We start from the raw sequence: 70,587 nt of genomic DNA, 5'->3' as shown, positions 1-70,587 counted from the left end.
TTTATAAAAGTAATAATTGGAAAGTGCTAATTTACAAGAATTTGTAATAGTTAAAAAATATATAATTAATGTATTTTTATTAATAGGTGCAAAAGGAGCATGAGTATCAAGAGTTTATGAAACAGAAGGAGGACGACTATCCCCAAGTATATTTAGTAGGCAGTCGAGAAGATCTACATTTTACTGATTTCTTAGTTATTTTTAATGACAGAATTGTCAAATGCTCAAGTTTATTAGAAGCAGTTGATATTGCATTCAAATCGTTTTACATTTTTAACATTGAATTCCCAAAATCTTGTTTCGGAGCATGGCAGTTTTTGGATTTTTTTATCTATAAGATGAAACCGACGTGTCCAGTCATGTCCACAGTCAAAGAGTTAGCAGCATTTATGTAGATCATTAGCTTAGCTTGAATGAAATATTGTAACTACTCCAATTAAGAGTTCAAAATATGTTATCCATAAGGGTTTTCATATGAATTAATTAATATATTTGATTTACCTGGATTTAATTGTAGTACAATCAATACCACCAATTAAATATATATGCATACTAAAATTCAGTACGCATGACAATTAAGCTTACTACGTAGTGTGCCCAGAATTAGTGAGCACCCAGGCAATGAGCATCAGTATGTGATGAACCTTTATTTATGACGCATACGTACCGCTTCCTAGTGGGAATTTCATTATTCCGTTTTAGTACGCATTATGTACTTTAATTAAATGGGGACCGCTCGCAATGTTAAATTTGATACGTATGTACTGAAATTTGAGTACGTCCGCACTGGTTTACCGACGGGAGTTTTTGCCGTGTAGAGGCGAGGGTTTCTTACTTACTTATCCGCACGCTACATAATTTTCTCAATCCAACTTATGGGGAAGCTCAACCACTAATTTTAAAAATTTTTGTCAAAATTTTGATTTTCACGTCAAAAATTTCAATAATTATGGCGAATACGGTCCAATCTGTTTCGCTACGCGAGGTTATGTTTTTACCCGAAAAGAACACATTTTTCGCAGTTTTTGTAATTTAGTGGTGAAAAATAAATTTTTCTGCTTGGAAAATATTGGAATAATGGATTTCTGGGACGATGTGGTAAAAATATATATAACTACATAAATATTTAGCATTTATTTTTATTTATATATGTTTAACCCAAAATCTCGCCAACTCATCAGACACATTTCCAGTCAGAGTTAACAACACTACTGGTCGGATTAATAAATTGAAAAATGAAGGAATGGGTGGAAAAGGATTTCTTGGAAAGTCGACCTAAATGAATATCCATATCTAAAATTCTCAACGTTGAGCGTAAAAATATACAATTTACAGTGCATGTATTCATACATAAATTCGTGTACGAAATGAGTCCAAGAATATTTCTCTTACATTTGTAGAGTGGATTTATATATCTATTTAAACAGTCGGTACCATTTCAGGCACATGCAGTATACATATTTTTAGAGCTTTGGGTACATAAGCACACTTCTCAATGGACACAAAAGAAGGCTTTCACATCTTACACTCAGAGCAAAAAGTAAGCAAATTTGCTACCGGGCGGTGTCTATATATGACCTCACCGGTTTGGTAGCGATTTGCTACGAAATTGTAGTAAATTTGCTCCCACATTTTGTCTCACCGTAACAGCGCGGTAGGGAAATACTAGAACATAGTAACATATTTACTACAACTCTGTAGCAAATCGCTACCAAACCGGTGAGGTCATATATAGACACCGCGTTTAGCGATTTTGCTCTGAGTGTAACAATGGATTCATTTATTATTTTAAATTTTGTTGGACAGTCTCAAATATAGACCTTCCACTCCAGTCAATGCACAATAATGGGAAAGGGTTGAACCCTTAAATTTCGTAGTTGCCATGTGTACAGGTCAAAAGAGTTTAGTCCTCATTGTGTATCCAACCTGTCATATATTCTGTTCTTCATTTCCCATCTCAAAACTCTACCGGGTACATTTCTGTATTTTCCTGATGCGTTAATAATAATCTCTTAAAATTTACAAATTGCAAATGGCACCAAGAAAAAATATTCCGCAGGAATGTCCCCATTGCTCGAAAACTTTCAACTCGATATATACCTTAACCATGCATCTGGCCAGTCATGATGAGCCGGGTGCCCAAATTAAGTGTCAAGTAAGTCACAAACATTGTAAAATTTCATAATTAATCTCAAAGTTACACTTCAAAATCAAAATCATAATCAAATTATAATCACACTGTAAAAAAAGTTGAGTACAATTGCCACCAAAACAACTGTTGGATAAAATTCTCCCGGGATTGCACGACTAATAAACAAAATTTGACAAATTTTACTCAATTTTGAGTAACTTTTATCCAAATTGTTGCTCTGCTGGCAATTTTGCTCAACTTTGAGTAAATTTTTTTTAGTGTGCAAAATAAAAATCATATCCTCTTTACAGATTTGTGGCAAACGCGTAAAAAATCGGGGCGGTCTGTACACGCACTTGTACCGGATTCACAACAATCGTAAAACATATCGATGTAAAATCTGCTATCGAGACTTCGCCTCGCCTTCGAGTCTTCAAAATCACGTCGGAGCCGTGCACACCCCTGGACCACGAGCTCGTTTCCCATGCACGTTTGTACCCTGTGAGAAAACCTTTGCGAGCAAGGGAGGCCTCACAATTCACGTTAAAGCCGCCCACGACCAGCACCCGGTCCAATTTCGGTGCACCCTTTGTCAGAAAGAATATAAATCGCAACTCGGGTTAACGAAACACATTTCCGTCCACACGACGGAAAAACCCTTCAAGTGCACCCAGTGTGGAACTAGTTTCGTGGAAATGTGTGACTTGACAAATCATGAGGTGAGTTTTGTGTATATTTAGGATAGATGTACAGGGTGGTTTAAATGTCAGGGTACAATGGAAAATTTGTCAATGGAAAAAATTCGCAAATCTCCATTCGTTATCGAAATTTTGCCTATGAAATTAAATATTTTAAGAATTTCGTCGTAAGTGTTCCATAAGTTTTGATAAAAGTTAATAAAAACCTCAATCCCAAATCCGTAACTAATGGAAATTTACGAATTTTTCCAATTGAAAAATTGTTCATTTAACGTGAGATTTAAACCACCCTGTATTTGCTCAAAATTTGCGTAATTTTATGTACATGGCGAATCCATAATGATATTGGGGAGGTATATAAGCCGTTTTCGAGATCTGAGCCAGAATGTGCGAATTTTATGCAAATCTTGAGTTTTGTCTCATTGGTATTCAAATGTGGTTAAATACCACTTGAAATAATTTTAAAAATTATATTATGCTAGACTTTGGCAACTGCCTCGATTTCTGACCCCAGTTTCCCAATTTGTAGAATATTGCGAAATAATTTCAATTTCGCTATTAGTTTTTCCACGATCAAATTATATATGAAATTTTGATATGCGTTTATTTTAGCCAATGGATTCATTAGGAAAAATTACTTTTTGAAATTTTGATTAATTACACGTCGCCATGTTTAAAAACCAATCAAAAAATATTAATAATTTTCCCCAAATTTTAGGAAACGCATCGAGAAAGATCTGCCCGAAAAACGATCAAATGCTCATTGTGCCCACTAACATTCTTCACCAGGACCGGGAAACGGCTTCATATTCAAAATTATCACGAGAATCAGAGCAAGTATGCCTGCCCCATTTGTGACAAGAGGCTAAAAACTGCGAGCAACTTGAAAAACCACGTGGAAGCAAAGCACCCCGGGGACAAGGAGCAAAAAAGTCATGCGTGCGGCCAGTGTGAGTATAAAAGTTGGCATAAGTTCCAACTCAAGAAGCACGTGCAACGGATACACGAAAAGGTGAGGGACAAGGTGTGCTACTTCTGTGGCGAGAAATTCTACGCTTTTATTCAACTCGTGCTGCATTGTGGTAAAAGACACACGATGGAAACATTTTGAAAATTGTGGAAATATTCATGTCGAATTTTTTAATTATTTGGTCGAGGAGGAATATTTCATAAATCAATATCTGTGCAAAAATGAGATCTATTTGTTAGTGTTAAATATAAAATATTGTATGTACTATCCTCGTATTTGTGTAGGTCAGCTCATTCATTTCCATAAATCTCACCATGTAAACTTTCGGCGATACGAGCTTTGTATTATGTTTAATAGTCTCTGGCTCTAGCGAATGCGGCAGAATTTGCAAATTAGATGACCACTGTGACTGGCACAAACAATTCCATCATAATTCCATCATATGCAGGCCCTAAACTCGGTATTATCACAGGTTCGATAAAATTGCTATAAGACTACTGCGACAATAAAAAGTTTTCAATCACTGCAACTTCACTGCCTTTCAAACTTAAGTACGTATGATCGCAAAAGGGATTGCGACATTGTCAGGATTGGAAACATTGATTACTATTTTTTTTTATTTTAGATTTTGCATTAAAGTTGAAGTTTTTATCGTAAAAAACTCGGAAATTGGGTAAAAAGTCGAAATTTATTGGCATATTGACAATGTGACTCAATAAATTAAAAATATGGTATTAAAGTTTGATACCATGTAGTACAAATAATAACGGCTTGGTTTAGATTTTATGTAACGTTATTTGACACGATTTCAACTAACAGAATAAAAGATGACAAATATTTTTTTTTAAAGTATGAATCTATGTACATATCGGATGCAATATAATGAACATAACCAAATTTTATTAAATTCCCTTACACAAGAATATCGGTAGAAGGGTTGAGCTGACCTGGTCTAAAGTCTAAACGTATGTGAGATTTCGCAAATAAATTTGATCACCACCGTCACCACGGTGGTGATGAAAACTTACCTACCAGAATCAAACTATTGCCAACACAGAAGAGAAGTTATGTATCACCAACTCTACACCATCCCGGAGTGTATATACATATGTATGTATTGAATTTTTAAGAGTGTAGGAGGTAAACCTTACCATACAATCACGCCACCGACTGTTGTTATCTGTGTGTAATTAGGAAGCAGTAAGCGTATATAAATGCATAGACACGCAGATGGTATGCGAACCACCAGGATTTTTACTACTGTAAATTCTCCCGTATCGCGAGTGAGATTCATGAACATACATACAAGGAAAAAAGTGAGTCGATTGCAACAATGATACCTCCTACGTGTTCAACTTTATTTATTAAATCTGGATCCATAGTAATGAATGTAATGATACATACATACCTATCAATAAATAATAAGTCTATAAAAAATCCTTACACACAGAGGAGAAAAAGTTGCTTCCACATATGTACCTACCAATTTGCTTACACATACACGCAATTAAATAATTATTTCACATTACAACAAGCAATTTGTAATATTTTCGATCTGTGACATGATTACATATTTCCTCCAGTAATTTCTTGCCCAGGAGCACGGCAAATGCGCAGAAATGCTGTTATCTGATTGTCTGAGAATTTACATACACGTGTACTTTGGCAATTTCTTGTATTCATTGTTTTTGCAAATATTAATTGGCAGAGATTCTGGAATTTCTGGGTTTTTTTGCCCGTGGGATCTGAAATATCCTCGTATCCAATTAGAAGATAGGCTTAACGTGGAATTCTTCGCTTAAATACTTAACCTCTTTCGGACTACTAATTTTTAAATAAAATTTCCGTTCGGTACGATGTTGATTTCATAATTATACCAGATAGCAACCAATTAAAGTTTCCACCAGTCTGCAATAAATATTCGAGTTTTTGACGAAAAACACGAAAAATCCACTTTTTAACATTGGTCGGTATAGGGAAAATTCCAAAATTTTAGAAGAAAAATATTGAAAAAGTCCACTTTTCACCATCCAGTTTTCCACAAAACACCGAAGAAATATTCTTTTTTAAAAGAAACTTGCGTGTCAAGGAAATTTGTGTATTCCGTCGTGAAAGACGCTTTTAGCAACGATTTTAGAATTTCCACATTTTGCAAAGAGAAAAGTGAATGAAAAAGGGTTTACAGACTGGTGGAATTATTACTCAAAGTATGTAAATGACCTGAATGATACTCCCATTTGAGGGGATAGGAAAATATAAAATTTCTTGAAAATATGTAATAAACTGCATTCCATTAATTTTTTATGAATTTTCGTGCATTTTTTAGCATTTTTACGTACCACACATGCATAAAAATAATTTTGTGCGAACAAGAAGAAACATTGCAATGGAAACCTGCTACTAACAGTTAATTCCACGTGTGACTTGGTATACAATGGTTTTTTCAGAATACACTGACTGCTCTACTATGTATGTAGATAGGATTCAGCATGATCGCACCAAGTTACCATGCGAATATTGTTCTGCTGCTGCAGTGCTCATGCTAAGAAACCCAACCAATGCATGTACATATGTAATTTTCTGCAAATCACCGCAAAAAAAAACAACACATGGCTTCACACGCGTTTAAGTGACTGCTGCTTCACGGTAAAATACACGCTACAATAACCACCTGTTTCTCCATTATTTTACCAAAATAATATTCATTTTGTGAATTAAATTTCGGAAACTTATTGGAAAATTGGTGAATTTGGAAAAGATAAAATTGGACCATGCCAAACTCCAATATTTGTCCAGAAATAGTGCAAATAAGCCTAGGAATCCTGCTTTGGATGCTCGTTTCTCCCGTGGGGTTGCCAGTTCTGGGGTTTTTATTAGTTTGGAAGTGTGCCTCGTTGTTGTGGGTGTGGCTCAAGTATTCGGACGCATTTCTTCAAGCAAACAACGTGATGGACTCAATGATGTGTCTGACCGAGGTTGGGAGCATGCTGTCAATCTGTTTAGTGGGGGAGGGCATCATAGATCTGGACAAATTGAGGGGACATTTCCACACAACTTTTCTCGCGAACGGGAAAGATGCAGAGGTGAGGTTGTAAATAAATATGAGAATACACGTGGTAATACACGTGGAAAATGGGCCAATTGTGGCTGGAATATACAGGGTGAGTTAAATGTCAGGTTACGATGGAAAATTTTTTATTGGGAAACATTCGCAAATCTCCATAAATTACTCAAATTTTGCCTTTGAAATTCAATACTTTAAGAATTTTGTCATCAGTGTTCCATAAAGTATAAAAACGCAAAATTTTTCGATTTGACAAAACTAGTGAATTAGCGAACTAGTTACCGAATAGCGTTAGCTGTAGGGTGAAAAAAATTGAAAGATCAATAACAATTTTACCGAACTCTTTACCATATTCCTGTCCTGGCATATTGCACATTGTATGTAATTTCAACAAATTTTCCTTCCTCTGCATATTTCAGTACCCCGTGTTTCACCAGACATTCACCCGAATTCTGGGCTACTCCTACAAAACCCGGGCACCCCTGGACCTCACCCGCCACATACGCGAGGAGGATCACGCCCCCACTGTGGAAACAGAAAAGCAAGCATGCCTCCGGATTTCGAGGGATCATTCCAAAATCCGGAGAAACTACCCGAAGTGGGAGATTGTCCTGCTCCACTTCCGAGCGGAGGGGAGGAGCAGTCTCATCTTCAAGGCGAGCCACGCCCTGGGAGATGGGTACTGTTCGAGAATCCTGATAGATAAACTAACAAATAACCAACCTCCCATCGTCAAGGGCCCCGTGACAATGAAATCAAGTCGGAGTTGGTGGCACATGGTATGTTAAAAATATGGAATGTAGCGTTGTGATTTTGGATAGTCCGAGTAGTAATTTTCTCATATATGCGTCGCATATTATGCGATACTAAATACGGCGATGATTAGAAAAACTTTAAGTAATTCAAAGAGCTTAGTTTCCATTTAATCCATTGCAAAATTTTCGAAAATGGGTCCAGAAATTGACCATATTTGGTGCCATCATAGATGTTCAAAAATTATTTACTCCTTCAAAGTTCATTCATTCAATGCCTAGAAAAAAAATATTCATTTCTTATTCACACAATCATAATTTGAAAAAAAGTATTCATTATTATTCAACATTTATTAATTATTCACCATTTCCTCATTATTTATTTTATTCGAAATTCACAGTATTAGAAGAATTTCTCAATTTTCCCCGTTTTAAGCATTGAGTAAAAAATGAATGATGAAAAAAAATATTCATTCATTATTCAGTCACACGAATTGAATAGATATTCACTCAATATTCACGCAATCAAAAATTAGAATAAAATATTCGTTCAAATTTTGAATATTGAATGAATAATTTATTAAATGAATGAATGTGAACATATATGTGCACAACTAGAATTTTGTGAAGGCCTGCTCATACCAATTTCACAGCCATTTCATGCAATCGGTTTACTCCTTTCCAGGTAAAATTATTAGCAAAAGCCCCCTTCCTCATGGTGCACACGGTGGTGTCCAGTTTAACCTTAGATTTAACGAGACACCCATTCCGCGAAGGGAAACAGGCCGCCCCCACAACGACCCCCTCGGAGGTCATGCACTACGCAAAAGAGTCCATGGATTTGGCACGATTTAAACAAATATCGAAATCCAGTGGGTGTAAACTCTCCGCCATTTTCATGTCCGTGTTCCTCACCACGTTTCGACGATGGGTCGCAGAGACGCCAAGATTTCGGGGGAAGTCATCGACCTCTGACCAAGTGTTTCTCTGCGAGGAAGCCCCACTCATGTTTATCCTTCCCGCTCCAAATCATCCCGCGGATAAGGGTGTCTTCTGCAATCATGCGTAAGTTTTTGGGAAATAATGAAATTTAGTTGGGTCAATATTTTAACTTTATTAGCTGCACCATCAATGCGTTAGATACAGGTTGGTTTAAATGTCAGGTTAGAATGGAAAATTTGTCAATAGGAAAAATTGTCCGTGTACTTTGCGCTGCCCCATTTTTACAGTATTTCGCAAACATTTTGAAAATAATTGTGGTTTAAAGTGAGCAAAATCCATTTTTCAAATCCGTCCTCAAACATTTGCCCCAAAACCATGTTTTGTTGTGGACGGCGAAATTTGTAGTTTTCAAGAACATTATTCCGCTCGGGAAATTTTGAATTATGATTTATGCATCATGTGCACATTTGGAATATCAGCCAATTACTCAGCAGGATAAAAGTTGAAACTGGGTTTCATGCAAAAGAGTTCATAAATTTTGATAGATTTTTCCAAAATTGCAGCTTACTTTGCTTCATCCCTGTCCCCTTGAGAGAAAACGATAAGCTCAAACAGCTCCAAACTATTCACCAGCGATACCAGATGGAGCAAGGGTCCCCCCATGGAACGGCAAGTTTACTCTTGAAATCCGTCTTTGGGCCTTTAATCCCCATCACCCTTTTGGACTTTGGTGCTCGGATGGGGTCACACGAGGGCTTCGAACTTGCCGTGAATCCATTCATGATGTCCCACGAAAAGTATGAAGTGGTTGGCGTTGGGGTTAAGGAACTCTTCGTTATGCAACATTCGGAATTCCCAATCGTCCCGATAGGTTGGTAAAATTTCGAAATTTTATCATTTTTCACGTTCCTCTCATAAATTGATGTTGCAAAAAATTAGCTTGCAATCCTTCCCGCAAATATCTGTAAATTGAAGATTGTTTGAAAAAATTGGTAAGAATAAGTAGACCGAAACGTTAGGTGAGGCCGGCAATGAAAAGATTGAAATATCTACCCGGGTGAAAAATTTAAGGGATTTTATGCGTAAATTTGGGTAGGTTTTATGTATGTAGTGAATTGGTTGGATTTTATGCAGAAATAATTTATGCCCAAAATATGCCGAATTATGCATAATTGTGCTAAACTATTCTGCAGAATATACCTGTCAGAAGTTTTATGCAGAATTGTTCATACTTTTTCTGCACAAAGAATTATTCCGGCCACTTGTGCAGAATTATGGCAAATTCGATATACGATTTTCACCCGGGTAACAAGAGGTAACAAAACCACTTTTCGATGCAGTGAAGTTACCTTGGATTCCCATGTTTTTCGGGTTGTTTATTATATTTCCGCATTTTAAAATACTATTCATAGATAATTTGGGCGAAATCTGATATTTTTTTTGCTTTGGTCCCTTCCAGGAGTGGGAATTACCCCCTTAACGGCTGGAGGTCAAGTCACCATCTGTCTGCAGGGGGATGACGAAATCTTCCAGGACTCTGCGGAGGCAGAATTGTTCCTCAAAAACTTTGTCGAGGAGGCCCACTCTTTGGGGGAGGAGGTGGAAAAGTGTGCCTATAATATAAACCTTGTGTGCGTATAACGAACGGGGAGAGGGGGCGGGGGGTTGAGACGAGAAGTACATTGGGTGGGGAAGAAGGGCAAGAATTTGTACCTACAAAGCACTTAAATTTATATTTATGTAGATTCAGTCAAGCTTACCCTCAACATGTTATACAGATCTGTATACCTAGTAGTCGCTAAAGTTCTGTTATAAGAACAACTCGCTGTAGCGAACCCAGTTTATCGAATTTCGAAAAACTAATTAAATCACTGAAAAGCCCATGAAATTCTGTATAAGAAACATGATTCACTTTTTAAAGTGTCACTCTTATAAGGCTAGACGAGCCCGCAGTCTTGGTATCCACCACTCCATCGAAGTACGCACGCGTTCCCGGGAAGATTGACCCCATATCCTGACGACAGAATTTTTTATGGATTCCACACTTGTGTGAAGTTTAGCACATACATCCAGCTAAAGTTTGAAAAATGTATCATAGTCCAGCAGGTTTAGGTTCGACAACAGTGAATTTTTTTCTTGGTCCGAAATGGAGTCAGGAACTGAGGATTTTAACCACCGAATTGCTATCTCTGCCATATGAACGGGACCTGAGCCCTTGTTGAACGTTACGTCGCTATTTTCGAAAAGCTAATAGTTCAGTGGTTCCACAATTCGCTGGAGAACTTGAAAAAATAATTTTTGACACAAATTTTCACCCCCTTGCTAAGAAAAATCACTTTTTCGACCCAATCCGAGTTAAGTCCAATAAAAAATCATAAAAACAGGATGGTGGGTCCCATCAAAATTTTTATGAATAGCCTAGACCGGTGGGGTGGAAATATGTTTTTTTGGCTATTTTATTTAGCCTCACCCATAAAGGTGGGCTAATTATTTTTTAATATCGGTTTCCATTTTTCAAGCGCGTACCGTGTGATCAGCACCCGGGTTCTGATGGGTCTGTTTTCACTTGGCGTGTAGCTAACGAGTAGTTCTCCTCAAATCTTGAAGACATAAGTCTAAGGTTTACATTAAGGGCGCGGGACTTACTTTTACTTGATCGTTCATTTGTGAGGGAAATTTTCTTAGGGCTCGGCATGGATTCGGGCGAATCCAGCTTTTTCGCGCCTTCGTCAATTTTGGTGACCTTTCTAGCCGTTCACTTCCACTTTTTTTTCCGTCGTCGACACTGCTAGTGTCACTGCACCATTTTATGGTACGGTCGACCATCTTGCAATCAATTCCGATTTTTATTGAACAATTTAAAAATGTCAATTTTCGACGTTCGCTAAAATGTTCCTGAAAAATTTAAACACGCCATGTTTGCCTATCTGTCATTTCGGCACCTTGGGTCACAAAGTTTTCAAAACATGGTTTCTGACAGACAATTGCATGGAGATTTCAATAAAAAATAGTAGAACTTTCTAAAAAATTGCTTTGCCTGCTTAATTTACCCGGGAAATCTTATAACAGAACTTTTGCGAGTACTAGGTACATACGTCTAGTCACATTTATGAGTATTGTTTTAATTCTATCAGGCATGAAGGATGTAAGGTTTATTCAATTCACTGCAGTGAAAATTGTTTTCGCAGAGTATGTTTTTGTATGTAGGCATAATTACATTTTATATCATTAAACAAAGCTAAAGGACCAGCCCCTAACAAAATGGTCCCTGTCTGAAATTAAAAATTTAAAAAACCTAACTCTTTTTACCGAAACTCAACCATTAATGGAATCTATATTATAAGAGGGAATGTCTGTTGGCAACGGAAGTGAAAGTAAAATTTTCCGTCCCAAAATTCTGTTCGTTAAGGAAGTGAAAGTGAGGAAAGTAAAGTTTCGAATGGCGCAAAAATTCAAAATGAATCAAATTCAAAACATGTTTCAAAAGTTGGAGGAGGGGTGTCATATGTTTTAAAAGGGTGATTATCTAATGGTGGTTATCTGACGGTAATCGTCTTTGTGTGATTAGCTAAGGGTGGGGGTACGTGAGCGGTTATCTTTGCGGGGTTGTTTATGCGCGATTATCTTTGGGGGAAGTTATCTGTGGTTGGAGTTATCAGAAGGTGGTTATCTTGATGGATGATTATCTTAGTGGGTGGTTACCTTGATGGATGATTATCTTGGTGGGTGGTTACCCTGATGGATGATTATCTTGGTGGGTGGTTATCTTGATGGAAGGTTATCTTGGTGGGTGGTTATCTTGATGAATGATTATCTTGGTGGGTGGTTATCTTGATGGACGGTTATCTTGATGGACGGTTATCTTGATGGAAGGTTATCTTGGTGGGTGGTTATCTTGATCGATGGTTATCTTGGTAGGTAGATATCTATGGGTGGTTATTCTGGTTATCTTGGTTGGTTAAAGGTGTTATCCGAAAATTGGTTATCAAGCTCTTGCATATGCTCTTGCACTTCGTAGTTTCAAGTTGAAGTGCAAGATGAAGTGCAATTGCATTTCACCTCATCTTGCACTTCGACTCTTGCACTTCGTAGTTTCAAGTCGAAGTGCAAGATGAAGTGCAAGATGAAGTGCAAAATGAGGTGGAATTGCATTTCAAGTCATCTAGCATATGCTCTTACAATTCAAGTTAAGCAGGGGAAGATAAGATGTATTGCAAGAATCGACTTCAATGCAATAGCAATTGGGCTTGCCAGTCGTCTTGCATTTCAAGTTAAAGATTCCACGACAAGACGTATTGCAAAAAACGACTTGAAATGCAGTAATAAGTCGTCTAGGTATACGACCGGCATTTCAACATGACGACAGGTTGGTGGCGTATGTACTGAGTTGCTGCAATTATTGGGCTGCTCCGCTTACTGGACTGTAGCGTTTTATGGGCTAATGGGTTTACTGGTGCGTTGACTGGGCTGACTGGTTTACTTGGCTGATGGGTTGGCTGGTGCGTTTACTGGGCTGATGGGTTGGCTGGTGCGTTTACTGGGCTGATGGGTTGGCTGGTGCGTTTACTAGGCTGAGGGTTTACTGGACTGGTGCGTTTACTGGGCTGATGGGTTGGCTGGTGCGTTTACTAGGCTGAGGGTTTACTGGACTGGTGCGTTTACTGGGCTGATGGGTTGGCTAGTGCGTTTACTGGGCTGATGGGTTGGCTGGTGCGTTTACTGGGCTGATGGGTTGGCTGGTGCGTTTACTGGGCTGATGGGTTGGCTGGTGCGTTTACTGGGCTGATGGGTTGGCTGGTGCGTTTACTGGGCTGATGGGTTGGCTGGTGCGTTTACTGGGCTGATGGGTTGGCTGGTGCGTTTACTAGGCTGAGGGTTTACTGGACTGGTGCGTTTCCTGGGGTGATGGGTTTACTTGGCTGAAGGGTTTGCTGGGCTGGTGGGTTTACTAGGATGGTACAGTTATGTAATGGGAGAGTATAAAAGTTCCTTTGGACATGCGCCAATTTTAGCACTTCCCGATTACCACCACCAATCACTATCATGATTCTTTCTAGCTAATTACGCAATTTATCTTAATTTAATTTACTCCCGTTGCGGACAGGCATTCAAAGTGTGAAATTTATCGCCCGGCGAAGACGGGCTTATTAGCTAGTTATTAATAAAATGAATGAAGAGTACAAAAAATCTCAAACAATCTATGACAATAAATTAGAAGCAATTGTAAACCTTAGAAATCCTAAACTTGTCGAGTAATTAAATAGACTGTGGATAAGATTAATTATTTAATTTTGATACTTTAAGCGCATGAAAATAGTTCTAGTTTGTTTTGCAAAAATTAATTGGATAATATGTTATTTTTACTCGTATTAACCCCGAATTTTGTAATCACTAAATAATATTAATAAATGAGGATAATAACTGCTTATTATTATTATTATTAATCCAAATTTTCCTCTGTTGCATAAGGTGTACATATATACACTCAAAATAAGGTACATAGTAATGAATCATTACCATGCGGAATGACTATGTGGCTCTACCACGTCGGTTACGATTTGTCGTAGAAATGGTAATTATAATTTCAGAGAAATTCAAATTCATTACCAAATATTAAGGAAGTGAATACCATTATGTATTAAATTTGAATTTCCCTGAACTTACATATTATTACCATTTCTACGACAAATCGTAATCGACGTGGTAGAGCCACATAGTCATTCCGCATGGTAATGATTCATTACTGCCTTATTTTGAGTGTATGTACACATGTAAATACGTACGTACGTCTGTATGAAGTCGGCAAGGAAAAGTGGAAATAAAGTCATCTCTATGTTATAAATAGATACATATAAAGCGTGGGATATTTTTATTATAAGATGATTTATCTTTTTAACAGAAACTATCTAAATGGTTCCCACGAGCAAGAGAACTTTAGCGTTTTGTTTATTACGTCTGAAATAAATACATAGTTTGCCCTCACACGCAATGAAAAGATGATTCTATCCGCGACTATGCTCCGATTTTCATGCCTACATATTCATTTTCTTCAGCATGACCAATTATGCATGATTGTGAATCATTCTGATTGAGTGATATCCTTTCATGTTAACCTCTTGGCTACCAATTAGACACGTTTGTGTAACGATTTTTTATCACTTACATACTATTTTTCGAAATATTACTTTGCCTACCAATTACACACATTTGTGTACTAAAATAATTTTTGGAAATTTTATGTTATCCGGAATTTTATAAGTTGATAGATTTCAGTGGACTACCAGAATTTTCAAAATCTCGATATAATTACACACATTTGTGTAATGGAAAACGATCTCGTGTGTAATTGGTAGCTAATGGAAATAATTTTGCTATACAAATAAATAAATATATTTAATTGGTACGCAACGGAATTTTCTCGAGAAATAACTGGTATCAAGGAGGTTAATGAAAGTGAATGAAAGATTCACTTTTTGCAAGAAAATTGGAATTCAAAAATCTGAATGACCAAGGTTTGAAGGCAAAAAATATTTTTTAACAGGTCTGATGGCACCGATATCATGCACAACTTCCAGACTCCATCCATCCACTCAATGCGGATGCATGAATAAATTGTTTTTGTTTTCGTACCGCATTCATGTTATTTTTTGTATGTATTTATTTAAATCAGAAAGATTCATTTAAGGAGTATTTAAAATTGAGTACAGGACCAAAACCAACATTTACAGTTCAATTAATGGATTAATGACTAATTAATTTTCTGGTGTGAGAATTTTATCTACTAAAGCAAATTCAAACTTCAAAGTAAACAAGTTAAAAGTTAACAAAGTAATTTCGCAATAGTAGTGAAAAGAGTCTACCTGAACGATTTACTCGCAATCAATTCATGAAAAGGAAAGTTTATTTAATTAGCCATGACGGGCCTGTGAAGAAAGCTCCACCTTCCCTCCGAGGGGTCCTTCTTGTCCTGTTTAATTCCTCCTCCCCCACGGCGCTTGAGTCGATACCAGGCCCGGAGTGGGGCGGCGGAGAGATGTGCTTCCTTATGGGCGCCTCCTAAATAGCACCCCACCAAGATTCCGTTCGCTAGAAACGTGCCACTCATCGTGAGGGGGGCGTACACCCCGCGCAACTCGGTCACAGAGATTTCCACCACTTCCATCCTCTTCACATGGCCGGAGTCGGGGTCGGCCAGGAGCAACTCCTCGCCTGGAAATGTTGGAATAGCACAATTTATTTAACGACCCTCTAAAACGATGGATTCTGTCTCCTAAATTATTGAAATGAGCCCCCATTTATGTTTGCCTCCACGTAACAATAAACAAATCTCCTTAATAAAATCCCCTTAAGGCCAGTCAAATACATAATTAATTTGACAATTAAATTTTTTTTATTATCCTTCAGATTTAAATGTATTTAATTATATTTACTTGATTTTTAAGTGTGTATACCCAACTTTAGGATTAATTTTGAAGAAACAATGGTAATTGGGAAAAAATGGGGATAAGAATTGGACCATTCTCCCCCAGAGAAATTTTTGTCCGGGGCTCCCCCAAATATTAATCACCCCCTAAAAGTGTGGTTTTAGCCTCATAAAATAAAATAAAACTCACCAATCTTCACATCCCCAGCTTTTTTCGCGATTGGCAATTTTCCCTGCTCACCAGCAACGAACAGCTGATGGTCGTTGGAAATAAGGAGCTCCTTTCCATCCGAGACAATCAAGACGACAAAGTCCGCCATGATGTTGGCATCTTTGTGGGTCCAGGTGTAGAATTCGGTCCATTTAGGGGCCCCATTTTTGGCGTCCAGGGTCAAAATTTCTTCCCCCCGGGTCAACTCTTGAATCTCAATTTCCCCCCGGGTCCTGCTAGTCACGAGGGTCCCGGGTGGAAAACAGATCGCGATGGCGGGAGATGAGCAACAAAATGGGGGCATTTTGAGGCTGGTAAGTTTCTTTTTCGGGGTGGATGATTCAAGTTTCGTGCAAAGTTCTGAAATAATTGTGATACCTCGGGAAGAAGGTGGGATGCCTTTTTATATCTTTTCCAGTTTATTCATTTAATTGGACTCGTTGAGGGAAATCATATCAAGATTATTGAGGGGTGAAGAGAAGCGAAATCTCTTTATGGAAATGTCCTGTCCGTCCGTCTGTCCGTCTGTCTGTCTATATGTCTGTCTGTTTGTCAGGATCCACGATAACTTTTGAACGGTTTCGAATTTCGACATGCGGTTGTCGCTAACGTGTTACTGATTTTTGAAGAACGGATGAGTTCAAAGATGGGCGTTATACATATGTCATAAGGTCACGGGGATGAGAGCAACGGTCAATCGTGTCGACTTTTTTGTTTCGACCTTTTAAACGTAGTTTTGGACAGGATTTCAAAAATCAACATAGTTCTGACGTATCATGACCGTGCTGCTTCACCCCCACTAGCGGAACTATAAATTTGGGGCCGGTAGGTACGAGGTTGTGGGGGCCCCTGTCCCTGACAGATTTGACATGACTTACAAAAACACGGAAAATTTTGTGGTTTTTAGCAAAACATAAACTTGATTCAGTGCAAGGTAATTTTGTGCTGTATTATTAAACAAACAAGGGTTTAACCACTTTACGACAAAGTAAACGCATTTGTGCAGTATTTGATTTACCTTTCACGGAATTTGTTTATTTTTCTACATTTATTTATACATTTATTATATTTTCCGTTGACGGAGAAAGTAACAATGTTTGTCTGTACTGCATTAACCTCTTGACTACCAATTACACACATTTGTGTAACGATTTTTTATCACTTGACTACCATAAACTATTTTTCGAAATGTTACTTTGCCTAACAATTACACACATTTGTGTAGCAAAATTTGTTTTCTTAGCTACCAAAATATTTTTTGGGACTTTTATGTTGTCCGGCATTTTACAACTTGATAGATTTCCGTTGACTGCTAGAATTTTTAAAATCCCCCAGATAATTACACACATTTGTGTAACTGGTACGCGATGGAAAACGATCTGGTGTGTAATTGGTAGCTAATGGAAATAATGTTGCAACACAAATATGTGTAATTCGTAGGCAAAGTAATATTGCGAAAAATTGATTGGTAGTCAAGTGATAAAAAATCGTTACACAAATGTGTGTAATTGGTACGCAACGGAATATTCCCGAGAAATAACTTGTAGCAAGGAGGTCTTGACATCAAAATTTCTTAGAAAGAATAATAAGAAAGAAGAAAAGAATCTTTCTTCATCATTTTGTGGAAAGCTCGATCGTGAAAAGTGGATATTTTTCGTTGTTTTTCTACCCAAATTTTGACATTTTCCCTGTTCTGTTTTAACAAATGTTAAAAAGTAGATTTTTGGTTATTTTTGTCAAAAGTCAAGAATTCTAAACTGGTTGACAATTCCATTTGGTCGCTATCAGGTATAATTATGAAATCAATGTTTTATCGAAGGGAAATTTTATTTTAAAATCAGTTGTACGAAGGAGGTTAAAATATGGTTTAAATGAAATCACTTCAGAAACTTTGTGCGGAACTGGCAGATTATACTGAGTTTCGGTTTTTTAATTCAGACTAATTTAGTTAAACAGCTGAAGAAAATTTATCATTTGTAAATCAACTACAATCAACGCTAGGATCCTGACAAAATACATATGTGTCGTTTTCCTCGTACTATCGGTTTTCAATCAATTTGCCCAACTTAAAATGTGTTAAATTTTTAAACTATTACGGAGATACGCACAAAACCTGTAGAAAAATAACTAAAAAATGTTTTAGTGGTGACCCTCATCTCAGCATTTTTACAAAATAAAATTTGGCAGAATTTCTTAACATAATTTTAAGTAGCTTTGAATTCTGAAGTCCCCACTGCGACGCTTACGCGCAGTTTCGCCATTGTTCGATGTGCAACAAATTTTAAAAAATTCCGAATAGCTACAGGCCCCCACTCCGTGGGGCCCCTAGGCGGTGCCTACCCTGCCTACCCCTAGTTTCGCTAGTGTTCACCCCTTTGCTACATTTCGTTCGCAACGGTTTACATATTTTGCATGGTTTGCAAAAAAACACGTAATAAATAATAACCTTCCCCGTTTCTGCGATTGCTTCTCAGTGCGTGCAAAAAATTTAGCCCAGTACTGTTTGCAATGATGGAGTAATTAGGCTGCGAATGTATGTAAAGCAAGTTTTCCTGCCACGTGGGGTGGGTGGATCTGGAAAATCCCGTGGATTGTGTGTGTGTACATGTACCGACCAGATTTACCAAGCAACCGACATACGCGATCCGACAGGTTTTTTCTTTGATAATAATTGCCAATTATGTATTTGCATGTGTGTGTGTGGAAGCCGTCAAGTTGTAATAGTTTACCCAAGAAATGGCATGGATACACACGCCACGCGTCTCTATAAAATTATTGAGTCTACTTATTTACATACTTATTTACGAATGGAATGTATGTCATGGAAAATGATGCACTGAATTCGGTTGAATCTGTGATGTACACTCTGGTAATAACATTATCGAAGCGCACACGTATATACCAAAGTGGTAATGATAAGTTGTACCGTGTGGTAGACAATAGCTTGGTAATAAAGTTTTACCCTCATGGTAACGAATTTTTACTACCGGATAAAATATTATTACCAAATTTATTACTGAGAACTCATTACTTGCGTGACTTTACCGGATTATTAAGAGTTATTTAAGGGTGTATAAATCTTGTACATATGTTCAGATTTCTCTGTGTTATAGGGTCCAGAATTTTATAGTAAATAAAAATTTGCCAATAATGATATGATAAAATTTTAATACGAAGCTATTCATTTATTACTTCACGTTATTGTATTAAATATTTACTACCATTGATCAGCTTAGTATTGATTAATATGTACCGGAAAAGTGCACGAAAATGCAGGAAAATGATTTTAGTACTAATCATATTGTAATATTCCAATTTTTATAAATATCTGATCAATTTACACACCGTTGTGCTGCTTGATGGCTATTTTCTGATAATTTTATCATTTTCGTGACGTACCATTTTCATTTTTTATATGAAAAATTAATGAAAATGTTATTTTAAAGAGTGATAATTCAACAATTTTACGGTGTTTAACTGAATCTTGCCCCCAATTTGAGGGGTTAGAAAAGTATAGGATTCCTTGAAAATATGAAATTCCTAGAATACTCATTTTTATGCATTTTCGTGCATTTTTTAATAATTTTTATTTTATTATTGATGCAGAAGGTTTACTACGAAACCGGTCCCGTCAATTAAATAAACCGATTTAACTACACACCAGTTGGATATATGATCACTTATTTATGAAAACTTTATGCCAGCCCAGCTTTATGAATTAAATTGGATTGAATGGAATTTTTATGCGTTCTAACCATCTCACATGGCGTCACTTTATTATTTAATCGTAATCAGGAAATATAAGTCATTCATTTCAATTGAGATTAACGGACGCAGATGTATACATCGTTGCAGTGATTTCCTTGATTGATACAGTGGCAGCAAGATAACCTTACCCCGCCGAATTACAAGGCCATGCGCGCACAACGACAGGCTCGATCCCGCATTAATCGCCTAAAAATGAGGCTCTAGTTTTTAGAGCTCTGGTCACTCTGGTGACCGTAATATTTGACCGTTTGAGGTCATTTTTGGCGCACACATTTCCAATCACATTCCCCAGGGTGGTTTTCAAGGGTTTTGACCTAGGTCACTTCAGTGACCCCACAGAGGTCATTCGAGTTTTATGACCTCTGTGGGGTCACTGAAGTGACCTAGCTCAAAATCTTTGAAAACCACCCTGGGGAATATGGTTGCGACTCCGTGTGCCACGTTTGACCTCAAAAGGTCAAAAAGTACGGTTACTAGAGTGTAAAAACCGAATATTATGCAAAACGTTTGGTGAATTGTGGAAGGTCACGTAGGTGACCTAGGTCAAAACCCTTGAAAACCACCCTTGGGAATGTGATTAGAAATGTGTGCGCCAAAAATGACCTCAAACGGTCAAATATTACGGTCACCAGAGTAAAAACTAGACCCTCATTTTTAGGCGATTAATGCGGGATCGAGCCTGTCGTTGTGCGCGCATGGCCTTGAGATTCGGCAGGGTAAGGTTATCTTGCTGCCACTGTTCCAATTTATTTTAGTGTTTCGCTAAAATTAATAATGTAAATCCATTTCTGCGAAACTGGGTGAATAATTAACACTACGGGGAACGTTATATTTTGTAATTCGGGTTAGGTTTTTCCACGACAAAACATGAATACCCAGGAGTATCTTGAATATAAAATGCGGATAAGTCCATTGTCCATACTTTGTTCAGTCATATTCACGTATGCGAAATGTGGTCGTATCTAGCAAATTTTCTTTTTGTCTGCGCCATAACAACTTGTTTAGACGGGGGTACGTACGTAAATACATTTAAACTCTTGACATTCTGCATGTAAAATTGAAGGAAATTAGTTCTTTTTCTAAATTTTAGTGCCCATCCCTCGCATCGAGAGAGAATTTAATCCCTATGCTGAAACTGGAAAACATGATCAAGGATTTTGGGGATCGGACCATCGCGCTAGAGCAGGTTAATTAAATATTGCTGTCTTTAAAAAATCCGAGGATAAAGTATTACCAGTCGGTTAGTATTACATATACTCCTGTCTGGTTTTTTGAGTTTTCTTGATAGGTAATAAATTTGTTACCACGCCAGTAGTAAGTATTTTTCACTCACGGCTCCAGTTGATAATAAATATCCTAGCACTCACGATGCGATGACGCCAGCGGTCTGGTTCCGATTTTAATGAAGCCACAATAATTATGTAGCCTTACATAAATAATTGAACACATGTTTCAGGATTTTTCATAATTCTCACTTTAAACAAAGTTATGATGATTTACGTGGCCAAAAATTCGCATTTTTCTCCTGGAGTTTTTCTTTTTTTATTTTTGAGGGAGAAAAATGCGAATTTTTGGCCACGTAAATCATCATAACTTTGTTTAAAGTGAGAATTATGAAAAATCCTGAAACATGTTCAATTATTTATGTAAGGCTACATAATTATTGTGGCTTCATTAAAATCGGAGCCAGACCGCTGGCATCATCGCATTGTCAATAACAAATTTATTAACGTAACGATAGTGACAAGTATGTATAAATATGTCGACGGATAATACTTTATTATTTACCAGTCGCATTGTTTAGAGTGTTATGTCATTTGTAAAAAAAACAATCTTCTCGAACTACCCGACATATGTTTTTTTTATTTTAGGAGCTTACGGCGTCAAACAAAAGAAAATGGAAGTAAATCTTTTAGAAGTGTCGGCTGACTCTAGTTTATCATCTAACGGTGTTCTCCGGCCTTTCGTCGCTGGAAAAGTAGGCGCCACAGTAGCGCGGACAAACTTTAATATCGGCATGGACGGCGACAACGTGACATTGGAAAGTACGTTTCTTTCGGCCAGTGGCCAAGTGGGGGCTGGCTACTCGGGGGGTGGATTCATGGGGCGAGCCAGCTTAATGGACCACACCCTTCATGCAGGTCCGGTCGATGTGAACTTTGGCATTGTGGCGGACACTGGTATTTACGTTGATAAAGGGATAGAAGCAAAATTTTTGGGGATTGGAGGGTCCATTAAATCCGATGGAATCCAGGCATGTTTCATTTTCTGTGTTGGAATTAACTGGTGAAGTTAATAATCTATATTATAAGGTGGAAATGTTTGTCTGCAACGGAAGTGAAAGGAATTTTCCGTGACGGAAGTTAAAGTAAAGAAAGACAAGTTCCGGATGGATTCAGAATAAATTAAATTCAAAACTTTAAATGCCTTATGATAGTTATCTTGTGAGTGGTTTTATGATGGTATGGTAGGTATCTAGGAGTGGTTGTCTCTCCTAGATTGATTATTTTTACTTTCCCTTCCATTTCCGACAGATATTTCCAGTTTATAGTTTTCGCTCGCCTGGCGGGGACGGGCTTATACGCTAGTATTTAATAGTTGTAATATTAAATAGATAGGTAATATTAGAAATTTGAATTTCGAATCCAGCTTTTTTAAACTTTTGGCAAAATTTTTTTTGCAACTGGCGAAATATATTTATGTATAGGTATATAACTATGTATGACGCATAATTAAACAATACGCTAACAATCTTTAATAAAATCTGCAATTCCATCGTGATAAAATCATATTTAAATTGCAATTAGTTTGCAAAACCCAATAAATTTCTGTGTACCCCGTAAGTATTTATTTAAGTATTGGTTTTGAACATATGTAATTTTTTGGCATTTACGAAATAAAATGAGTGTTTTAGAAGTTGTTGGCTTTTTGTTAAACAATATATAAAATCGTAGTTGAATTTATGCATTTTGTCACGTCAAATTTTATTACTTCTGTATGTGTTGCAAGTGTTATTGCTGATATTATGTAAATTACATATTAAATTTCACATTTCAGATTTATACGAGACACTAACTTATCCGTGGAGCCCAGTACTTTCATACCTTTTAGAAATGTATGCTCCCCCGACGGCGGTAAACATGAGGAGAAACATGGCCACAAAGCCGGTCAAAATTAAGGCCCAAATCGGTAGCGTGTTGGTTATCGGATTAAGTCCACCTTTTTCTTCTTCCTGGGGCGGAACAGGCTCAAACTTTTTACCACTGTTTACCAGTGTGAGCGTAAAATACAACAAAAGGGGTAAAAATTAAACCAATCTCATGCTTCTGAAGAGTATGTGTATACTAATTCAATTCAACATACATAATTGTTCTCTCAACCGGAAATTAGTTTTGCCCCTGCATGGAGCATAATATTTAGAGCGAAAAATTAATGATAATAAATGTAACCGAGCTTGTAACCAATACCGTAACATGATATGTAAGTTATATTGTTAAGTCATGAAGATTATTTACATTTCTGTTGTGCCTAGTGGGCTTTTGTCAGAAAATTCGGGAGTAAATAAATCAAAATCACAACATGATATGTTAATAACTTCATCAATACCTTTTCAAATAATATTCATTTATTACTTAATAAAAAATTAATAAAAAAAAGGCATTCAATCATTCATTCACTAAAAATTTGGAAAAAATGCATCCACCGATTCATTAATTCATTCAAATTAAAAAAAATGTATTTATTCAATATATTGAACAGTGAATTATACACATTCATATTACTTATTCGTATTAATAAACTCGTCCTGTTTGGATATGGTAAGCTAATTAAATAATTTTGAATGAGCCACAATGCCAAATACAAATCCAAATTTTTATTAACATACATATAAATAATGCTATTTATTTGGACAAAATTTTACAAATAATTTTAAATTTCCCCACTTCACAAACATATCAACCTGATTATTTAATTCAAAGTTTGTAACATTATTTGTCCTCACAATAACAAGAAAGCTGACACAAAGCCAAGGAATACAAATGATGACCAAGTATCTGCAAGGGATAAAATCAACAAGTTTGCTACACTATAAGAATTTCATAAACAAGTTATCAGAGCAGAAATATTGGTATGTAGCTTACAAAGTCGACTCGCATATGAAGCTTGTTCCTCAAGATCGCCGTTATTTTTCATGGAAATTTTGTAGTTTATATCGAGCCCCTAAACAATAAATATTAGCAAATTGATTACGAATATCAATGTGGGACCCGTCCATATATTACGGCATCATTTTATTTAGTGGGCGGTTGTGGTATTCCTATCTTTCCCATGTTAAAATTCCTTATTCCTTAATGTTGACGTTGGGTGGTAAAATCGAGAATTTTTGATGACGTAATATATGGATGACCCCTAGTACTTTGTGAGGTGGCCGGACTGCTCATAGTTAATTAGAGACAACCCAACAAGCGGCGGTAACACATTGAAGGCTAATTGTATAATTGTCGACTTCCCTTACGAAATACACTCTTAGAAACTGGGTATTAAAATCTATACCCCCGGTATTAAATACTGCACAGTGAGTCACATGACTCTACCCAACGGTATTGATCTGGTAATAAAATAATCCTCTATTGTAATAAGTTTAATACTAATGGGTATTAAATTCTGGCCATGAAGTACTAATTTAGTACCAGATCAATACCCACCGGGTAGAGTATTACCGCGTTTATTCATCTTTTTAAGAGTGTACACTGCACTGTTAAAAATCTGGTAAAGTCACAAACATGCTCCTTGCTGGTATTAACGTGGTAATAATTTCCTACCAGGTTGGTAATAGTTTGTTCATGAGTGGTAAATCCTTTCTTACCACAACATTACTGAGCGGTAATGCCCGTTACTACCAATGCCGGTAATGTACTCCGGACAGTAATGATGTTTTCTAAGCGTGTATGAATATAAATACGTATGTACACCCGTACCTTTGAACTATTACAGTTTGCGATGCTCACATACCACATGCGATCTTTCGAGGATGAAAACATTCTCTGATTTTTGCACAAAGTTGTGTTCCAGCTTTTGTCAAGCTCGCATCCTGACCAGAGATTTGTCACGCTTAATGGAATAATTTGATTCATTTCATAGCTCAGAACCTTAACTTTATCGTGGCATGTCTAAATATGAATATAATATATGCATAAATTAATTCAGAAGTAAGCACTTGAACAGAATAATAGTTTGAGCTCTCTGATATATTCAACATGCTACTTACATCCGCTTTACTAAAAGGTGTCCATAGGTTGTCCGGAATAAGGAGTAACGAAATGTTGTCAGAATTCTGTCATGAAAATTTTAAGAATTCAGAAATGGAGAAACTAACGGGACTACATCGTCCATATACTTAATTGATTTTACTAAATTAGCGATAATTCTACCATACCTGTTCACTTTCGTTCATGTGATTAATTATGATAGAAAATGAATTTCCTGTGATTTGATGAAAGATTTGATAAAAGATCTATCTTTAATACATGGGGCGAAGTAAGAAATAAAGTCCGATGAAGTGAAATGAAATGAGTTTGAAGGACAATGAATGAATGTAAATGAAAACTTCAGCAGAAATTACGATAACTGAACTTTGAATGCATTTGTTTTTGACCAGGTATGAATTCTACGGGGGTTTCTGAAATTTGATCAGAATTAAATACATACCTCGCGTTCAAATTTAATTTCATACTCTAGCCTCGATCCGTTCGTCTTGAAAAGGTATTTCGCTAGAAGGGCCCAATTCTGTAATTATTTATGTTTTGTAAAAAAATCACAATTTTTAATTAAATCGAACTAGAAAAATATTTAAATCACCTACATACACTCAATTTTCACACATGTTTTCAATATTTCTTTCTTACCTTTGATGTGATTACGTGTGCCGAAAAATTAGTACTTTGCACGGAGTGAATAAGTAGAAAAATTGGCAAAAGGGGAACCGGCAACTTCATTTTATGAAAAACAAACTTGCATGAAATTGAACAAATGCGTGGGTGAAAATTAATTTTCTCCAAGCACACAACTATAATTTAGTGGGATAAACTGGTATTACAAAAATTTATTGAATCCTGCATTAATCAGACTGTGATGCAGTATTACTTTTATAGATATTTTCTATCGCGTGTTTATTATGAATGGGATCTAAATATAATAATAATAATAAAAATAATAATTAATTCAATGAATAATTCTTATAAGGCTTATGTATGGCCCATAGAATTGAGTAGAATCTATGTACGTATGTAGATATGCTTACATATAAGACTCATATAATATGAGTAATTTAACGTATGCAACCTCCTTAATGGTTTACAGTATTGCATTTAAAATATTTTAGGCAAAAAATTTCCATTCCATTAATAACACGTTGGTACATTCAAAACATTAAAATGAAGCCTGAATAAAATCGGATTCGTGCTAAATAAATCAGTGCGTGTATTTATATCTTTCATAGCGATAAATTTTGCTTTTATTTACAAATTTATTTGCCACAAATGTTAACTAAACATCTGCCAGGACAGACTGATTGTGCACTCTAAGAAACCTGGTAGTAGCCGTGACTCTACAGCCTCGGGATTATTGCTGTGGTGGTGATGATGATTATTAATCCGTAATATTTTATTGATTATTGGTTGTATTTGCGGGCGAAAGGGATACGCATTTCTCAAAAAGTTAATCTTGGAGACCTGATAAAAATAAAGATTCAAATAAAAATTCGAGAAAAAACTTCAATTTGATTTGATACCATCCTGCATTAATTTTCATCCATGTGATGTTTAGATATAAAATTTATTCTGAATTAAAAATACATTTTAAGAAATACAATAAATTTTAAATTACAAAATAAATTTCTGAATTTAAAATCCATCAATGGTTAACGTCACATATTTTATTGAAGACTAGTTTTCTAAAAAAAATTGATTTATTTCCCATTGAAACGGTTGTCGCTATCCCCGCATGGATTAGTAACGCAGACATAATTTCCAAATCTAGCGGTTCGGTTGGGTTTCGTGAGTTTAGTGTTGTTGGCATGAGGTAAAATCGGGTCGAAGTGAGCCCCATTCCCTGAAGTAGGCATGAGCGAGATGAGGGACCACGTTAACATCTAAGTATGTAAAAGTTTAAGAAACAAGAAAAATGGGGCTAAATTTAGTAAATGTAGAAAAAATATCCCGGGTGAAAAATTTAAGGGATTTTATGCAGAAACTTGGCTGGGTTTTATGCAGAAAAATTTATACAGATACAATTTGTGCACAAAATATATGCATAATTAAGCAACTAATTAAATTAAGTAATTTAAGTAATTAATTTAATTGTGCTAAACCGTTCTGCAGAATATACTTGTCCGAAGTTTTATGCAGAATCGTTCATACTTTTTCTGCACAAACCATTGTTCTGGCCACTCGTGTAAAATTATGTCAAATTCGACATACGATTTTCACCCGGGATTAAAGTTTCATTTTACATATACAAGATTACGAATTTCAACTTACCAAAACAATTAGGAAACGCATCTTGCTATGATTTTTAATATCGGAGGTCTCCAATTTGATGGGTATTTACCACTAGAATGCCTGAAGTTTTAGCCGTCTTTTATATTTAAATTAATTAATTTTTCACAACTTGGAAAGTCGTTAATAAACAATTGAAAGTAGTAAATTGCAGAATTTATCTACATATATTAAAGATTGTAATTAAGTAAGCCATTAGTACGAATGGTCTTCTGCGTAGACATAATTAGAGTTAATTATAAGTCGAATATGTAATTAGTAGTTGATTACATACATATGTGCCTACGTATCACCCAGGCACGTTATTGGTTAATAATTGTCAGTAACTCCATACATACATATATATCGTCGTACTAATTCCAATAAACTAAACCTTTAAAAATGACTGCTGGTAGGTGAGACTGTACGATTAAAAGAATAAAATAAAGCCCTGCCCCGACATCCAGTAAGAAAAAATATTGATAAACTCGAATCACGAAGAAAACGACTTGAGACGACAATCTCTATTCTAAATCAAATTAAAAATGTTTATATTTATATCTTCCATATGCCATATTTATGTGCCATATTATGCCATATTTATAAGTTCTCCTATAGCCTAAATGATGGTCGAATTTATATAGTGACAGGAACCTGGAATTTTAGATTAATTAGATTAGATTTAATCTGTTCTATTAGACGGGTAATGAGTTAGGTTAGGTTAAGGGGTGGCGAATACTTTTTTATGGACTGTATCTAGGCTAAGTAAAATCTTATCGGTTACACTCTCAGTAAAATTGTCACTAAAATCGTTACCCCGTGTAGGTACTATGCAACTCTACCGAAGGGTAATAATTTACCTCCACCTGTTGACAAATGTGTTTTGCCTCCCGAGCGGTGGTAAATACTATTGTCACCTGTCCGGATACAATTTGTTACTGCCGATTACAGAATGTATTCAACACGGTGGTAACTTTTGTCTCTGGGTGGGAATAATTTACCTACTTGTGGTGATAATATGGGTGACAAATTAACTCCGTTTTGGATACATTTATCTCCTTACGGTGATAGTTTATAACCCTGAGGAAGCAAATATACAATATCATGGAAATTTATTCACTTGTTTAATCGAGATTTTATTAGAGATTAAATTTCCTCACATTTTTCTACCTATTATAAAAACAACAAATATGTAGGAATTAAATTGTGTACATGTTTATATATATATACTTATATAGATATATACTTAGATATATACTCTACAAACTGGCTCTACAAACAATTAAACAATAAAATTAACATCCAGCGTATAAATAAATATGTGCATCTTTACAAATGATGCCTTGTCGTTACAAACCGTCAACTTTACAATTTTTTTGAATCTCCATACAATCATGTTTAATTAAATCCTCAACGTCAACTAAAATTATATTTTCGCCCATTACAACTTTATAAGCAAAGAAATGATTCTTAATTTCTAAAGCCGTACCAAATAACCTAACGCATTCCGGGCATTGGAACATGGTAAATTGGTTCAACAATCTTCGAGGACCTCAAAAATACTTGCGAGTTGACTGTAGACTTGTTTAACTTTGCGCGGAAGGGGGGTCGTCTCTAATTCTAATTTGTATAAATAGACTTGAATAAATTTCCATAATCCAGACAAATTGTTATCGTATTCCGTGGCGAAAACGTAGTGTGACTTGAATAAAGTGTCGATAGCTTCTGCACTATTTTGCGCTGCGATGGGAAGAATTTTTCGGTCGCACACGATGAAAAACGAAATAAGGTCCTTTTTGTTGTCGCCAAGACAAACTAGATTTGGTTGGCTTTTCTTATCCGCCCACGTGTCCAAAATTGATTGGAGTGGCGTCCCAAGCTAAATCCAGGAAAATACAAGTTACAAAAATATCAGCAAAAATAAAAAAAATGTAGTTACTAAAAAAAATTGTAAAGTTGTAAAAAATTAGTTACTTTAAAAAATGATATTAAAAGTTCTTTAGCGTCGGTTATGTTCGAGCGACTTCCTCTCCCTTGTCCCTGTGGCGCAGGTGGAATAAGGTACAATAGAGTGAAAAGGGCAGAAATATTAATATCCCAGTTATCTGTAAATTAGTTTAATTATTAATTCTAAGTTCACTCAAAGACATACAACAATTAACACTAAAAAAACTTGCTTGATTCTTCCAAAACAAATTTTTGCAACGCAGGAGTTCTGCTAATTTTCGGTGCCTTTTGTACAATTTTGGTGGCAGCAGCTGGCCAAATGTCAACAAAGTTTTTGACGGAATTTTCATGCATCAAAGAGAATTCGAAATTAATCTGAAATATTTATAAAAAATTCTTAAATTTTACAATTCAATACTAATAATGTGTAGTATATGATATGATTGATGATTTTGAATTTGAAAACTTGCTATTATAAATATTATTTATAAAAAAATTATGCTTCGTATTAACAATGTGAATGCATCCTTGAGGTGTAACGTCCTACGTAGTAGGGTACCTCATTGTATGAATAAATTAAATTTTCATACCAGAAAATCACATTCCAAAAACTTGTTGTAGGTATTTAGAATTCCTAATTGATTTGTCTGCCTTAACACGGAGCGGTGTGGAAAAGTCTCTTGCATCGGCCGTTTTATTTCTTGTTCTGCAGTCTTTGGACAAAGGCTACTCAGCTTGCGAATCAAATACAGCGTCGAATTATCTGCCACCTCTGATCCAACGGGGACACGTTTTATCGACGAAATTTCCGTCCTGGGTAGCGCTCGCTTTCTTTCAACTTTTGGCTTATCTTTGTTTATAGATTTGTGGATGTGCCGCAGTCTGGCTTGAATCAGACCACCTCGTCCAACTTGGTCGAACAAAATATCCGACATTAAATTAGTTTTTTACTTTTACTAAAAGCTAAATAAAAATTACCACCCTTAAATATAGTTTTCACCCACCATAAATTACATCCACTTCCCCAAAGATTTTCACCGTAACGTTGGGGATGGAATGTTGTTGCAGTAAAATTGGAAAAATATCTTCATCTACTTCTGTGCCATACTTATCTTCGAACGAAATTTGAGCATCCGGATCGAGTAAAAACTTTTGTCTTACTGTAAATAACAAAAGATAAATAATCAAAGATTAACGACCTAAAAATTATGTCTTAAAATAATTTACCTGACGTGGAGAATAATCCATAATCAGAATCTCCAATTATTAATTTTTTTCCTCTGCTAGGATACGAAACTCGAACAATTTTTGCCATTCTGCCAGAGGAGAGAGAAAAACGTTTGCAAGGAAAACCTTCCCGCCACTAAAGGTTGCAGTGGACTTTAAGGAGACAAATTGCCACTCGCAGGAAATAATTTGGGAGACAAAATTATTTCCACCACGGATATAAATTGTATCTATGATGGATATAATGTCGGTTACTTTCTATGTTGACAATTTTGGTGACAAATTTGTTACCTAATGACAGACAGTGAATGTTACCGTGTCAAGGTAGTAAAAATGGTGATAATTTTGCTTTTAAATTATTGAGAGTGTATATTTAAAAATTATACTTTGCATAGTCTACAAAAATTAAATATTTTGAACCAAATTTATTGAAACTTTGCATTCCCAAGGACCGCACTTTGTTATTAACATTTTTACTCTATATCAAAGTAAGTCTCTTCCTCCCGTTTTCCTTAAAACATTGTCCACTTCTTCGCCATTAACATATTTATGTTCGCTGCTTATCGATTCATCTCCTACGTTTCGTCCAGATCAGGGTCAACGTCATGGTTCGACTCCAACAAAAGTTTTGAATCGTGAGAGGTGTCGTTCTGTCGATAAAATTCGATCCAAATTTGATCTTTAGCCGAGACATGGCCTTCATCTCTTTTCTCATCAGTCCTTCGTTCTCTATGCAAACCGCCATATTTCTGAATTCCTGAAGTAACTTCTTGGACACGTTGTGAATATAGGAGGCCAACGTGTAGACGAACACGTTCGCCCAAATCGCATCCAACCACAGCATCGGAAACATGACGAATCCCGGCATTTCGATTTCCGCGTGTAAATTGATGCACACGAACATGCACACGATTTGGATTAGAGGAGCGCAAAGGACGAATGCCGGGAGGATGGAATCCTTCAGAACGGCGTTAAGTGACTTTTCCAAAACTTGGATCTGTCTGTACAGCTTGAGGCAATTCTTCAAGTCTCGGGTGTTTAGAATTTTTCCTATTTCCCTTAAATTCATTAAAAATAATGAAACTTATGATTTTATAAAATTCATATATGGTTCTTGTTTTATAATAAGGCGTTTTTTGCAATTACTGCAAGTGGCTGATATTGTAATGTTTAACAATATTGAACATTAAAATTTTCACTGTTTCCCCAATTGTTTGCACATTTTCAAATTCCATTACTTGCAAAAGATAGGACAATCGAGTCAAATACATTTTGTGGGAAAGCGTGGCATATATGTTAGTTGGAAAAAGAGTGGCATAGATACATACAGAGCAGCCTGAGTAGCTCAGTAATTAAGACGCTCAACCTGAAGAACTTCGGCGTTAGATGTTCTAGGTTCGATTCCCTGACTCACTATCCCTTATTTTTGAACACTCGCCGTTGTTCCAACCAACAAATATTCCCACAATTTGCCTTGAAAGTTTACTAATTTAGAAGTAAGGGAAGCCGCCCAATTATCCTTCTAGATCTTGCAAAATACTTTTCAGGAGATACACATAACAAATATATCGAACCTTTCCAAAATCCAGAGATAACTCAGGAGGCAAACTATGCTGACGAAAAAAGAGTAAACTATTCCCACCGCGGCGGAGAACACCATGTGGTAAGACATCCACGTCTCAAAAACATGGATCCACACAACCACCAACCAATGTCCGGAGGCCGTTATGGGCTTACAATTTGTCAACATGGAGAGCGTGAAGGGTGTCATGCACGGGGCGTAAAGCAACAATACAAATTGCAAGATAGGAAGGCAAAGGAGGGAAAGTTCGCAAATTTCAACGAGAAGTTTTATCAATTTTGAGACGAAGCTAAGGCCTAGTTTTGGAAGATCTGCAAGCAAATTTCGATAATAGGTAAGACAGATTAATGAATATACCTATTTTTTAATAGTAAGACTAGCATATTTATTTTTCGTTAGTAACAAAAAATTATGTTTACTACTTCGAATGCAATGGTGTGAAGTATAACCCTCCGATTGGGTTGAGACTTCGAAATTATGTCATGTCCGTACAACAAGCCTTTCTTCAGTTAGTTTGTGCGATAGCAAGAATTCAAACCATCGCATAAACTGCCTCAAGAAACCTTGGTTGTATTGACATGGACCACATAATTTCGAAATTTCAACTAACTGGTAGGGTTACACTATACACAATCGCATTATTAGATACATATGCAAACCAAGTTAAAAATTTCATCTTACCTTTCATCACATACGCCTCAAAATACAAGAAAGTATTTATAATTTGAAGATCTGAATTTCCCAACTTGACATCCCATCGGGTCACAGCGCACAGAAAGTACAACGCGAGGAAATTGAGACCTTGAAATCTTTCCACTAAGGATGTCGCACCCAAGGAAATGTTCAAAAACATGGATGCAAAGTACAAGATGGACAAAACCCGTTGCATCTGAACAATTTTAAGATGTCGGTGCAATCGAATTCGTATGAAGCGATCTGATTTTTCGTCATACTTAAAAGAAACGGAAAACATGACAAACTTGAAGGTGGAATTTCAGCAGGGGTACAAATTCTGTGGTGAACATTACGAGTTAAAGGTTTATTATAAATTTTAGAGATCGTAAATATGGCGAAAGTTGGGCATGGGTGAATTAAATTGTCGCTTGAATTAAGCGATCAATATGGATCAATTGGCAATTACGTGTCACTTACATTTATAAATTATGCATACAAATATGACGAATGGTTGGAGCTTAGCGTATTAGGGGTAGTTAAAGTTAGCGATTATAATTTTTATGTACGATGATAGTCCTGGATTGAGAGTGGATAAAGTAATTATATGACTGCAGTCATATAATTTATCGGTAGAGATTAAATCAAATCATGATTTTATTTTGTGTAACTTGCTTATTTGTAGTAACAACAAGAACTCGAGGGTCAATTATTGTCACATTGACAACAATTGCCCTGGTTTTCATATGCGAATATTTCGAGATATTTTCGCCCTTCACATATCATAAATAGCGTACACTAGGGGGTGGTTAAATTTCAAAAATATCACATGTATGTGAATATTTTGATTGGAAGGCGAAATTTTTTCCCCAGGTACGGACATAGATATATCCGTATCGAGATTGTTTCCCGACATCCGATAACCGAAGTCGGGAACATGTATAAAATCCAAAATAATGGTCTACTTTAATTTTTTTGCAAAAAATAAATCATCGTCACTGGGGAATTTCCGATGAATAATCAATAATGTATAGTAATTCGTACACTCGTTGCTTGTGACAACCCCAATTGACATGTCAATCTAATCGTAAGAATTAGAACTTCCAATGTTTGTAATGCGAGAAACGAATCGATCAAGTTTGAAAATTGGGCATTTCCTTAACAGAAGTTGATCATGTTCAAAATAATTTAAACCTTTTAATTTTTAATTAGCCTGAAGTGTACGTATTCATAGTCCATTAATCGTAGAACTGAATGTGAAGCCCAACGGTCCAAATATTATTGATCAAACCTCGTCACGTAGCCTAGGTTTTGTGGGCATTATATAGAAATTAGTTGCACAATTTAAATATACAGGGTGGTTTAAATGGTCAGGTTACAATGGAAAATTTTTCAATAGGAAAAATTCCCAAATCTCCATTGGTTAACGAAATTTTGCCTCTGAAGTTCAATATTTTAAGAATTTTGGCATCAGTGTTCCATAAGTTTTGATAAAAATTAATAAAAATCTCAATCGCAAATCCGTAACTAATGGAGATTTACGAGTTTTTCCCATTGCAAAATTTTCCATTGTAACCTGTCGTTAAAACCACCCTGTATATTTCTTCTTATTTACACAATGTGGAAACGTATTCGTACAATATGAATATGTAAATATGTTTAAGTTGGTACATAATCGATAAATATTTATGTAAATATGTATCATGTATGGAAAATAATTTGAAAAGGAAAACACAAGATAAAATATATGTATATATTCTGAACCATCCTGCCGAAACCTTTCCAACGATACCCGAATCATGTAGTGATGTGAGATTTGACCTTTCTATACGTTGAGTTCGAAATCACGAAATTTGTTTTGTGAATTTAAAAAAACCGTCGAAAAGGGTTGTAGGGAATAAAAGTAGGAAGCTTTTGGTGAAAACCGCTTTCAAAAATATTGAACCGTGTATGTGCAATATGTAAATCTCAGACGGGGCGATGTCTCCTCAAAATTCCTGCATGATTGACGAGCCTTGTTGGCAAATGAGATCAGCATAATTTAACGCATAATTTTAAGCTGAAAATTTTCTCCGAAATGAATAATTGTTGATACTATAATAATAATACGGATTTATTCATTCCTTTAGTCAATCCATTACATTTTACGATAAGATCAAACCCTATCTAGTAGGAAATACTAGATCATACACTTTCTATTCATCATTCAATGATTAATATAGGTTACAGCTTTTAGTTACATAATCAAAAAATAATATAATTACATACAGTAAAGTTGGTTTGTAATTTTAAATAGTTATCTTAAATTTCTACGATACGACAACGATTTCTTGATACCCGAATTAATTATTTAGATAGACAAATTTAATAAAACATATACAGATTTAATATAACACGTAATAATTGCATTTAGATGATGGGTGATGGTTTCAAAAAATTTATTTATTTCTCAAACCTCACCAAAAAAAATTACAAGTCAACATCAATAACCCAAATGGTATCGTGTGTAGTTTCCAAATAATTATTTAAATTTTGACTGGCCCCTCCAAACACGTAAAGACGATTCAAATTCGGCACGAAGGCTATCCCCGTTCTCGAAAAGAGAACATCGTCCCCTCCCGGAAGCCCCACGACTGGACAATATTTCCCAGTCCAACTCTGCATTTGAAACCAAAATAGGCTCTCCGTCGGTTTAAATCCTCCCACAACAAATCCATCAGTCTCGTCATTCGACACGGCGGGAACATTCAAATAGTCGTCGGGAATTTGAAAGTTGTAAATCTGCCCATAATCCGGCGCGGGTTCATGGATCACCTGGTCACACATGTTCACATTCATTCATTTCAAGATGAATGAATAAATTATTCATTTAATATTCAAAATCTGAATGAATATTGCATGAATATTTGATTTGATTCTTGAATAAATTAATATTGAGTGATTATCTATTCAATTCGTGGAAATCAATAATGAAGGAATATTCTTTTCATCATTCACTTTTAACTCATGCTTACATAATACATAGGGAAAGTTGAGAAATTCACTCAATGCTATGAATTTTGAATAAAACGAATAATGAAGGAATTCTGAATAACGGATAAATGTTGAATAAGTAATGAATAGTTTTTTTTACAAATTATTAATGAGTGAATAAGGTTTGAATATTTTTTTCAAGGCTTTGAGTGAAACAACTTTGAATGAATAAATATTTTTTAACATGTATATCACCTGATCATAGGGCGGGCTCACGGCGGCATTCCCCTGCCCAAAAACGTACGCAGCTTGCTTGTTCTTATCCCAAAATGCGACCGCTGTCCGAAACTTGGTGGGAAGGTCGGCCATCTGTTCCCAAGCGTAGGTCTGCATGTCAAACTTAATTACACCTTCCTGAAACAAATTTCCTGCCATGACGTACGCCGTAGATTGATCGACCGCGAAGGACGCCGAATAGTGGAAGTAGTACGGAATCCGGTTAACTATGTCGACCTGGTTGGTGTAGGAATTAAACTTGATGACATAATGGGAATTATAGCCGGGTATTGCACCCCCGAAGTAGAAGTAGTTTCCGAGCCCGTCAGCCGTCAAGGTGCCGAGGTACACACCGAATGGGAGGTGGGCGACGAGTTGAATGGTATCGGTGGATATGGTGTACTTTAAAATCTCATTGGAATATACGTCAGGCCCAGAAAGTGTCCAGCGACACCCGCCGAATATATAGATCGCGTCGTCCCCGTCGTACGACACGACGGGGACTTGTGTCGGGTGGGGAAGGTGGGCGTCGCATTTTTTAGCGTAGAGTTGCGAACAATCTGCTGCGTCGGTAAGATAGGGAAAGGCTGAAAAGAAAATGAGCAACCCAAATATTAATATTTTTAAATTAGGAGCCATATTTTGGGGGAGAAACGGTATAAATATGAATAAGTTCTTGTTTGAATGGTGAATAAAGTCAGGATTTCTTGGGTGGAATATTTATCAGGTTTATTATTTTCAGTGGATGGCTGTAGGAACGATATGACTTAACTGACCCTCAGATTCTCTTTTTATATACGAGAACTACGCAGTTGGTGTACAAACCGACTCCGTTGAACTGAGTGAATACGCAGTTCAAATAATATAATCAAGTTCGGAGAAACACCGCTCGCATTAATTCGAGGTTCGGGGAAGCAGCATTACTCGTGACTATGAATATATTTAATAGGCGAGAAGCAAAATGCTGGACCTATTATTTAGTAAAATATTCCTTATATAACACCAACACGGATAAGGTGTACCTAGTCTATTCACATAAATGTTAAAAAAATGTTAAAATGTGACAGTTTTACATCGCCAGGACTCAGATTTCTCTGCTTTTCAGCCTCAGATGGCGACTTCTTGCCATAATTTCGTAGCAAGTTGTCTCATCCCCACAGAGAACGGACTCTGCTAGGGGCTGTGCACAGTGACATTGCCATTCCGTATGGCTGGGCTCACCCTGTCACGAGACAGCACCTACCCCGTACTAACACCGAGCCGAGTAGGATTAGCAATAGCTTCCCGGCCAGAGGAATCGAACGTGTGACTGCGTGGTGACAATCCTACCCTCGTACCTCTGAGCCGTAGGGCCTTGCTTATAATGTGTTACTCGCCCGGTACTTTTGAACCAGATAAGGTCAAATAAAAAGCAAGTTGCATTTTGTACATTTGTACGTGTAGTTGTTATCATTGATGGTAACCTCGTTGACCTGAATTTACTATGACCAAGGATGGAGGAACTTTACTACACGCACGTGGGAATAAGTTCTCAGTTTTAAATTTAAATTTTCTAAAATGAATGGGTTCTACGCGTTTATAGTATAAACTTTATACTAGTAACACTTTATCTGAGTAGACCTGGTATGTGGATCAAATTAAATTTAAAGGGATTTTATGTTAGTAGAAATTAATTCATAATCATCACCTGATGGTACTTATCCGTTTGTTGCATGACCACTTTTGTCGGTAAGTGAATGAGTTTATACACAGGTGTTAATCAATTGTTTACGTGAATTCGTTAAATCCTGATTGTCGATTAATGACGAAAAAACTCTTTCCCTGAAAAAATGATTCCATCAATAAAATTTGAGCGGCTTATTAAGTCATATAACAAATTATGGGTTCGCAATAAATTCATTAAACTCATCATGCGGTACGAAAACTGATGTTAGGATTTCGTTCATCCAACAATTAGCATGTATTTTTAAACGTATTTAAAAGAACCTGGCAGAAAAACGTGAAAATTATTTCAAAACAAACGTATGCACATAAAATCCAGTAAGCTAATTAGATTGGAAAATTGTATATAATAATAACAATAATTAATTCTGAAAATTCTTAAGGCTCATGGCCAATAGAATTGCAAGTTATTATCTACATTGGTTTTGGAGTAGTAACCCGAGTCCGTAAACACATATTCGAAGTTTGTATATATTTATTTACAAAGGTGCCTAATTTAGGCAGCCTAGATAAGAGATGTGTAGATTCATATTTACATATACATATGTATTTATTGTGCATTTTTCATTTCTAATTACTTAAATAAATTAGTTCAAATATTTTTGCGTAAAAATAATATGTAGATATATCCATACATTGGATACCCATATATCTATATATGATATACCATATGCACCTGTCAACTTTACTAAATACTCTTGTTAAAAATTAAATAAAGGTATACAGATCTGCAATATTTATGATTACTGGTATTTACTTTGCACATATTTTTGGACCCACAATAAACTCTGCAAATTCACAATGTATTATAAGTAAAAAAGCGAGATAATTAAAAAGTAGCTTCAACTACTTACAATATGATGACTATTTATTATTTTCTACGTATGAGCATTCCTTCGGGGAGACGCGCCCTACCCGCGCTCTCAACCGTGGGGTCCAGGAATCTACTCGAGTATAAACGTTCCGCGACGAGGACCAGCAGCGCGACGACGTAGCCAATGAAGACGAACAGAAACGCGGTGAAGGCATCGTGGAAGCGGACTGGATCCAAGTCTCGCGCCTTCTCGCGGTCTGTCGCGAGACAGACTTATTAATGTATGAATGATAGTATATTCTCCCTGCTTCTGCGCATTTGCGTCCGAACGTGTAGTTATTGCAATTTTGAAACTAAGGAGTAGAAGGTCACTACTTGTCGGGCCCCGATTTCGATCTCCTTTGGATATGTTGTAGTACTGCATGAGTGTAGAAAAAGTGAAGGAGGGTTAGACTCCATGAGCCCATTTACGCCCGCCACACCCGCTCAAAGGCGCCCAAACCCCCAGAGTTGCCGAACTAAAATCATCGTCAAAAATCGAGTTTTGGTCAGATTTTCAAAAAATTTACATCTTTGTGATCCCAGATAGTTGCTCTATCATATCCAATAGCAAACTCAACTTTTTTGAAATTTTCAATATTTTCGAAGATTTTCTGACCGTTATGTATTGAAAAAATTCGAAATTTCAAAAAAGTTGAGTTTGCTATTGGATATGATAGAGCAACTATCTGGGATCACAAAGATGTAAATTTTTTGAAAATCTGACCAAAACTCGATTTTTGACGATGATTTTAGTTCGGCAACTCTGGGGGTTTGGGCGCCTTTGAGCGGGTGTGGCGGGCGTAAATGGGCTCATGGAGTCTAACCCTCCTTCACTTTTTCTACACTCATGCAGTACTACAACATATCCAAAGGAGATCGAAATCGGGGCCCGACAAGTAGTGACCTTCTACTCCTTAGTTTCAAAATTGCAATAACTACACGTTCGGACGCAAATGCGCAGAAGCAGGGAGAATATACTATCATTCATACATTAATAAGTCTCTCCCGCTCCGATCGCACAATGTTAATTACATAGAAAATCTGTTAATGCAAACATTAGCTCACTTGTGGTTAAAGATTTTCGCATACTCGGACCCCTTCTTGAGAACCATGGAAGTCTTGTAGCGGAAGTCGGAGAGCGGCACCTTCGAGAGGGCGCTGCAGACTGACTGCTCACTGTAGCCGAGGCTGAGCGCCGTCTGGTAGAACAAGTCCTGATAGGAAATGAAGGCTTTGGAGAGGTTCGGGTCCAGTAGGTGACTCAATTCATCGATTGTTTGGACTAGAAGAACGTCCTGCTTCAGGCCCCACGACTGGATCAGGTTCTGCAGAATATAGAGCTCAAAAGGTTAGCACGGAAAATATTTATTCAACAATAAATATGTGACCTTTTTTTCTGAATTCCCTCATCAAATAGTTTGCTCGTACCTTGAGAATGAGTTGGAACGGTTCGCTGTTGTTGTGAACGGTGAAATCGAATTTGTAAGTGATAAAATCTACGAACCGTTGGATCGGGACGAAGTGGATGGCGACCGTGGAGACGATAGCGGCCGAGTAAGCGCCATACACCATGACGCCACACAGCGAGCCAGAAATGAAGATCAACCTGAAAGCCGATGAAGCTGGCACGAAGTACCAAGCTGTGCACGGTGAAACCACAATACAGAATTTAATCGGTGGTTTGGCATTCTTACGTTAACTATTCAATGTATCGAAAATTGATTTCATATAGTTTTACGCCAAGTGTTCGGTGACAAATCATCTCCGCAGTGGCGTTCCTTGGATTGGGACGGCCTGGAGCACATATTCAGTCCGGCCTTTTCAAAACTGGTGCAAAATATCTAGTCATGCTTCAAAGTGGGTCGTAAAATTAAGTATTACATCTAGGCGTCTACATACCCTCTATCCACGCAGGTTTGAACTTTCTCAGAAATTGAGAATTCTGCGAAACTACGCCACTGTCAGTCTTAAATTCCCCATATTTAGCATAAAGAAAATTCTTTTGAAACTGACAGCGGCGTAGTTTCTCAAAATTATTAATATCTGTAAAAGTTCAAACCTGCGCGGATGGAGATATCCAAATTTCAAACGGCGGAGTAAATTTTACATGACACAAATTTTCGGCTCATTTTAATTTCCCTATCAATGATATATTGATATGAATTATAATTTGCAGCGGAACTCATAAAGTTAGAATTTTATAATATTGGTGCTAATTCCACTCTCTTTGTCCCTTGGAATCGGCACTAAAAATCTCAAAAAACGGTACCGAGGCAGATCCATAGTTTAACCTTTTCAGGAGTATGTATGAGGAATACAATGATGCATTAATTCTGTAACAATATAAGTACATACGTATGTTACGGTAGTGGTATGGGAGGAAGAATGCATTGATTCAAATAAAAGTCTAAAACATATACAGAGTCTGACATTCCATTAGAAATGTCCAAATTTTCAGAAGGAAAATGTTCTTATTAACACTCAATTGCATAAATGGGGGGATTCTGCTATAGTAGAATCTCCTAAAATCAAAACAATTTTTACATACATACGTCGCGGAGAGAGAATAGCGGAAATAAGTGTCCTCCCAGTCTGGGAGTCCCAGAAACAACAATTACTTTCGTCTTGCACCATGAGCACAATTTTTCAGTGCGACTACTCTTCTTCCCGAACTAGAACGTGTTCCATAACGACAATTGTCTTCGCTCGAATCAAACGATTAAAGCTTAGTACTCAGGAAGGAATTTTGACGCGAAGCGGCAGATTCTTTGATTTCAATTAAATTACACCTTCACAGGACTCCGAAATTTCAATACAATGTGTACCAAACATTTGTGTTTATATAAATCAACCCGAAAGTGTTCCCATGTCGCTTTTCCTATTTCATGCTAAACATTTTCATGCCAAAAATCCGCCCTGACCAAGGATCCCTGAGCACTAAATAGGTTTAAGCTCAATCTACATTCCGCCCAATTAACCAGAAAGCATGTGCTAGCTTCACAAATAAGGCGTCCAAAATCATAAGTTTTACGCTTATTCCGCTTTTTCAAATTTAGGTAAAACCGGTTTTCGATTAATCAGATTTTGGAAAATTCTGCGAAACCAGGTTTATATTAATCGGATTTTGGAAATTCGTAGGAAAAATGTGTTCGATTCGCACCTATCGGGTTTTGAAGACGGTTTTATTCCAAATTTAAAAAAATTAGCAAATATAATAACCACAAATTTAATGCAAAATTCAGATTAAATGTAAACTTGGGAATAAGGGATTATAGCATGATTAATTCTTATCTCAATAATCTATATTATAATTTCGAAAAGTCCGTCCCGTGAGATTTTCCGTGACATTCCTGCATTCTGATTGGCTGACAGCTTTCTAGCTCCATCAATCAGAGCACGGTTACGATTGTTTGATAGGGTTATGATTTCGGTTATGATTTGGGTTATGATTACGGTTATGATTATGGTTATGATTTCGGTTATGATTTCGGTTATGATTACGGTTATGATTATGGTTATGATTTCGGTTATGATTACGGTTATAATTTGGGTTATGATTACGGTTATAATTTCGGTTATGATCTCGGTTATGAATACGTTGTGATTTCGGTTATGATTACGGTTATGATTTCGGTTATGATTTGGGTTATCATTTCGGTTATGATCTCGGTTATGATTACGGTTATGATTTGGTTATGATTTCGGTTATGATTTCGGTAAGCAACCTTAAAAAAATGTCCTTAGCAACGTTAAAAAATTCCCTCACAACGTTAAAAAGATTCCTTAGCAACCTTACAAATTTCCGTAGCAACCTAAAAAAAATGTCTTAGCAACGTTGCAAAAATCATTAGCAAAGTTAACAAAAATCCTTGGCAACGTTACAAAATTTCCATAACAACGTTAAAAAATTTCCGTAGCAACGTGAGAAAATTCCTTACCAACGTTAAAAAAATTCCGTAGCAACCTTAAAAAATTTCCTTAGTAACGTGAGACAAATTCCTTAGAAACGTTGAAAAATGTCCCTAGCAACGTTAAAAAAATTCCGTAGCAGCCTTAAAAAATGTCCTAGGCAACGCTAAAATAATTCGTTAGCAACGTTAAAAAATTTCTGTATCAAGGTGAGAACAATTCCTTAGCAACGTTAAAAAATGTCGTTAGCAACGTTAAAAAGGTTCCTTAGCATCGTTAGAAAATTTCCTTAGCAACGATAAAAAATTTCCTTAGTAACTTTAAAAAAATTCCGTAGCAGGCTTAAAACATATCCTAGGCAACGCTAAAATAATTCGTTAGCAACGATAAAAAACTCCTTAGCAAAGTCAAAAAAATTCCTGAGCAACGTTAAAAAATTGCATAGCAGCCATAAAAAAGTCGGTCGCAACGTTGGAAACTGTCTGGGAACATTCAAAATTTGTGATGACATTGATAAGTTCTGCACAACGTTATAAAAATTCCTAAATAATTTCCAAAACAAGCCAAGGATTTCATAGGGAGTGATACATCGCGACAGTCGTAGACTGGTTGATTTTATTAAATAATTTTGATATATTTGTTTGAAACGTGGCCCGTCATTAAGACGGGCTTATAGGCTAGTCAAACATTAAACATTAGATCCAAAAAAATTCGTATGATTAAAAACCAAAACCCGGTTTTCGAGTGTGCAAACACCGGATTTTTACAAAACCCATTTCTTCGAAAATTGTGAAATCGGTTTTTTGGAGTATTGTAAAAATTGTGACCGGTTTTTGCTTAAATCAAAAACCGGCTTTTACCTTTATATCAGCTTTTACGAAATTGGAAAAACCAATTTTGAATACCTCCCCCTAAGTACCCGACGATATTCACTTTCTTTGAAATTAAATTCCCTAGCTCATTTCTTGAAATCACATGTTACATGAGATTATGAACTCGTGGAGGGGGGTATGAAATTATATGTAATACTACATTTTGTATGACACATCAACGTTCTCATGAGCTAAAGGTCTAAACCCGTAAGAGCAGATTCGGGTTTATAATCGTTAGATTTTTGAGTAGGAACACACGGCCTGGCAAATAAAGTCTTTGTTACATTTTCCGACACTTACAATTTACTTTGTTAGTATGCAATTATCTTGCGGGCGTGTGATAGGACAATTATATCTAGTGTATTGGACGTGCCGGTACGGCCCTCCGGGCCGTACGGCCTGGAGCCAGCGCTCCACCTAGAAGCATCGTCGGTACGGGCCTGCATCTCCGTATGGTAAGTACTTGTCAGTATATGATAAAACTAGCGTAGAAGCCCGTCTACCGCCGGGCGACGGGCTTATTTAATTTCCGTGAAAATTAAGTAGGATTGTTCACAATTCCACCGAATTTTTTGTTTGTTTATTGTATCTATGTATATTATTAGCTGGAAATGTCTGCTAGGAAGGGAAGTGAAACTTTATTGACTTTCACTTCCGTCACGGAAAATTACTTTCACTTCCCTTGCAGACAAACAGTTCCAGCTTATAATATGGATAACTTATAAACAAGGCCCCAAAAAGGGAAATCTTAGTGGGGCTTGGTGCGACTACAACTAATAAATAAAATTAGATTGGAGAATTTTTGCATCACCGCTCTCTGTACCATTCTTTACTGGAAGTAATCATTTGGAATAAATGGCTCCCCTCAAACATTCTTGTAATTTCATGGGAATAAGAATTAATAGGATATCAAGATTATAGGATTATCCAGAAAATATTAAAATTAAATATTTCCAACTTTTATAGCATATTTGCAACTGTTTGCATCTTAAACTTAAGGGTTCGTAGTTCACAATTGTTTATCAATTATATTAGTTCTCAGTTAATTTACCAAACTTCTCGTTCACTTGCAAAAACGTCTTCTTAAAAGCCCTAATTCAATAAATGTAAAAATGCTTGTGCATGCAAAACAAAATTTATATTGGATCCAGTAAGAACGGTACAGAGAGCGGTGATGCAAAAATTATGCAATCTAATTTTATTTATTAGTTGTAGTCACACCAAGCCTCACTAAGATTTCCCTTTTTGGGGCCTTGTTTATTTAATACTTGTAATTGAGTTCTTTATATATTTAATAATAAGAACCACACGGTCCTTAAAGCTAGAGTTGATTACAAGATTTATTGTCAACAACATTAATGCTTAGCGTTGCTGCAAAAATTTGAAGGTTTTCTAAATTTAATAATCTCTTGAGTTCTTAACCGATTTTGATCATCCGGATCATAAATTTACCAAATCAGTTTCAACGTCATTTCTAAATTTCATAAGAATAATCGGTACAAAATGTCATCAAAATCGGTTGAGAAATGACTGAGATATTGAATTATTTCTGTCAGTTTTTGGGGTGGGGTCAATGCACACAATATGTAATTTTTGTTGCCAGGTATACAGGTCACTAAAAATTGAAATTTTTTAGATTTCAAATTTGAATAACTTTCTGAGTTCCTAACGGATTTGGATAATCTTGGACTTAAAATAACCGGGATGACTTTGTCTACAATGTTTTCAATAAGTGAACATGTTTGGATGACCCATTAATGAACTATGAAAAGAAATGTTCAGCAAGGGGCAAATTTTCGCGTATTTTTGCCAATAACTATCTCAAAAAACAAAAATTCCAAAAGGCGACTCGCACATCGTTTTGAAATTATCTAACAATGATCGGTGCAAAATTTCATCCAAATCGGTTGAGAAACGACTGAGATATCGTCGGTGGTCACTTTTTTGGGGAGGGTCAAATGCATACTTAGTAATTTTTTTGTTGCTAGGTATTTGCCTCACTAAGAAAAATAACTAACACTGCAGCGTTATGTTTAAATCCGTCATAAATTTCAAGATTTTCTTGAAAATTCACTCACATTTTTGACAGCTGGCGGCAACGGCGAAAAGAGCGACTGTGGCTGCGAACTCGGCATCCTTTCCAACATGGATTCCGCCTTCAGAGGAGCCGGCATGGAACCACTGCCCCAACAGAACCGTAAGAACGAGTAGGATCCACATCGAGAGAATGGTGGCCCACAAGGTCGCGTTAAACGGGGCTGTGACAATGTCCCGCATAGAGTTGGCGGGAGGTTGTTTGAAGAAAACGTAAATTCTGAAACAGGGTTAGCACAAACAGTTCTCTAAAAATAGAACCAAATATGGTTCCATGCTCAAAATAGCGTGATAATAAATCGTTACCGGTCAGAATGACTACCAATGGTAGAAATTTAAAATAGCAACAACGTAGGGTTCTACGGTTTTAGCGAAATTTACTGGCATACATGAGATAACAAACTTGAATTTGGTAGAAACCATAGTCAACATTCAGGGATAAATTGTTACCCACAAAACCACTTTGGTCACTCCAACCCTGAACGATTTCGTCCCATGTTAATTTGAATGAATTTAACTCGGTGTGAATTATTTTGTTTACAGAGTGGAGTAGACGGGCTGGAGAAATGTGACACTATTAGCACGAAATTCGACCACCATCCCAGTCGTGAAGCTAAAATCCGCTTCTTCAGAGTTCGCTTGAGCCAAGATGTTCACAGCTAAACTCTTCTTTCCCAGAGGGACCATGCTGGCGTCGTATGTCACCTCCATCCTGACCACGCCCATTAGAATGACTACTTTACTAAAGGCTTTTACATACATATGCTTTTCTTGTGAAAATTGTGCATACGAAAAGTTGAGCATCTTGGCGAGGTCCCAGTACCAAAAGGCTGCACTACCCCCGACCAGTGAAAGCTTCCCGTTTACTCGGTCCACTTTCACCCATTTGCTGTACCGGTCTTGCTTATAAATTATACGACACTTTCACAATTTCATCCCCTAATTTAACTCAGAAATTTGGATAAACTCGAACACCTTAGTTGAAGCCACCATCGTGATCCCCATGAAGTCACTGCATCGTCCTACCTTCCCTCCTAGAACGTCGTAATGGTGGACGAATTTAAACTCGTCATCATTGCCATCGCTATAAGTTTGATCATCCCGCCATTCTTCCAAGAAAATGGGTAGTGTCATCCTGCTGAGAAAGTGGAATGTCTTCACTGAGTAGGATTCCCACAAGGAGGCCTTTACCACTTCACCGCTCCCGCCACCACTCACAAAAATCGTGTACATGTCAGAGTTGACGAGAAAGTTGGATAGTGTGGTTTGGCCCAGGAACGTTTTCAGCCTGTCCCGCTCCGCCACGGGATCCTGCCACGCTAACATTTCAGGATAGATGAAAACCATGATGAAATGTGTTTTAATCGCAGATGCCGCTGCTGATTCTCGTTTGCTTCTGGCTGCTCGCAGTCCAGATTTTATAGCCTCACCGTACACCTTAACCAGTGGTTAGTCAAACACTTATGTAAATATTTATTTTGAAGCCCCACACAACAAAATATACAAAATATACAAAATATTATATCAACTATCTACTTGCCTTGTTTACGATGTGGTGAAAGCTGTCCTGGTTGTGCTGAGGGAAGACGGCGATGCATCCGGGACGCCAGAGGGGCTCAACGAGTGAGAAATTTAAACCAACTAAGGTGTTTGTGGGGACGAAGGCAAAGCCGAACGTTCTCAAGTACGATGGACAACCTTCTGGGCCAAGGTCTGGGAAGGACGGTGCGCAAAAAAGGAGATTAAATAAATTGTTGGCAAGAAACATTTATGCAAAAATTTACACCTGTAGGTGCCACAAGTATGAGATCCATATCACAGGAGTTCACGCTCCTAAGCAATTTGAAAATCGCGCGCCACCCTGATTCCGTCCACTCGTCATAATGATGCGGACTCCTCGCGATGGTCACTCTCATCATTAGATGCAGCAACAGCAGCAGATCCGCTGCCTTGGTACTCTTCATTGCAACTACTGTTGAACTTTAGCACCTTTTGGCAAGGTACGTTTCCCCTGAATTAGCTCCAGGTCCAAGGTGACATAACGAAGAAGTGTTTCTCAAATATTTGCCAATTTGTGACATCTTTACAAATGTACAAAACCCATGCAGATAGAGAGAATAATCTTAAACGAGCACATATTGGCTGACACGACTGAGTGGAGAGTTTGTGAAGGAATGTCCACTCTTGACGTCACGTGAGAATCGTTATTACATAACCCATGTACTAAAGATTATACTGGAGACTTTGTGAAAGTAGGACCTGCAACATGTCGCTTAAGTTTTAAACGGATAACTTAAAATTATAACTCGTTTTCAAGAGATAAATGTGCAAAGGTAGAAAAAATATTGGCCAAGTTAGAAGTTGAAATATTGAATTTTTCAGTTCCGATGATGGCTGATTATCCCATTTTCGTAAGAACAGGAACGTGAGAGCAAAAGTTGTCAGCCTCAAACCATACCAGGTGGGCCCAAGTGACACTCTCGTAAGGTATTGACATAGCCAACGTACAATTAAGTAAGCAGGACCAATAGACGGGATGTTTCCTCTGAGCCCATTGTTTTATTAAGATTAACTACCTCTCCCTGAGAAACCCTCTCGTACATTTCTACATGAAAAATATCAGGTATGAAAACTTAAATATTAGAAAGAACCCGGCCGCTATAAAATGATAAAAACAGTGCCTATTTACTGAAGATCGTCAGTCCACCAACTCACCTCTTATACAAGGCTGGCTAACCGAAATTGCGCACCCTTTTTTATTATCGTGTATCGTGTATTATCGTCTTCAATAATTTTTGTGAGGTAAAAATCTCATAATTTGCACAATCAATTGTTTTAATCAAAATTACGATTTATGTATAAATAACTTTAAGCAATATGAAGTGGGATAAGCATACGAGCATATCTTATCTGTATACATTTTGGACCTTTTGCCTTGGAATTGTATTTTGTTTTATGATTATTATCACCTGCTGATTTATCCTTACTTGTTTTTTTAATTAGAATAGTTAAATATATGGTATATTGACCAAATGTAGATCATTGTTGTTGTACTTGCACGATGTATCCAATGAATTGGGAAAGACATAGTAATAAAGACATATAAATACATGCTTGTTGTCAGGATTTAAATAACACTTTTTCTCAATTGGACATAATATGAATGAATTGTGACGTTATTAATTGATTTAAGTTCAGTAAAACTCAAACGTTCGGAACATGTCTACACTCTAAATTAAAAAAAAACTTGCCTAAGATTCAGGTAAAAAGAGGATGACGCAAGGCCATCACCTCCTTTAATGCATTTCCGTTAGGACTACGAATAAATATAGGTGTTCACGAGTCGAGCTAAGCGAGATTTTGTTTGGCTCGACTCGGCTGGATAATAATAAGCCTTTTTTGTATATTTCATTTCTTTTGCAGGAATGCAACCTTCTTGGCTTGGATATACTGACAGTAAACACTTGTGACCTCCAGTGGACGCTGGAGCGTGGGGACTATGTCACCACATTTATTTGAACCCCCCCCCATCTCCCTGGCTATGTCAACTCACCACTTGACTCTGTAAAATATTAACTGGATTTAAAAAAAAATTAAAATATCATTGAGCAGGAAACAGGCCCGCCCTGGCCAAAAATCTTTCCAAGGCAAAAAATAAGGCGCCCCAAGCCTCCATCCAACATAGTTATAATTACAGCAAAATTGGTCCATATAATATAATAATCTTTATTGCATATATAACAATCATCATTTCAAGTATAGGTACATTTTAGTCAAATTTTAGTTTAGAATAATTGTGATAGTAGTCAGGGGATTAGAGGGAAAACCAGACTATGGTGGTCAGTTTGGAAAACCTCTGCCTGAACTGGGAAGGTTACCCAGTTCACCATTCGGCCCTGACTACCTGTAAACCCAGGTTCGGCCAGTGAATGACAGAGATTATAGGCAATTTACATATCGGAAAAATGGTGGCGTCCAAATGAGTAGGCGCCCTGCCGGCAGGGACACGACGGGTATTAGGCTGGAGTGGAGCATCCATGGGCCACAAACTAACCAATGACCCATTTAAGGGTTCGGCCTAAATGACCCCATAAAGGGGCCATGATGCACCCCACAAACTAACCCCTCCCATCGCAGCACATGACAAAGTCATGGGAACCCCGTAGACCTAGCCCAGCCGCCCCCACCAACACCGCGCACACTCACTTTTCCCCGACCACTCCCACATGTTCACCACCCCAATTTATCAAACAAAGGTCTCACCTGGGGGAGTCCTCCATGGGGTTGATCCTCCCGTGCACAGAGTCCGATGAGATCCATCTTCGCCTGATGGCTCAGCTTGTCGTTGCTGGGACGGGTCCGGCAGGGGGTGTTACTAGGCATGCAGGTGGGGGTGTGAGTGGACGACGCTCACGTGGCGTAGAGGCCTTAGGACACACTTCACTTGCCCTGGCACACCCGCGACCCAGATGGAAGAGAGAGAATCCAGATGCAGAGCGAGAGAGAGATACGTGATGCACGGAAGGAAGCCAAGAGAGAACTCAAATTTGGTCCATATATGTACGTACTGTATTTATTAAGTAGCTTCAGCTACTTTATGTGAAGACTTTGTCTGTCTGTCTGTCTGTCTGTCTGTCTGTCTGTCTGTCTGTCCGTCTGTCTGTCAGCAGGATAACGGGAGAACGGATAAAGATAATCGAAATCGGTTTTCGCCATCATACATAATACCCCAGGGGGAGGATCCTATCAACTTTTGGGGGCAACCGGACCACACCCCCTTTGGCGACAGGGGGTGTGGTCGGGGCAAAATGAGATTTTTAGTGCAATTTAATCTATAGGTGAAATAGAGTAAAATTATGTGTTTCGGAGTTGTGCCACACCCCCTCGGCGCCAGGGGGTGTGGTTGGGGCAAAATGAGATTTTTAGTGCAATTTAATCTATGGGTAAAATTAAGTGAAATTGAGTGAAATTAAATGAAATTAAGTGAAATTAAGTGAAATTGAGTGTTTCCCCGATTTTGCCGCACCCCTTCGGCGACAGGGGGTGTGGTCGGGGCAAAATGAGATTTTTAGTGCAATTTAATCTATAGGTGAAATAGAGTAAAATTATGTGTTCCGGAGTTGTGCCACACCCCCTCGGCGCCAGGGGTGTGGTTGGGGCAAAATGAGATTTTTATAAAAAATTAATCTATAGATGAAATAGAGTGAAATTAAGTGTTCCCGAGTTGTGGTGGGACCGTTTGGGGTGAAGTACGTCTGAAGCTACTTCCGTATGCGCGTTTGCGACGGTTTATTTGCATGTTTAATACAACTCTTTTCATATTGAGGATGCATAAATACGTATCTATCTACATACCTTGTGCATATATATGCAAATTGAACAAATTTTGACTCAAATTAAATTATAATATAAATAAACCATACATATTCAATTAACAAGAATACCATTATTTTACTTAATCTACAAACCAACGAAATTGGGGCAATGCTTAATAAAGGTTTCAATAAATCAAGCAATCAACATTATGAAAGAAAGTGATACAATAAGTTCATACATAATATTTTGCACGACTCTTATGTATTTCATCAAGCATATTTACACACTCTTTGTCTTTCATCTGAGTCGAGAAAGGCTAAAGTTCAGCCATTCATATGTCCAAGGCTTTATTCGAATTATCCACTTCTTTCATTACATATTAATTACATTTCATTACATTATATATTCATTACACCGTGCCCCACTTCCTCCACTTTACTGACACAATTAAATAACACATCTACTTAAAATTATGCAGTCATACTTAAATAGTTATTCATTTACAACACTCATAACCCACACCGTCTCAGATTTCTGCGATCAGAAATTCCCAGCAAAAAAAGAAACAATTTAAAAAACATCCATTTTTTCACAATGCAGTTTTTCCTTTGCAAAATAGTGACTACTGCAATATTTTCAATATTTTTTGTAATAATTCCGAGCCTTCCATTCTCCCAGGGAGCGGAGGATTCAAAAAATCTCCTAATCATGGATAGCTCTGTTGACGTAGATGAGTACGCTACGTACGACGTTTCCACGTGTAATTCCAACTTTCACCCAGGAATCATCTCGCTCTGGATGAAAGGACTGGATTGCGTGAATATTTATCCGGCCTCTGATTGCACCGGATGGTTCATTCGGCTCACTTTGCTTGGTTTCCCGCACTATTGGCTAAACACGTATCGTTGGATTGGGGAAGAAATGATCAAGGAAAACTTACAAATTGGCTCCGCTGGACCCTGCTTCGATAAATGTGACGCCCGAAATTGGCAGGGTGACAGGATAGAAGCGGTCCATGTCACGCTCTATGACAAAACAGAATTCAGGGGTAATTTGATAATTTTGTGAAATAAAGCATTACAACAAATGTTACGAAGGGGTGAAAGTAGTGCGTTTTCCTTTAACCTGACGTTAGGATCTTACGTTCAAAATTTCAAGCCTCTGTCTTTCCGTTCAAAAGTTATTGGACCAATAGATGGATAGACAGACGGACGGACCGACAGGCAGACAGACGGACATAACGATATTATAGCCTCGTTTTTTTATGCATGGTGTCAGTTATAGGAATGTGATGTAGTTAATATCGCTGGATTTTTCTCCATTTTCCCCATTTGGCCACATTTTATCCTGGACTACGTCATGGTCAAACTTTAAAAAAAATGGAGGTCAACGGCGCCGAGTTTACGCCAAAGGCCGGTAACATTTTCCGCGCCGCCGCTCGCCGATAAATCCCATTTCTTATTCCCTCAAAAATGATACGCCGCGCCGCGCGGCCGACGCCGCCGAAAAATCGCCAAAATCTTCCCTGCCACTGCCGCCCCAAAAATCGTTGGCGTTGACCTCTGGGTCAAACCTTAGTATTGATCGGTTGTAAATTTAGAATTTTTTATACCCTATGTATGTAGATAACTACGTCTAATATAAGTATTTTAATCATTGCTCGTCCATGACAGAACTTAAATTTAAATTAAGTAACTACATGTTTATGTATCACTGACAATGGAACGTTTTTTCAAGCTACACTGGGATTGTCTAGCGAGTTATGTCAAAAAATCAAGCCAAAAATTACGAGTCAGATGACACTAATCTTTCCGTTGAATGGTTCCTTTGAACAAAAATATTTGCGGTTAAATTAAATTTTTGAGCAAATTTTCTCTTGCTTTTTCCTCCACGGGGCGAAAACCAAGGAGGAGTGCGAACTTTGACCCCCAATATATTTGTTCAAGGGGGCCATTCAACGGAAGGATTAGTGTCACCTGACTTGTAATTTTTGGCTTGATTTTTTGAAATAACTCGCTACTCAATCCCTGGGTAGCTTGAGAAAAGGTTCCATTGTGAGATTATTTTTAAACCAAAATATTGCCCATCGTTTCCAGGCAACCCCACACCTTTCCATGTCGACCACGATGGCTGTATTTTGATCCCGCCATCGATCCAAAATGTGTACTCGATGAAAATAAATGGCGATGAAAATGCCTGCATCGATCTGCATTCTTTGCCAAATTGTGGCGGGAAATCCATCCAGTTTCGCCCAGGTTACCCAAACCTGGAGAATTTATTTTCGTGGGGATTGACAAGGTATAACATCCAAGGAGTAGAATGGCATCCAAGGGCAATATCGCGTTGTGGGGAATTCTGCAATAAATCTCTGCCCCTTCCCGAAGTGGACGTTGTCATGGAGACAGAAGGACCTCTCATGGCGACTGAAGGACCTGATCTGGAGATAAAAGGACCCAACATGGAGACATATCCTTTAGGGAGTAACATAGTAACGCTGTATGACCGTCACGGGAATTGTAGTAAGTGTACAATATCTTATATATACATACACTCAAAACAAAAATTTGTCAAATCAACACCGCCGGTGTCAATATATGACTTAACCGCCTTGGTTAAAATTTTGAATCCGAGTTATGATTATTTTGATACCTGTTGTTATAATGTTATCACCGGACGGAAAAAGTCCATTACTACTCGGAATCACAATTGTAACCAAGGCGGTTAAGTCATATATTGACACCGTTTTGTTTTGAGTGTAGTACATAACTGTGCTGCACATTAAAATTCGGTTAAGAAACCAAGATCAAATTTTTCAAAAGTTAGTTTATTGCAACCGAGGTTGGGAAATATGATAACAATATATGGAAACTACTTATATTCTTAAAGTAAGGAGTAGAGGTGTGTCTAGCAGCGGTTTTTAAAAGCTCGGTTCGCTAAAGCTCGAATCAGGGAAAGCTCGAAAAAGCTCGGCTCCCTCAAACTCGGTTCAGAAAAAGCTCGACTCGCTCAGTTGAACCGAGCACAAGTATGTTCGGTCCTACTGAGCATTTGGCTCACCTCTTTAATTTTTCTGAGACTCCCCAATACGGAGTAATAACTGTGGGTTATTGAATCGAGGCTAATTTATATTTGATTTGTTATTGCGGCGAATTCGGAAGAGTCAGGTCGAGGAATTGTGACCAGCCGGGCTCACAATTATGCTTGTTGTGTAATAAATAGGCTGTTTTCTTGAGTCTTAGTTTATCGGTGAATGACTAACAATCAGTACAAGATATAGATATGTTTACCCTTATTCAGGTCATTCAGACACGTTTAATCTCACCTACGGCTGCATCACATTGGACGACTACAACCCAGAGAATCCATTCATTCAGACCAACGGACATTGTGTTCTCCTCTACGGGATGACCAACTGTGTGGCGGATTACGGCTTCTATGTCGTTCAAGGCTCAAGAAACCATTCCTTCCAGATTCCTTTGTCGCCTCCATTTTATCCAAAGTCCATTCAGTTATGTTACCAGGTTCCGCCCCAGGAAGAAGAAAAAGAATGTGGGAAAGGTGGACTTAATCCGGTAAATAACCCGCTACTACCGATTTGGGCATTAATTTTGATCGGTTTAGTGGCCATCTTTCTCCTCATGCTTACGGCCGTCGGGGGAGCATACATTTCTAAAAGGTATTAAAGTACTGGGCTCCAGGGAAAATTTAGCGTCTCGTATAAATCGGAAATGTGAGATATTTAAGTAATTTAATATCAGCAATAACATGTGTAACACATGTGTAATGTATGCATACATAATAAAAAGACGTGTCAGTGCGTCAAAATGCATAATTTCAAGGATAATTTTATATATTGTTTAACAAAAATCCAATAACATCTAAAAGAATACACTCATTTTATTTCCTAAATGTCAAAAAATTAATTAAAAAACAAATACTTAAATAAATATGGGGTGCACAAAATTTTCAAAACAGAACCATTTGGCTACTGTATGGAATAACTGATGCTTTCCATTAATCCTAAGTAACAACTTGTCACGTTATTTCATTCTATTCAGCATCACTTCCTCAAGAAGATTATAATCATGAAAAATGTAAAATGTATTCAAATTGTTTGTAAGCTTGGTGTTAATTTAAGAACATTTTAAATTATCTAGGTCGAAAAAAGCTTATTATAAATTTAAATGATAAAAACGTTTTAAGAACGTCTAGGAGGACGATTTAAAAAACTTGATACAAATAAATATTGTCTTTGTCTGGGTTAAATGATATATATAATTATTTTACAAGTTCGACACCATTAATAAAAACTTCAATCAATACTCAACTTGGTCACTTTCATAATTATTGACTAAAAGTATTGCATTAATTCTCTTGGAAATTTATGGATTTTCTATAAATGGTAGAATTGTTGATGTCCATATGGAATTTATTTTCATTCCATTATTTGGTTAATTGAACTTGTGGATTTTTTGATGCACAATGCTTCTTTAATTTTTCCATGAAACATTACTTCCTTAAATTAAGCGACTTCATTCTAAGCATTCTTGATGTTAAATATTGGCAAGGTGAGATGGAAAGAATAATTTGGTCGTGAAAGTGTTCAACATTTTAGATAATGGTTACTGTTCAATGTGCTAAACAGGGATGGGCAATCCCAGGATTACTTTAATCAGATTAAGTAATCAGATTACATTGAATGTAATCCGTAATCCAGTAATCCACGAAAAATTCACATTTTAAAGTAATCCGGAGTCCGTAATCCTAACTAGGTCTGGCCTATTAAATGAGACCCGGAAATGATGTGTAATCCGTAATCCCCAATTTTCGAGATTGGAAAATGTAATCAGATTACGGATTACTTTGTTGGATTACTTTGCACCTGTAAAGCTCCATCTTGCAACTTCTCCAGAGTTTGAGTCACTTGCTGAACTTGAGTGCTAAAACTACCGTCTGGATTCTTCAGCAAAGTGCAAAGTTTAGAGAATTTTGGAACAATGAGTAGGGGTTGATTTACTTCAACACATCTCTGTCAGCATCTTCACCTGCACAAGGTCTTGTTAGTTCTGCCCTAAGATAATTTGGTCTGTCCTAAGAAACCAACTGTCGGATGAATCATTCAAAGTTCGTTTTTTAAACTAATCATCATCATGAAATATAAGTGTGACGCTATTCAGAATAAACTGTTCCAAATGAAATGTAGCAAAGGGGTGGAGCGAGACGGTCACACGGTCATGGCATGCCAAAACTATGTCTAGATTTTATTTTTAAAATCCCCGCCCAGAACTACGTATAAAACTATTAAAACATAAATTCGACATTTTCGACGTTGGCGTCGTCGACACGGTCACGCGGTAATGCCACGTAAAAACTATGAAAATTTGTGTAATCCCTGTCCGAAACTATATCTATATATATATCTATATCTATATATATCTATATATCTATATATCTATATCTATCTATCTATCTATCTATATATCTATATATATCTATATATATCTATATCTCTGCCCGAAACTATATCCAAAACAAAAAATTCGACACCTTTGATTCGTGGCATCATCACCTTGGGGCCATGACCTTATGACCTACAATTCCCATTTTCAAACTCATCCGTACTTCAAAAAATTAGAAACCCATTGGCGAAAACCGCATGATGAAATTCGAAATCGTTATAAAGTTATCGTGGTTAATTACAGACCGGCGGACAAAACATTTCCATTAAGGGATTTCGCTTCGCTTCACCTCTTAATACATAAATATAGATTTTTGTAATCCAGATAATAATCCGTAATCTGATTACTGTAATCCGTAATCCACATCATCAATTTATCCCAGTAATCCAACAAGTAATCCACATTATTTTAGAAATGAAGTAATCCCAATCCAGTAATCCCATGATAATTTTGAAATTAATTAATCTGTAATCCGTAATCCATCGAAAGTGTTGGGATTGCCCATCCCTGGTGCTAAATGCCACATATTTAATTCGTGTTCACGTGCACGTTAAATATCTAATATTCGGAGTAAATTTGTAAGAACGGAAATTTGTGAGCAAATACTCCGTCTTTTTAAATATTTTAAATCAGTTTTGCCATTTTTTGGTCAGAGCGGAAATTATTAAATAACATACAATTAAATGCGTAACCAAATTACGGACTTGACTGAAAATAACATCGTTGATATGAAGAATTCTCCAAATTTCTGACGTTTTCCTTATCTTGTGACATTTATGTACATACACAAACATCACACTGTATGAAAGTATTTGGTTATTGCTGTGATAAGCATACATAATCCATGTCTGCCAGATGACGCAATGTATGCTAATATATGCAGATAAGGACTTATACATACATATATTTATTTATGTACCATAAATTATAGCTGCACGTACGTACGTACATTCATCACGTTTAATCTTAACGTTGAAACCAACAGAGTTAAACATTCTGTGCGTACGTATGTGCAAAACCTTGACAATGTTATCTCATTAAAACCAGTCAGTCAGCAGAGCAGTTGAGGTGAACATAATATTTAATTCTTTAACTGCAGTTAACTCGCAAAAATTAATAGTTCTTATATATTTAAATGTTACTCCTCCTACCTAAGAAATTTATTTTTTCACATAAAAATCACAATTGCGAAGTACCGCAAATACTCTATTTATAGCAGGATCTAACGATATTACAGATCCAGCTACAATTAAAAAATTTGATACCCGGGTCAATTTTTTTCCGGTTATAACTAATTTGAAGCATTTATGTAGGAATAGGCATTAAACAAATGCAATAATTAAAGATAATAAGCCTATTAAATTTTTCAAACTTAGGATTAGGCTCAAAACCCGGCTGTAAATAGAGTATTTACGGTACATGTTTATTTACATATTACACAATCCGTGCTAATAAATAAATGCTTGTTGGATTATGGAAATTGGTGAATTGAAATGTCACGAGTTTGACGTCCAGCTTGGGAGTGATTTAGAATTTGCACGTAAGCCTGAAGCAATCACGCGTGCCTTCAAAACCTGCCATGGAATGGAGATTGATACAAGAATTGGTGAAATACGGTTGCTGCTGAGTGAACAAAAGGGGGTCAAGTCGGTGCCAAGTTTTTCCATAGATGATATAAAATTCGTCTTCAAAAACTGTGGAATTGGAAACGGAATCAATTTAGCGTTTTGCGACTTGGAAGAATTTACATATTGCAAATATATTCCGGCAACTTTACAGGTTTGAGTAAAATAAACGTTATAATAGTTAAATGAATATATAAACTTTACAATATTTAACAACAACTTGAGTGCAAGATTAACAAGAAATTTAGTAAAAACGGAACAGCTTTTTCCGCTGAATATATGTAATAGAAAACGTATTTAGAAAAAAATCAAATTTCGAAGTACAAAAATATATTTTCCACTGAATTTATTGGATGAAATTAATTTCCAGGAGAGAAACATTGTAATAAAATTGAAATAATTGTTCCAACAATAATTTTGAAATATTTTTAGCAAAATTATCCTAATTTAACGGAAAATTTGAAGTTATCTTTCTACTTTAATACATTTTGGAGACAAATTTGCCCCTTGTTCCTCATGCATAAGTTTCTATGTACCGATAATTACCTTTACTTCTTGGTCACCCTGTAACTTAATTATTAAAATTATTTTTTATTAGGATACAAATATCCTTTCAACCCTACTTTCTGTTCGAAATGTGTGCTACGAATATGCGAAATTTTCCGTAAACGCGACAAAGACAATTGATTCATCCGACTCCTTGAACGACCTGCACATTCAAATACAATGCGGAATGGTAAACATTACTTACAATTTCTGAAATTATATACGTCATGTTCCAAAATTTTTTGTACACTTCTTCTGGATTTTTTACTATTAATTCTGTTACAGCTTTAATGTTTGCTAGTCTTTTTGAATTTATCTGACAATTCGAACCTTTTGATCTCAATTTTAGCCCACGAAATAAATATTTCACGATTTTGGGGAGCAATTTTTGAACCACGATGTGCAATCAATAATATTTATATGTATTACTTTTAAAAGGTTGAGCCCACTGTAACCATTCATGGCGGCGGGATTATCAAATATAATTTTACCGACGTGGATGTCACACTAATTTTAAAAAGTGGAGACCAAGTTGAAGACGACCATTTCCTAATTCTTACCAATACTTGGGACGCATTCTTGGCTTCAAGTAGGATAAATAATTTTGCTTATTTACCTACAATGCGATGGTGTGAAGAGAAGCCGTCCGATTTGGTTGAAATTGTAAAATTAAATATGTGGTCCATGTCAATACAACCTGCGTTTCTTGAGGCAGTTTGTGTGATCGTGGGAATTTGTCAAAATATTTGAGGTCAAAGTTGAAAAACGGGCGATTCATCCCTTTGAAAGGAATGCGAGTGAAGTTTGCTTACCCCGCCTGGTAAAAATCGCCCGTTTTTTCAACTTTGAACTCAAAAATTTTTGCCAAATTCTAACCATCGCACAAACTGCCGGAAGAAACTTTGGTTATATTCATATGGACAACATAGTTTCAAAATTTCAACCAAATCGGAGGGTTACACTTCAAACCATCGCATTATTAATTTGGTTAAAATACTTCAAAATTTATTTCCTTTTCAGAGCGTCAATCCCACTCAAGACGGACAATGTCCCGATTCAACGAACTGACAAAACTCGTCGGCTCCACTGTGCTCCTTTTCGGCATGCGTCGTAGCTACGAAAGCTCTCGAACTGCGATTTCTCTTCACTTGAGCCGACCTCAGCCAAATCTTAACTCGGACGAGATTAACCCGCAGGAGTGGGAACGAATTCAGAGTCGAGAAAAAGATATTTCCGCGGATATCAAGCAGTTTCGGACCGGGTGGGACCCCCCTCATCCAATGAATAGGGAGGAAAATGCTCAAAAGGAGTGGAAGGTTTGTTTGCATACCTGAGTATACCTGACTAGGTATACTTTCGATCTGCCATTCTAGGTTGGTATCCCATGGATCGTATCTATAGCAAAGTGTATGCAATCATAAATTACTTAAATGGCTGCCAACAATTTCTGTGTATGAGGGTCAACGAACTCTAGTCTAAGACACTCCCTATCTTTCCATTTTTTATTCGACTGGCACAAATATCGCCGCTACTTGACGAAAACTAAATTTTGTACAGGAAATCTTCCATTTTACTTCGTAGATAAGTGTATTATGCCCATTTTGGTATCGATGTTCACCCCGACTTCAAACGGCAGGTCGCGAGTATACCTAGTTCAATAGATTTCCAAAATAATTACCGCTTCAAATTTGACAAGTTATATGTTTTTTTCTAGGACATTCTTAGAAGATGTGAAATGAAAGAGCATCTCGTAGATTCCAGCTTTAAAACTACAATTATGAACCAAATTAGGGAACATTTACGACTCGCGGACCAACGTCGGTTTGACTTCTGCGCGAAGAGTCTTTCCCAGGATTACAATGTTGATTATGGGAAAATTCGTGCCTTAATTCCATCCTATCTCGATGGGAGTGCTGCCACCTTGAAAACCTTGACAGACCTCTGTGTCAGAGGAACGTGGAAGTATGAACTGGAAAGGGCGGAAAAGTTGATTGATCAATTTGAAAAGGTGGCATACATAATTACGTTATTAATTATTAAGGGGTGAAAACCTCTTTATGGATTTGTCTTGTCTGTTTATCCATCCGTCCGTCTGTCTATATCCACGATAACTCTAGAAAGAATTAGAATTTCGACATGCAGTTTTCGCCAACGGGTTTCTAATTTTTGAAGTGCGGATGATTTCGAAGATGGGCGTTGTAGGTCATAAAGTCATGGCGCAACAGGGACGGTCAAATTGGTAAAATTTTTTATTTTGCCCTTTATAGACGTAGTTTTGAGCGGGGATTTCAAAAATCGATATAGTTTTGACGTGCCATGACCGTGTGGACGATGCCAAAGTCGAAACTGTCGAATTTTTTTATTGATCGGTTTAGACATATTTTGGGACGGGGATGTCAAACATAACCTTTCCATGGATATGACGCTTCACCCCTTTGCTACATTTCGGTGTGAACGGTTTATCATTTTTAAAATTATAAAGTCTTCACCTTGATCTTGCAGATGGGCATAAAAACTGAACTGGCTGAAGTTCCTTTTTTAGAAATGCCATTCGGTGGAGTTAGTGTGCAGCCCTTGATAAATTATGAGGAAGCCGGTTCAATAATACTTAAAACGGAAAATAAAAATCCGAATATTCTTTCCATTCCAGTCCTTTCTTTGTACGAGGAGGGGCAGACTGAAACTGAACAGTGCCCTTGGATATGATGCAATGTTTCTATGACGAAATGCAAATATCGAGATTGAACCCGGTGAAAAAATCTTTGGAAAGAAATAAATTTGGTAATTTCATTTATATACTTGACTTTTTAAATATCGGTAAATGTTAGAATTAAATACACATATTTTTGCACTGAATTAGGTGGAAAGCTGAGAAAAAATAAGAAGCTTAGAAAGAAAGTTGGTAAAGCGAAGGCGACGAAATTCTTGGTGTGGCTCCTATCGCGATTATGATTTATATTTATTTCGCAAACAAAATTATTTTGTTACATGTTATTTTCTTGTAGTTTGTCTGGTTTCTTTGGAATGATTTGTATATTTGCTTCGTGTATGTAGAGTATTTGTTTTTCAAAAAGATAACATTGCTTTCATGATTGTATAACAAGCATATTTGAAAAATTTTTCTTTCGACATACGAAAACGTTGCTATGCGTGGTTTTTCAATGTGAATTAAATAAAAGACTTGCCGATAATTATTTCAAAAGTTGGACAAAAATTGAATGCAGGCGAACATTGTATTGTGTAGTTTTCCACTCCGTGTACAAATCAGTAGGATTTGTATGTGTAAAGAAATAACTAACTAGTCTTGTTTGCATTTATTTTCAACTCGCATGACGTTACTTCATCCGGTTTAAAACTAGATAGTAGATATTCGGTAACGAAATGTATCGCAGCTTATCGACTTCAGCATCAATTGTAAGAACTATTCATCGAATTGTTATCCTAATTCGTATCTGACTTTAGTTTTGCAGGACAGAAAGCAAGATATAACCTGCACACTTATTTAATTTAAATCGATGGCAATACACTTTACAGAAAATATATTCATGGCTTCACAATGAACTCTCTGTATCTGCCAGATGTTGCAATTTTTGCGTAGGAATATTTCTGCTGGATTATATAAATACACGGTTAATACTGAATTTTGCATACAAATAGAAATCTCCAGCTATGAAAATGCCACCTGTTCATGCATAGTTAAATAATTCCATATCGAAATTAAGTTCACCTTTCCTGCAAATTTACACCAGAAGTTTCCCAGACTTGCAATCATGAACATGGAGCCCACGACTAAAACTTGGAATATAATCCTAGCGGGTTGGATTTTAGTTATCTTACACCTGAACCAGACTTATGGAAACAACCAACCTTTACTTCAAATTAAGGGGGAAGATTCCGGCACGATTTTCTTCACCGCAGATATTTTTTTGATGTGGGACCAAGCCCAAGCTTTTTGTGAGACAAAAGGTTTGCAGCTTGCTTCAATCCTAAATGAACGTCAACAGAATTTGATAAATCTTTATGCGCAGGACAACTTCAGAAATGGTACGTGTTTTCACAATCTGAAATTATTTTCTAATATACCAATGTATTTGTTCAATTTCATCCAGGTTGGATCGTATGGACGAGTGGATTTAATTTGTATCCAAGTCCAAATTGGACTTGGGGTGACGATTCCTTCACTCCCATTCCATTGAGTTCGGAAATTAGTTTATTCTTCCAAAACTGGGCGTCAGGGATGCCAGGACACGGAACTGGCCCCCAGAGGAGATGTGTTGCGGTTTCACTCGATACCAACACAGGTGGTGGAATTGGAAAGTGGAATTCGGCAAGTTGTCGAGCCTATTTTCGGCCACTGTGCTCATCAAGTGTGGTGCCAATTACATCAATCGGGACGACGACATCGGTCCCTAGTACAACAACTTTGCCACCAAAGGAGTCCACTACTATTGCAAATGATTTGATCTACATTGGTGAATCCACTGCAGGTGAAATTACAAAAACATTCTACGGGCAAAGAGTGAGTTCTAGCTGGCGTGTGGCGAGACAAGTTTGCGCGTCACGTGGACTTGAACAAGCAACCTTGGAGAATACGAGGGACCAAGAAGTTGTCAACAAATGGGACTCCAGTAAGGAAAACGGCCTATAAACTAATGTTTAACCACTGACAAATGAAGGATTACATAATACAAAACATTGTAAACTAAATAGTGTGGTCCGGTTTTTGGACGGCTGGACGAGATTTGGGGAACAATACCTGGGTTTGGATATCGAAGGATGGCGCTCCAGGTGTGAAGATTGCAACACGGGAACAAAATGGTTTCGAATACTGGAGGCCTGGTCAACCTGCTGTTTTTATGAACAGTAGTGTACCAGCAGGGTCACGAGATGAAGCGTTTTGTCTCGTCTCGTACCTTTGGAGTGGACGAAGTTGGATAGCCACACCTTGTTGGCACGGACGGCCAGCGTTGTGCATGGCTGTTTCGGCCATTAAATTGTAATATTGAGGAATAGTTACAAAGGAAATCATGATTAATGTGTTTTTATTGTTGTTCAACGTATTGATTTTCAGATACATGTATTGATTTCATATTTAAACGAAATAAAATACACTAAAGTCACTCTCTCAAACCCTACGTTTAATCAAGTACTTGATGTCTGTGTTTCTACGCATTTACATAACTATGCAATAACTGGCGTCCTTTAATTCCAATCAGTTTTACAACACCGCCTATTGCGTATAAACACCCATGCAACCAGAGGACTCGCCAATTCCCAAAGAAACACTCCAATCACGCCGCATTGGGCGATTACGAGCAAGTAAAAAAGAACTTGAATATGAGAAGCCAATGGGATAGCCCGATACCCAGGTGGACCGAAGGTTATCCCACCAACCTTTAAAACTTTCTCTATCCCCCGCCCACTTACTCTCTGACGCCAAAGCACAAAGAATCCCGCTTCTTCTACCCATCTCGCTACTTGAGTCACCACGTTCACGAATTTATACCTAGCAATGAGCAACAAGTCCCAGTGAATAGCTTCTCCATATCCTAGAATGAAACACCTGAACTTGCCCCAGCTTATAAATGTTCTCTGGATGCGCCTCCCATTTAAGATTGCCTTTGAAAAAACTATTACCTTCTTATCGGACAGAATTGTGAACATCTTTTCCTCCCAATATGTTACGTTTCCATAAACAAAATGTTTTTCAGATAAAGTAAAATTATTCTTAACCCCCACCTTTTCTGAAATAGGAAAATGGCGAATAAGAAAAAACCATTGGCCTCATTTTGAGAGAATACTTTGTACCCGTCTCGTATAATCAAATCTTCCAAAGTGTCACACTTTTGTTGGATTGGAGTGGAAATGAAACTACTGGTAACAACGCTAAGATAAATATTTACTAAAATGCCAAAGAGTAGCATAGTGCCAGCCATAATTTTTAGACTCGACATTTTTATATCCGGACATAGTCCCAGGCCTCCTATTAAGTTAATCCATAGAAGTATTAATTTTGTAGGATAATTCCAGAATTGTTTTTTCCAAAGCAGTAACGGTGTAAAGATCGAAAGAATTAGTACCATTACAATCTACACCGGTGGCTGGAACGGTTCGAGGAGGATGTTGAAATCAGGGGGAAAGAAGTGAATCAATCTAATACAATAGAATGTGTGAGTAACTACTGCTGGGAGAACTATGGCTCCATAGTTAGGTTGAACGAAGGACAATATTTTTGTATCTGGAAGCATATTTCCCTTTCCTTGAAATTCCATATGAACCATCAGGTGATTCTCGATACCGTTTTTCTCAATCAGCATTTTGTTTACGGTGTTCATGATCATAAAATACGTAAATATACAAACTTGTGTTTTGCAGTTTGACATGGCGAGCCTACTGTCTGAACGACAAATGGTTTCACAGTTCCTATCGAACAGAGGTGATAAAATTGTTCCGTTTTTTCTGCATGTGGGTAACACGTAGAAATCATGAAGCCGAATTTCATGACCTACAATTGTTTGCAGTGGTTGAAATTTCTTTATGCCGCAATTATTGTGAAACACCATCCAGTAGACTTGATAGTCGTTAGGTATCTTTGATTCTGGTATCGATCCAATAACGACCTGGGACGAGAAGGAAAACAACCATGCGTCATAGATGGACCCGCCTGGTTGATAGAAATCGTAATTTCTTCCACGTTTTCTAAAATAAATCTGTCCATAAAAAATACGAAATCTTACCGAGACCATCGTTAAGTATGATTGTCCATGAATTCCCTGGAATTAAATTTCCCACCTGTCGCATCGTGCTTCTAATTTCTGCAGGAGACATCCTCCCCAAAAGAGTTACCTCACATTGCTTGACATATCTTGATCTGGTGATTGCAGCCAATGCAACGTTACCTTGGATATCTTCATTATCGACTATAGGTAAGTGTTCAAGGCGTCGAGTTATCAGTTGGGGAAGGTTGACACCATCGCAGATTATTTCTGTCGGATTAAGTGAAGAATTCGTTAATCCTAAACCCCACCAGCTCTTCAGGATGCAGGCACCGTCCAGGCGCAGACAACGATGGATAGGTGTTTTGATCTCGTGGAAGTTCGCTGTTGCAGTTGTAAAGAGAATTGCTAAGAGTTTGATGAGCAGATGCAATTTCAGGGACATCTTGTTAGTAAATAACCGAAAGAAATGCAGATAATCTATACGATACAAAATGGTGATCGTCGCAAGGTATTCATGACTAGGTATTAAGAACAGTTTTAAAGCTAAAATACTCTTATACACGTATATAGATCTTATGATATAAATAGGAATACATAAAAGTTGATAAAGGTTAAATATTAAATATTTATCGCATTTTCCGATCATGTCTTATCGATTTGTGAAATGAAATAGCAGATATTACAATATTTTGTGATGTCTCACTTTAACTGATTACATTTATAACACGCACACCATGAATAGCTTAGGCCCATGTATATGCAGGATCCGCACCTTGTTTTGAGAATTTTTTGAACGCTTGTGGAAAAAAAATATATGAAAAAACAAGGTTTTCACCAACTAATAGATAAATCGCTTAATTACATCTCTGAATTTTTGCTAGTCGACATTCTAAAAAATGACTCCTCCCTGTGCATTGTAGGTGGAGATTCTAGCGAAAAAGTTTTGCGGTCTCCTTTGCACCGAAATTATGCTAGAAACGACTTAAGACACGCGAAAATGGAGTCTCTTTGGCATTAATTGAAAAAATAGCAAATCGTGATGGTGTTAGAGGACAAACCATTAATCCAGGTCAGCTCCTCCCCCCAAAAAACCACCCGCTGTAAGTACACTTACAGAAATTGGGTTACTTATAACCAGAAAGTAAACGTATATGAATCTACCGCCATGGTTATAAATGGTTACAGAGGGTTTTAATTTTGTATAGGCCCAGTAGCTAATTGCCCATATATACAAAACTGCGGCGCAAATTAAAAATGTTTTAAACGATTTTAAAACTATAATTCAAGTAGAACAAAATTTTAATTTACTCCATTTTAAAATTTCGAAATATGGGTCCGAAAATTGACCCCCCAAATGCATGACCCCCACAGGTATGTATGTATCAATGTAATTTATCAATTCAATTAATATGGTTTTTGATAGAGTTGAGTTCAATGCAAACAATTATATTAAAAAATCAAACAGACACATAAACCTCAGCTTTCCAGAGTCTCCTAACGCACCACCCCCAGAAATTGCGAAAACAGACGCGCGTGACATACATGCATAGATTGTGCTCTCACAAAAACAATTTTTTAGCACAAAATGGGTTGGGATCAGGTCCCGCTCATAACAAAGTTCCTCAAGAACAAGGTTCACAAACTTAGCATTGGGAGGTGCGTCATGTTTCTCCCCATGACGCTTCTCGCATGACGCAATTCGCTTGCGCTACCCGACACCGAAAGATGTCGTCACTCAAAGTTATTTGGAATTAAAGTAATTTCAACCAGAAACTGGAACTTATGAATTATTTAATTACCTAAGTGCACAAAGCTGAGTTAAATTAAATTTATGTAATGAGTGTAATACCCACCTACATCAACAACACGCTTATCGTGTAGTTGATAATGTTCCACCAGTATCTGTCTGTATTCGTGGCATACCCAAAGGGACCAACAGCTATACCCACTGCTGCCGATTATTTCAGCAGCCTCGTGTGACAAAGGTAAAGGGGGGAGGGGGTCAAGAAAATCGCTATTTTTGCGTAACATAATTTATGGATCTCCCCATAGACTACTTTGTTACTTTCCAAGAATATAGCAGTCTTGAAATAAAAATCGATAAACTATTTTTAAGATTTTAGTCTATTGCTGATCTCATGCGCTTGCCGCATTCTACAATTTTGACAATGTTTTTTGGGGAGATCCGAAATTAAAAAAGTATTAGTTTCCATCATAACAATTTTAGAGGACGCAGTAAGATCTGCAAGAAATTAAAATTTAACAAGTAAATGAACGTGAGTAGGGTTGCAGCAGATTTCAAGAAATTATATGAAGATGTGCAGCACGAAAATGTATAAATTTTCTGCATTAGAGTGCTGTCCATATTGCACCCTTGTCCAGGTTTTTCTTGTCCGTATTTTTTTTATCCGCATTTAGCAGCGGCGTTGCCAGGATTGGGCTTTGGGGGGGGGGGGGCAGCCAAAAATTTTTTAGATTACCTTTTTGGGTTTAAAATTTCTACGTTCACTCATTCTCACCGTTTTAACACACGGGTATAGAAACGTAGTTACACATCTTTAAGCGTCAAAAACCACTAACTATAGCACACCATATACAATGCCTGACCTATAAAAGCCTCAAACATTTATTATATCTGCAGTAAATCGTGTGTATCTAATTCATCCCAGTGGTTTTATTATGACAAAAAAATCGGATTACACACGTACGAGGGTCTGCAAATTTGGATTAAAATTTGGTGGTACCAAGTGGCTTTTGCGTAAAGCTAAAGGTGACCTTCAAATGGCAGTAGCCAGATAAAACATCACACTTGCGTTCCTTTGATAGCCTGTTGTGCATTCAGTAAAATTGTACGAAAAAACTCGGGTTTGATAACAAAATTTTAAAGAATACTTAAAAATCAAACCCGTTTCTACTTGAGAAAAATTTGCCAGAAGTCATCAACAAAGATCTTAGGGCATGATCGGAATAATTGGTCCAAAGATTAAGGACTAATATAAAGGGTGTAAATTTATTCCGGTAACATTCATTTTTTGGCCCCCGCTGTTTTTCGTTGAAATTTTGATTATGGGTGGAATGAACATAAATTCTAATTAAAAGCGCCACATCTTTGAGATGCAGGTCTTAGAAGCGTGAAATTCTAATTAAAAATTAAAATCAACAAAAATTCGGATACGCCGAAAAAATGTCGTAGCAATGCGTGAATAAAAATTTTCCCAAGGATGTAAAATGACTTGAACAATTCAAAATTGAGGTGAGTCGAGCAGCGGTTTTCAATTGATCCGCTCGCCCAAGCACGGTTTGCAAAAAATACGAAAATAGCTCGACATAGGAAAAACTCGAAGAAGCTCGGCTCGCTCAAGCTCAGTTGAATCTAGCCGAGCACGAACAGGCTCGGCTCAACTGCACATTTGGCTCATCTCTAATCCAAAATAATTTCACCTGCCAGAAAAATACTCATATTTCATGAGATAACTTAAAGTTCTTGTCCAAATTATGCAAGGGACGTAAAATGGGATAAATGAATATCAGATGAAAGTACCTACTATTGCCATAAGTTCTGTCTAATATAAAAATTAATGTAGCGGACTCAGTTTAGTAATTTTAAAAAACGAACGATATAACGAGAAAGCACATTAAATTCCCTGCAAAATATACCGAGTACTTCTCAAAATTTCCTACTTTCGAAGATACAAGAGCCCAAAGTCTAGGTATCCACATCCCACTCGCAGTACGCACTCATTCCAAGGAATATTAGTCTCATTTCTAAGCGATAGATTTTTTCTCCGATTTCAAACTCGTATGTTGTTTAGCACATATGTCATATTCCAGAAGGTTGGCGTTCGGAGGCAGTGAATTTTATTCTCAGTCCGAAATGGAGTCATGAATTTTGGTTTTCAACCACCCTTTTAGTATTTTGGTCTCATGAGCAGGACCTGAGCCAGGGTTCGGAAAACCCCGAGGTTTTTGTAGAAAAACCCAACCCCGGGGGTTTTTCCGGGGTTTATGGGGTTTTTGTGGGTTTTTGTAGATTTTGGGGCAGGTTGAACCAGAGTTCCTAAAATTATATATTAGAGATAAACTAATTTAGTATACAATTTTTACATGCAATTTTAACCGTTATCATTGATTTGGACTGTTACATCGAAAATTCATGTTTGACATGTAAACCTGGAAATATGCAATGAAATTTGGAAATTCAAGTCGCACATGAAAATTCTCAAAATTTCAAGATGAAGCAGAAAAGTTCATTAGCATTGATCTACGTTGTAGTTTAATGGATTTTGTTTCAATCTGCCTCAAAATCCTACAAAAACCCCGGAAAAACCCACAAAAACCCGCAAAAACCCCATTAAGCATTAGGGTTTTTCCGGAGATTTGATACCCCAAAAACCCACAAAAACCCCAAAAACCCCAACCTACAAAAACCCGGGGTAGCGAACCCTGACCTGAGCCTTGCTTGAATGTCCAATCGGTATTTTTTAATAGGGTGTGGTCCAGTGGTTCTAGCATTCGCTCGATAACTTCAAAAAATACTTTTTGACAAGAAATTTCACCCCCAGAGGAAGAAAATTCACTTTTTTTTACTAAATCCAATCTACGCCGAATAAAAAAATCACAGAATCTGGATTGCGGGTCTGATTACTATTTTAAAAATTTTTTATGAATAATATGGACTGGTGAGGTGTGGACACAGTGCTTTTGCTTATTTTATATGGCCTCAATTGTAAAAGTTTAATTATCGTTTAAAAATATTTATTTTCATTTTTCAACCGCGTACCGCATGATCAGCACCCGGCTTTTGATGGTGCTATTTTTACTTGGCGTAAAGTTAGCAAGTGTTTCTTTTCTCATCTTAAAGACATAAGTCCTAGGTCAAGTTTAGGGGCCTGGGACGTACATAATTTTACTTAGCTCATTCATTTGTAGGGAAATTTTTCTTAGGGTCCGGCATGAATTCAGTCGAATTCAGGTTTTGCGCGCCTTCGTAATTTTTTGTGACCTTTTTGGTCACAACAGGTCTTCGGGAACTCGGTTTTCGGTTATCAATACCGCCAATGTTTGTGGATCATTTTATGGTACGGTCGACCACCTTGCGATTTGTTCCGATTTTTAATGAGCTATGGAAAAATTCCGGATTTTAATGTTTACCTAAATGTTTCTGGAAAATTTCAACACGTCGATTTGTGCGATCTGTCATTTTGTATCTGCGACCTTGTATCACAAAGAATTTCGAAACATGGTTTCTGACAGACAATTGAGTAGGGATTTCAGTAAAAAATAGTACAATTGGCTAAC

At 37.1% G+C, this 70,587-nt stretch overlaps 8 protein-coding genes across 11 annotated transcripts; 5 read left to right on the top strand and 3 right to left on the bottom strand.

Moving 5' to 3' along the window:
* Positions 1-1,864: 1,864 nt before the first annotated feature.
* LOC118438998 (zinc finger protein 26-like) lies at positions 1,865-4,066 on the top strand. Its single transcript, XM_035859993.1, has 3 exons — positions 1,865-2,155; positions 2,443-2,850; positions 3,548-4,066. Exons 1-3 carry the CDS (start codon positions 2,033-2,035, stop codon positions 3,938-3,940), a joined length of 924 nt encoding a protein of 307 aa, XP_035715886.1. The 5' UTR covers positions 1,865-2,032; the 3' UTR covers positions 3,941-4,066.
* Positions 4,067-7,410: 3,344 nt separating this feature from the next.
* On the top strand, positions 7,411-10,198 carry LOC118438971. Its single transcript, XM_035859952.1, has 4 exons — positions 7,411-7,542; positions 8,301-8,680; positions 9,121-9,428; positions 10,017-10,198. Exons 1-4 carry the CDS (start codon positions 7,411-7,413, stop codon positions 10,196-10,198), a joined length of 1,002 nt encoding a protein of 333 aa, XP_035715845.1.
* Positions 10,199-15,197: 4,999 nt separating this feature from the next.
* On the bottom strand, positions 15,198-16,536 carry LOC110860078 (sonic hedgehog protein A). The gene is made up of 2 exons (XM_022109144.2): positions 16,171-16,536; positions 15,198-15,766 (listed from the first exon to the last, which is right to left on the bottom strand). The coding sequence occupies exons 1-2, from the start codon at positions 16,493-16,495 to the stop codon at positions 15,462-15,464; spliced, it is 630 nt and encodes a 209-aa protein (XP_021964836.1). The 5' UTR covers positions 16,496-16,536; the 3' UTR covers positions 15,198-15,461.
* A 7,282-nt stretch (positions 16,537-23,818) lies between these two features.
* On the bottom strand, positions 23,819-26,066 carry LOC110860177. 2 transcript variants are annotated; one of them, XR_004837181.1, is made up of 6 exons: positions 25,866-26,066; positions 25,669-25,746; positions 25,229-25,294; positions 24,973-25,130; positions 24,102-24,180; positions 23,819-24,014 (listed from the first exon to the last, which is right to left on the bottom strand). XR_004837181.1 is itself a non-coding variant. In XM_022109235.2 (6 exons), the coding sequence occupies exons 1-6, from the start codon at positions 25,953-25,955 to the stop codon at positions 23,959-23,961; spliced, it is 561 nt and encodes a 186-aa protein (XP_021964927.1). In that variant the 5' UTR covers positions 25,956-26,066; the 3' UTR covers positions 23,819-23,958. The 2 variants fall into 2 exon arrangements, 1 of the variants encoding a protein (XP_021964927.1); XM_022109235.2 differs by having other exon boundaries at positions 24,939-25,130.
* An 8,944-nt stretch (positions 26,067-35,010) lies between these two features.
* Positions 35,011-36,979, bottom strand: LOC110860150. Its single transcript, XM_022109211.2, has 2 exons — positions 36,151-36,979; positions 35,011-35,736 (listed from the first exon to the last, which is right to left on the bottom strand). The coding sequence occupies exons 1-2, from the start codon at positions 36,808-36,810 to the stop codon at positions 35,392-35,394; spliced, it is 1,005 nt and encodes a 334-aa protein (XP_021964903.1). The 5' UTR covers positions 36,811-36,979; the 3' UTR covers positions 35,011-35,391.
* Positions 36,980-51,455: 14,476 nt separating this feature from the next.
* LOC110860164 lies at positions 51,456-54,778 on the top strand. Its single transcript, XM_022109226.2, has 3 exons — positions 51,456-51,988; positions 53,037-53,459; positions 54,238-54,778. Exons 1-3 carry the CDS (start codon positions 51,535-51,537, stop codon positions 54,621-54,623), a joined length of 1,263 nt encoding a protein of 420 aa, XP_021964918.2. The 5' UTR covers positions 51,456-51,534; the 3' UTR covers positions 54,624-54,778.
* Positions 54,779-57,451: 2,673 nt separating this feature from the next.
* On the top strand, positions 57,452-61,784 carry LOC110860151. Of its 3 annotated transcripts, none has more exons than XM_022109213.2 (7): positions 57,454-58,178; positions 58,623-58,760; positions 59,009-59,159; positions 59,591-59,886; positions 60,285-60,578; positions 61,221-61,351; positions 61,431-61,784. In XM_022109213.2, exons 1-6 carry the CDS (start codon positions 57,873-57,875, stop codon positions 61,290-61,292), a joined length of 1,257 nt encoding a protein of 418 aa, XP_021964905.2. In that variant the 5' UTR covers positions 57,454-57,872; the 3' UTR covers positions 61,293-61,351; positions 61,431-61,784. The 3 variants fall into 3 exon arrangements, with proteins under 3 accessions (XP_035715932.1, XP_021964905.2, XP_021964904.2); XM_022109212.2 differs by having other exon boundaries at positions 61,073-61,351; XM_035860039.1 differs by lacking the exons at positions 61,221-61,351; positions 61,431-61,784 and adding an exon at positions 61,053-61,214 and having other exon boundaries at positions 57,452-58,178.
* Positions 61,785-62,306: 522 nt separating this feature from the next.
* On the top strand, positions 62,307-63,705 carry LOC110860136. Its single transcript, XM_022109197.2, has 3 exons — positions 62,307-62,614; positions 62,680-63,198; positions 63,281-63,705. The coding sequence occupies exons 1-3, from the start codon at positions 62,341-62,343 to the stop codon at positions 63,568-63,570; spliced, it is 1,083 nt and encodes a 360-aa protein (XP_021964889.2). The 5' UTR covers positions 62,307-62,340; the 3' UTR covers positions 63,571-63,705.
* The last annotated feature ends 6,882 nt before the right edge of the window (positions 63,706-70,587 follow it).

Source organism: Folsomia candida, unplaced genomic scaffold (genome assembly GCF_002217175.1).
Source record: "Folsomia candida strain VU population unplaced genomic scaffold, ASM221717v1 Fcan01_Sc029, whole genome shotgun sequence".
Classification (NCBI taxonomy): domain Eukaryota; kingdom Metazoa; phylum Arthropoda; class Collembola; order Entomobryomorpha; family Isotomidae; genus Folsomia; species Folsomia candida.
The sequence above is the reverse complement of the archived record's forward strand: the minus strand, read 5'-3'. Positions and strand labels throughout refer to the sequence as shown.

Coding starts and splice junctions, on each gene's coding strand:
- LOC110860150 (XM_022109211.2), bottom strand. CDS start 36,810: ATGGCTCCTAATTTAAAAATATTAATATTTGGGTTGCTCATTTTCTTT. Junction 35,737..36,150: donor TGAGCCCGCCCTATGATCAG/GTGATATACATG, acceptor ATGTGTGACCAG/GTGATCCATGAACCCGCGCC.
- LOC110860136 (XM_022109197.2), top strand. CDS start 62,341: ATGAACATGGAGCCCACGACTAAAACTTGGAATATAATCCTAGCGGGT. Junction 62,615..62,679: donor GCAGGACAACTTCAGAAATG/GTACGTGTTTTC, acceptor AATTTCATCCAG/GTTGGATCGTATGGACGAGT. Junction 63,199..63,280: donor TGTCAACAAATGGGACTCCA/GTAAGGAAAACG, acceptor TAAACTAAATAG/TGTGGTCCGGTTTTTGGACG.
- LOC118438971 (XM_035859952.1), top strand. CDS start 7,411: ATGCCTCCGGATTTCGAGGGATCATTCCAAAATCCGGAGAAACTACCC. Junction 7,543..8,300: donor AGCCACGCCCTGGGAGATGG/GTACTGTTCGAG, acceptor ACTCCTTTCCAG/GTAAAATTATTAGCAAAAGC. Junction 8,681..9,120: donor GGTGTCTTCTGCAATCATGC/GTAAGTTTTTGG, acceptor CCAAAATTGCAG/CTTACTTTGCTTCATCCCTG.
- LOC110860151 (XM_022109212.2), top strand. CDS start 57,873: ATGGAAATTGGTGAATTGAAATGTCACGAGTTTGACGTCCAGCTTGGG. Junction 58,761..59,008: donor TTCAAATACAATGCGGAATG/GTAAACATTACT, acceptor TACTTTTAAAAG/GTTGAGCCCACTGTAACCAT. Junction 60,579..61,072: donor TGATTGATCAATTTGAAAAG/GTGGCATACATA, acceptor TTGATCTTGCAG/ATGGGCATAAAAACTGAACT.
- LOC110860164 (XM_022109226.2), top strand. CDS start 51,535: ATGCAGTTTTTCCTTTGCAAAATAGTGACTACTGCAATATTTTCAATA. Junction 51,989..53,036: donor TGACAAAACAGAATTCAGGG/GTAATTTGATAA, acceptor CATCGTTTCCAG/GCAACCCCACACCTTTCCAT. Junction 53,460..54,237: donor TGACCGTCACGGGAATTGTA/GTAAGTGTACAA, acceptor ACCCTTATTCAG/GTCATTCAGACACGTTTAAT.
- LOC118438998 (XM_035859993.1), top strand. CDS start 2,033: ATGGCACCAAGAAAAAATATTCCGCAGGAATGTCCCCATTGCTCGAAA. Junction 2,156..2,442: donor GTGCCCAAATTAAGTGTCAA/GTAAGTCACAAA, acceptor TCCTCTTTACAG/ATTTGTGGCAAACGCGTAAA. Junction 2,851..3,547: donor GTGACTTGACAAATCATGAG/GTGAGTTTTGTG, acceptor CCCAAATTTTAG/GAAACGCATCGAGAAAGATC.
- LOC110860177 (XM_022109235.2), bottom strand. CDS start 25,955: ATGAAGTTGCCGGTTCCCCTTTTGCCAATTTTTCTACTTATTCACTCC. Junction 25,295..25,668: donor AAATTAAATTTGAACGCGAG/GTATGTATTTAA, acceptor TTTTCATGACAG/AATTCTGACAACATTTCGTT. Junction 25,131..25,228: donor CACCTTTTAGTAAAGCGGAT/GTAAGTAGCATG, acceptor ATTCATATTTAG/ACATGCCACGATAAAGTTAA.
- LOC110860078 (XM_022109144.2), bottom strand. CDS start 16,495: ATGCCCCCATTTTGTTGCTCATCTCCCGCCATCGCGATCTGTTTTCCA. Junction 15,767..16,170: donor AGCTGGGGATGTGAAGATTG/GTGAGTTTTATT, acceptor CAACATTTCCAG/GCGAGGAGTTGCTCCTGGCC.